This window comes from Protopterus annectens, chromosome 1.part0, assembly GCF_019279795.1.
Source record: "Protopterus annectens isolate FY-2018-M chromosome 1.part0, PAN1.0, whole genome shotgun sequence".
NCBI classification, from domain to species: Eukaryota; Metazoa; Chordata; order Ceratodontiformes; family Protopteridae; genus Protopterus; species Protopterus annectens.
The window spans coordinates 432,207,402-432,279,490 of NC_056725.1; positions in this window are offsets into that span (position 1 = coordinate 432,207,402).

Below are 72,089 nucleotides of genomic sequence, written 5' to 3' on the forward strand. Positions count from 1 at the left end.
TGCCCTCTTGTTGTTGTTGTACTGATTGTGGTTGTACTGATAATACCCCTCTCCCCTCCTCTGGTTCCTTAGTCTCTCGCACCTCCTCAGAGGAGGGTACTCTAAAGGGTCTGGGGTATATTCACCTTCATCAAGTTCATCTTGGTGGGAGCTAAATGTCTCCTGACTGACACCTCTTTCATCCCTCAGAGTTCTTGCCTGACCTAAAGGGGGTAAGGGATAGGCTTTCCCTTGTTTATAATCTCTTTCATCCCTTGCAAGTTTACGGTTCTTCCTTTCCTTAATATCATTAACAGTGCAATCAATTTTATTAAACATTTTAAAATAGTCCGTTTCTTTGGACTCAAACAGTAAATCTTTTTGAATGTTACTACCCACAATTTTAATTTGGTTGACTAACTTGTCCATTTTCTTGTTATTGTCCTTTGTTAAACAGTTTAACAACTCACAGCCCTGTTTGTTAAATAGTTCCAAAAGTTCTTTATGTAAGAGAGAATCTCTTACCAGTCCTGAGGGGAACTTCCACATTCGGAGACCCTTAGGTAATGCTCTGTCTGTATATACGCCCCCAGATAATTGTTTTCTATTTGTAGTTTCCGATATTTTAGGGTTAGGTCTTCCAGGATATTTTGTTGTTCTACCATATTTCCATTATTACGGCAACCTCCTTCCAAGTTAGCGTTTGTGTTAAAACACCATTCCTTCTCGTCTTCAAGCCATTGTGTTAGTGTAATGCAGCTGTTATAGGAAGTGCCACCCCTCTCAGTTCCTCCATAACTCATGGTATGCAAATTTCTTCCCTCTGATTGGTAGTTGTTGTATGGGCATTCTCTTTGAGCTGGAGTAACCCCACTAAAGCTACTACTGTCGTCCAAACTGCTGATACCAGTCCCATTGGAGCAAATTTAATCTCCTGAGGCTCTTATGTTGGACTGCTGGCATAATTTCTCCACTATGCTGGTGAAGTTTGCTACTGTGGTGTTCAATAAACCAAAGTATTTAGTTAAGTCTGATAAACTTGGTGAATCCACCGACTCCATATCGTTCACTCCACCAAACTGTAACACACACTAACCACAAAAACTGTTGAAAAAAGCCAGTCAGCAATCCACAACAATTTACTGATTGAGCCTTTCGTCTCAAATTAAAAACTTCATCAGAGTGGATTTTGCATGCAATGTAATCATATTTTGGAGGGTATTTTTATTTTTTCATTATTGTATAATGAGGAAGTGATGTCTTTAAATGCATTCAAGGGAATGTGTAAAGGGTGGGGTTGCTTGTACAAGTGGTATTCTGATGAAATTTCTAGTTTTACATCCAGTTTTTGCTCAGCAGAGCTATCCCAAGTACCTAAGCTGGGCAAATGGACAAAAGACAACCAGCAGTTCATTGAAAACAGGGCAGAACTGCCGGGCTTTACAGTGGGTACACACTGGCCAATAGAGACACATAGATATTTCCCACCATTAGCATGGTTTCCTGGCATATGTCAGAATAGGACAGGTACTTAGCCCTACAAATCAGCAATTATTGATGCCCATTTGGCAACATTAGTCAACACAACTGAATCACCTGGAACTATGTCCAGTGGCTAGCCCTGCCATGGCGGTCAGTCTGTGATCTGTGTTCTCCTATCTTGAGGATACTGTGTACCACAATAAATGCCCAAAGCGGTTGAGCTATATAACTCTTGCCCCTATAGGCATTATCTAGATTCTGTGCTGCTGCCCACAACTCCATTCTTGGGTGAATTTGAGATGGAAGCACCAAGCGTGTTTTTGGGAGGTTCACACAATTTTCTGAATGCTCCTCATCGTGCATGATTTTTGAAGCTGACTATTACACAGAAAACCACCCTTCATGACTGACATACTATTGATACCAATTATTTAAAGAAAGAGGAGACACATCTTACATCTCTCTTTTTGTGGAGCAAAACAAAATGGCCTTGTGTTGTAGAATTTTGCAATACCTTCATTAAAGACTAAAGATTTTACACTGTTTTTTTTTTTATAATGTGCTTATATTTTCCATAATTTTTTCAGTTTGTTTTCAAATGTGTTTCTGTATAGTATCCCATATTCTTACTTGAAGTAGGAAGAGTCGTGCACTATTTGCTATTCAGATTTTATGCTAATTAGATGTATAGATTTTTGGCTGGGTGTGCCTACTTTTCGAGGACCTTTGTACCTATTTTTAGTGTCTCCAGGTTGGGAGGTATGACTGGGACTACTCGATTTATGTTGTTTGTTAAACTGGAGTAAAGTTTGTTAGAAAAAGTGACAGCTGAGACTATGTGAATGTGTAAATCGTGCCACTGAAATTTGCATCCTTAACATATAATTTTAATAGGCCTGTATTTTTAAAGTTCTTGAAAATTCAGTGGCTGAAAACATGAATCCACCTTCCTAGTTTCAAACATAAATAAATACATTCAAATATGTTTGATGTTATGTGTTTAGATGCCCTAAAATACTTTATCTTTAATAAGATTTAACCAGAGATGAGGCTACTAAAGGAACAGTGCAATTGGGTGCCTTATTCGTGAGAATGAGGTTAAGAGTATTTTTTTAGCTACTTATCTGTTTGTACAAGGACATTCCAACTAATTATGTGACTCTTTGGGTGTACTCAGCCTTTATGGTACAGGTGCTCCAGATGATCGATTTAATGACTCACTAAAAAGGTGTTTTTCTTACACACAATTCAGTAAGCACATATAAAAATCTTTCATAAACCTCACGTGACAGGAAAAGTGAGTTATAGCAAGCTATGAATGGGCAACTTGTCTTGTTTAGGGTAATTTGAGAATAAGTTCTGTTTGTGATTCATGGAGAATCTGGAGGAAAATTGGAACTGTGACATACCAATTCTCACCTACTGTTTTCAACAAGTCCAAATGTGTGACAGGCGGTGAAATCTGGTCAAAAGGTTGCAGTGTCCTTACAATGAAATCGACACACTGTTAGAAAACAGATATAGATGTGTTTATGTTGTAGGAGAGCCTTCAGAGCTGACAATTTATACTTAAGATTTCCAGAATTGTGGAGAATAAGTTTGCTATAGTCTGGAATAGAATTTAATGCAAGCCATTTTTTTGTTAGGCTGAAATATTCAAAAAGAAGATTTTGTCAGAACATGCACTATTGGGCAGCCTTTGTTTTAACCAGTATGCAAAACTTAAGGAATGAAAGGTGCAGCCCATCCTTCGTAAAGCTAAATGGGCAGTTGATCATCTTGTTCCAAACTGATGCAAACTGGTTCCCATAGAATGACACCAGCTACTTTTTTTCAATTGTGATAGTCAATTCTCTTATCTTTATATTAAAGCATTATTCTAGGTGAGTGTAAGATTTTTTTTAGCTGCAGAATCTTACCTGAGTTTGAGCCTCAGTATGTCTCCTGCATTTCAATGTTATGAAGTGGTCAGGTCATTCATATCTACATGTCCCACTATGAGGTCATAGTCATATTTGCTCAGTTTAAGGGACTGAAGGGCCCTCAGGATATCAGTGGTCCTGGCAATGGAAAGGCAGCTGTCACCCAGTCATAGTCCAGTCTGTTGAGTGTAGAGCTACTGTGTCTTCTTAAATTTAACTTACTGACAGTAGAAGGGTTGCAGTCTTCAGCCTGGTGACTCTGAGGTATGTGAGTATGTTGGATTTGTGCCAATGGATAGTTGCTGCTGTGGCTCTTGGGTTCTGATTTCAGGAGGCTAGAGATGAATTTTTACACCATCTGTGTTTGGTGGGCAGAGTAATTTGAAGGAGGTATGCATGTGTTTCTATATTGCTGGCTGACCATCTGAGTGAAGGAGGTTGCATCCAGGTTATGCAAATAATTATTCCTCTCCGAAATTATGCTGAATTGCTCTAGCAGCTGTTGATTTTTGATGAAAATTAATCAATTTCTGTACTCACACAGAATTCCAAGTACAATGAAGTTGGCATAAGAAGGGATAGAAATATACTGGGCTTCCATCTTTCCTAGCTAGGTCAAATTATAAAGGGCATAAATGACATATTCAACTAATTTAGTCACCAGACAAAGAATTTTGGAGAGAAAAAACTGTACTGTGGAGCAAATCTACTAACTTAGGCCAAGAAGCATTAACATTAATGCAAGAATTACTACAGCATAGAAGAAAGAAATGACTCAATACATTCTACTCCAAGAATATGGCATGGGTATAGCTTGGCATCACACATATATTCAGTATAATAACAATTAAATGAGTGCTGAAGAGGTAGTAGAACTTATAATAAAATATGAGATTAGTGCACAGCTGTAATTTGGTACAGTATAAAATCAAAGTAGTAAGAAAGCAGTGCAAACATTCTACATAATAACAACAGAATGAGCTCCTAATTGCAGGTAAAAACTGCAAATAGTATTCTCTGTAACTGCAAGCACTGATGCCACTAATAGACTAAAGAAAGGGTATCTCAGACACCACACACCACTGACATAATGAAAAAAAGGTAGGTTCAAATGCCAAAAATCCCTGACTTCAAGCAAAAAATAAGCTAAGATATTACACAGCGATTACTTCTAGGATGCCACAAAATGCACATATTAAATGGCTATTAGGTTTAATAGTCACACAGTGATTGGTTCTAGAATGTATCAGACTCAGTTGCCACATGCCTGATGCAGCTAAATTTAGTTACTGTCAATAACTAGTCTAAATACAAAGGGAAATATAGATAGCAATAGCTGCTAATGATGGCTTTGAACAGTTCTAGGAGCAGCAGTAACATACTACAACAGTTTGAGCAAATGACATGAAGACAAGGAAAAAAATATTATAAATAAAACAGTAGAAGTACTGAAGGCAGTGTAGCTGATTAGGATGTAACAAAGAATTCATATAACAAACAACAACAACAGTGCAAATCAAAGCAGCTTAGAGACAAGTTGCGCTATCTGTGGCAACATTCTGCAATTATGCAAACTGAAGCACCAAGAGGACTGTAGTAAATGTTAGATAACACTTACATAGACTTTAAAATAAATAAATTCTATACAGTGCAATGCACTCCATCACTGTCTATACTGCAGCAAGATAAAATTTGGTTTGAGTCATAGGTTCATAAGTAAGGACTAGGCTAGCCCTTGCAGGCCATTTTAAGCCTTGCAATTTCCATTTTTGTGTTACAAATAACTGGGATCATGTCATAGATTATCTGAGCGAACCCATGCATTGGATAAAGCATTTAGGAGCTGCCACTGTCCATTAGTAGTGCAGGGGAAAGTCCTGGGGAAAAGTTTTGTTTTCCTTCCATAGATCTAATTTGCATTTGAAAATGGACAGGGATAAAGTATGTTTTATGTGGATGGGGAGTTTGTTCCATAGCAGCAGTATCTTCTGTGCAATATAACTGTCCCTCCAAATCATTCTGCTGATGTTGCAGAAGAAGTTGTCTAGATCAAGTATTTCTGATGCCATTAATTTGCCGATGTACATCCATCAGTAATGGATCGGAGGATACCTTGTATGCTAGACACAGGTCACCTCTTAGTAGTCTGTAGGATACAGTGTATAGTGATAGGGCTTTGAGTAGAGCCATGTAGAATATGTACTTTAGGCCTCGTATCCTTTTAGTAAGGTATCACTCTGGTCATTCCAGATGTTACATGTGTCTGGACAACCCAGTCCAGACTGAATGGACCAATACAGTAGCAGTGTGTAGCAAGGAAATGCAGTTTAAAGAAGCCCAACCAAAAGAGAGCACCAGCTTCTGCTATATAGCACAATTTAAAAGCTACACACAAATGTCACAACCAATGTGAAAAAAACAGCTATAAATTAAGCCTGCAACAAGCAAAATGCATAGACCATCAACAAATGACCTACACTCACTTGAAAATTGCTATAAGGTGTCAGAAACAAACAAAGTTGGTACAATTAACACGATTAATAAATTAACAATAAATTAAATTTAAAGGCACCATAGATATAAATCAATAACATTTAAAACAATGACACTTCTGTGATAGCTATGGGAGTGCCAGCAAGGTCAGCTCCTGTTAGAACTGGTCATTCCAGTAGCAGTGCAGCATTAAAGTGCAGCACAGAGCAGCCCAGTAAACTAAAGTAACAGATTCTACTATACAACAGAGTTTAAAACTGCACTTAGTTTGCACAGCCAATCAGAAAAAAATAACATAAAATTAAATAAGGATCAACAGAGCAGCTAAATCAAAAGCAAATATCCTACTCTCATTAAAAAAAGCTAAAAGTGCCACAAATTAAAAAAAAAACTCTGACATAATGTGTAGGAGGAATAGATTCCCAACAAACGTACATTAAAAGCAGACAGAGATCCAGGATAAATAATCACTTCCCCTGAGGCTTTGTGATTGGTAGCAAGGCCAAATCTGATATAGACCGGTCAGTCAAATAGCAAGGGACTCTAGCACAGTGCAGCACAGCCAAACAGAACTGCATATCCTACTATGTAACACAATTTAAACCCTAAATTTGCAAGTCACATCCAATCAGAAAAGTAGTATTAAAGTAAGTCTAAAGCAAACAAGAGAGTCCCCAGAATACCAGTACACTCTCTACTCTTACTAGTAAAATCCAAAAGGTTTTCACAATCAAGCAGCAAAATAAACATTATTAACAAACTAACAATTCATGCAACTTAAAGGCACGTGGGTAGAACTGCATTACACTAAGAATGCTTATCTAAGTCAGCCCATCCTCCAAATCCTCTTTCCTCATCCTCTGCAGAAAATGTTTTGTCCTAAACCACGTATCACATCATGAATATTAATAAATGCAAGTCCATTCTCAAATTACACAGTCAGGGTAGTAACTCAATAACGTTCTAATTTACAGGGTATGAAAATATAACAAAAAGCAGTAGTATATTCTAAAGGAGGATTTTAAGTACCTTAACTAAGGTGATATGGCTTCTTATTTAAGATTTAAAAGGGTAGATTATGTATTTTAAAATGCTAGTTAATTAGTTTATTTATTTATGTGCTTATTTATTTGAGTATTTATGTAGTTGATAGTCCTCCTTATTTAACCTTTAAAAGGGTAGCTAATTTATTTATGTGTGCACGTATGTATGTATGTATCTATGCAAACCAGCCACTGGGGATACACAAGCCTTTGTTTATTTGTGCTGGTCCCAAAGCCCGATAAATGGGGAGGGCTAAATCTGGAAGGGCATCCAGTGTAAAATTTTTGCCCAATCACATATGCAAACAACAATACAGATTTCCATAGTAGATTGTCGAGACCTGGGTTAACAACGACTGCCACCAGTACTGTTAGACAACAGGGTGTTTGTGGAAACTGGGCTACTGCTGACCAAAGGAGAAGAGGGGGCAGGCATGGCCAAAGGCAGGAGGAGAGGTGTAACGTTAGGGTGTGGAAGTGAGGGTAGAACTTTGAATGTTGGCAGTATGACTGGTAAAGGGAGAGAGCTATCCGAAATGATGGAGAGAAGGAAGGATTGCTATATTGTGCATGCAAGGGACCAGATGGAAGGAAAGTACGGCCAGGTGTATCCGAGGTGGGTTCAATTTGTTCTATCATGGTGTGGCCGGGAGGAAAACTGGGGTTGGGGTTATCCTGAAGGAAGAGTATGGCAAGAGTGTTTTGGAGGTGAAAAGAGTGTCACACAGAGTGACGTTTATGAAGCTGAAAATTGATGGTGTGATGATTAATGTTAGTGCATATGCTCTGCAAGTTGGGTGTGTGATGGATGAGAAAGAAACATTTTGGAGTGAATTTGATGAAGTGGTGGATAGTGTACCCAAGAGTAAGAGAGTGCTGATTGGAGTAGATTTCAGTGGGCATGTTGGTGAAGGGACCAGAGAGAATGAGGAGGTGATGGGTAGGTATGGTATTAAGGAGAGGAATGCAGAAGGTGGGAAGGTAGTTGATTATGTGAAAAGGATGGATATGGCTGTGGTAAATACATATTTTAAGAAGATGGAGGAGCATAGTAGGAGTAAAGTGGTAACAGGGGAAAGCATAGTTACACAGCATAGGATAGGGGTTTGTAGGTTGACATTGGCAATCACGAAGAAGAGTAGTACAGTGAGGTCAGTGCCAAGGGTCAAATGGTGGAAGCTGAAAAAGGATGGCTGTAAGGTGGTGTTCAGGGAAGAGTTAAGACAGGCACTGGGTGGCAGTGAAGAGTTACCAGATAGCTGGACAGCCATAGCAGAGGTGGTAAGGGAGACAGGGAGACAGCTAGGAAGTGCTTGGTGTGGCATCTGAACAGAGGAAAGAGGACAAGGAGACCTGGTGGTGGAATGAGGAAGCACAGGAGAGTATATAGAGGAAGAGGGTGGCAAAGTAGAAATGGGATTCTCAGAGAGAGATGAAGAAAGTAGACAGGAGTACAAGGAGATGAGACATATGGTGAAAAGAGAGGTGGTGAAGGCTAAGGATAAAGCGTATCATGAGTTTTATGAAAGACTGGCCACTAAGGAGGGAAAAAAGGACCTGTTCCGATTGGTAAGACAGAGAGACTGAGCTGCTAAAGATGTGAAGTAGGTTGGGTTGATGAAAGGGAAAAGTACTCGCAAGTGAGGAGTGTGTGTTGAGCGGATGTATATTTGTATGCACGTGTCTATTTGTATGTATATGTGTATATTTGTATGCACGCATATATTTCTATGCATGTGTCTGTATGCAAATGTGTCTATTTGTATGCACACGTGTATATTTGTATGCACACATGTCTATTTGTATGCACATGTGTATATTTGTATGCACATGTGTATATTTGTATGCACGTGTATATTTGTATGCACACATGTCTATTTGTATGCACATGTGTATATTTGTATGCACGTGTATATTTGTATTCACATGTGTATATTTGTATGCACACGTGTATATTTGTATGCACTTGTCTATTTGTATGCACGTGTCTATTTGTATTCACATGTGTATATTTGTATGCACACGTGTATATTTGTATGCACTTGTCTATTTGTATGCACGTGTCTATTTGTATGCATGTGTCTATTTCTATGCACACGTGTATATTTGTATGCACATGTGTATATGTGTATTTTCCTTGTTAACCTGAAAGGCTGAGTGAGCCTATTCATAGCCACCTCCCCCTTCAGTAGTTGTGGGTGTGGAAAAACTCCTGAGTGAGAACGATTATCACAGTATTGCTTTCATCACAGTTTACTAAAATGACTGAGAAATGTACATTGAGGGACAGTTCATGCCAGGAAATATTGCAAATTCTTGAAATCTTCAGCTCTCCTATGACTATAGTTCTTCTCTTTGACCACTTATTTTTTCCAGAGCTTTTCATTAACATTCTTCATTCTGCCTCCTGATAAGTATATAGCAAACATTAAGCATTAAGCAGTGATTCATGCCCCCCCCCGCACCATTTTCATTGCCAACACTGAAGTCAGTCCATCCTACAATTTCTCCTTCCTTATCTTCTGCAGAAAACATTTTGCCCTTAGCTAAATATAATGCATATTTATCTATTGATTTATCTGTTTATTTGTTTATGAACTTATTTATTTATTCATGCGAGTGTGTTATAGCACTGATGAGCATTTGCAGGCTCAGTTAGGTAATATTAATGAAAACAAGTCCAGTCACAAATTGTACTTTCAGGTTTCTGGCTGATTAAGGTTCTATTTTATGGGAGAGGAAAATACAAGAGAAGAAACAGACAAATTCTAAAGGATGATCCTTAGTACTCCCGTGTAGTTGATATTTCTTCTTATTTATTTTGATAGTTACACATATATGTATCTATTTACTTATTTGATAATCCTCCTTATGTAACTTTTTAAAGGGTAACATTACTTTATTTATTTTTTATGTAGTTGATATTCCTCGTTATTTAACCTTAAAATGAATCCTTTACTTATTTATTTGATATTCCTCCCTATTTATTTACCTTTCAAATGGAAGCTAATATATTTATTTATATTGTTCATTCATTCATTTATTTCCCCTTTTGACCTGAAAGAGCAAGGGAACCTGTTTAAATCTTGCACCCCAATTCAGCAGTAGCAGGTGAGAATAGCTCCAAAATGAGGACAATTATTCCTGTACTGTTTTCTTCACATTTTACTAAAGTGAGTGAAATACTGACATTAATGGACAGTTCAAGCCAGGAAGTATTGCAGATTATTTAAAATGAGACTGTTCCAGAGTGTGGTTCACACTTAAAATCTGGCAGTGCTAAAATAACTCTTCATTTATTAGATGTAATGTCAGCAATGTAACAGAGCATAACTAACTACCAGACATGTCTTCAGAATCAGCCATGATTATTATTATATCATTTCCTAGTAAATGTAAACGGTCTAGATGCTGTAGAGTTATTAAAAAGAACAGCTAGATGGAATTACTTTGTTATATGATATGGTTAAGAACTACAGAATCATGAAGTTGTTTTACCTATTTTGTAAACATATGCTTTGCAATGTATAAAGGCCCGAGTGAGTCTATATCAGTTCGTTGCAATGCAATTGCAGCAAAGACCAGATTGTCGACCCTAATTCAGTGAAAATCGTTTCACCGATTCGCTGAATTTACCAAGGGCAAATAAATACTTGCCCTACTGCACAAAACTTTGCCCTTTTCTCCACTGTAGTGCGATTTCAGAGTTGGTATATATAGTTGGGGTGGGGGGGGATCTTCCCCCCACATCGGGGGGGGTGGGGGGCTACCCCCCTTTGGGCGTGTTTGATTTGCATAGCTGTCGGTCCATTGTGCTGTAGGGCAAGTATTTTCTTGAACTCAGTAAATTCAGCGAATCACTGAAACAATTTTCGCTGAATGAGGGTTGACGATCCAGTGTTCTCTGCAATTGCATTGCGACAAACTAATATAGACCCAACCAGAGTATATGTTATTTATTTATTTACTTACTTATTTGTCCTTTGTTAACCAGGTTAGTCCAACTGGGCTGGTGGCCAATTTTCACTGGAGACCAGAAGAGAAAAGCTGCAGACAGATAAAGAATAATAACAGCAAAGATTACATTACAAGTGATTTGAATGAAATACATAACTACATACATTCATGCATTCATGGGATATATACATAACTACATACAATCATGCTATAGTGGATATTGACAAAAAGGGCATAATTTAGTAAAAAGAATAGCTGATAAAAATTACAAAGTTAGAAACATCCAGTACACATATGGAATTAAAACAGAGCTCAGGAAATAAAAATGAGTTCAGGCAACATCTTTACTGACTAAAACCATGATGGTAGGGTGGAAGAAAAAAGTATTAAGTGGGTGGGATGAAGTAGAGGTGAAGAGAAGTAATGCTTGGGAGAGACAGGAGAGTGAAAGAAAACAATTATGAGAAGAGAAAAAGGGAGAGAGACGTATAGTAGCTAACGAAGAGAGAAGGTGGGATTTTAGTATAGAGTTTCTAAGCAGCATAGATAAGGTGCCACAGTACCAGTTGTTATGAAGTTATTTTTAAAGCAAGGAGAGGAGAATTGCTATAGTCTAATGATTAGGAGAGTATATGTCAGATAGGGTGAAGACAAGTGCAGGAGGGAGAGTTAGCAAGGTAGTTTTTCAATTCTCTTTTGAAATGGATCGAAGACTGGATATAATGTATATCGGTTGGGAGTTTGTTCCAGGTTGGAAATATAGAGTATTTATAAAGTAGTCTGCCTTTTGTTTTGTTAGGCCTGTAGGTATCATGTAGCAGTTGGCAAGTACTACAGAGAGATTATGAAGGTTTAGATAGGGACAGAAGGGTGTACAGGGCAGTACAGTCTTCAGGTTTGTAAAGAAAAGTGTGTGTCATCTGTAGCTGACAAAGTTGGAGCAGTTGTGTGAATTCAAGCCACTGTAGTTGTTTGAGTGCCAGGCAGTGACAAGATTTGTAAGGGGAGTTACAGGCAAACCTGGCTATCTGGTTGTAAGTTTGTTCGAGTTTGGTTAAAAATTTGTTTAGAGGTGGGTAAATATAGGGGAAGAATAAAGTAGGCACGGGATGAGGTAGGCTTGAGTGAGTGAAGTTCTTCAAGTGACGGATACAAATTTTTTGTTTCTATATAGTAAACCAAGTTTCTGATTGGTCTTTTTGATGGACTGTTGGTTATGAAGGTTGAATGTCAGTTGATTGTCAATTCTGACTCCTAGAAGTTTGGTATGGGAGTTAGCATGAATGAAGGTGTTTTCTAGGGAAGAGAGACTGAAGGAAGTTTTAAGGCTGCACATTGATTTTGGAAGGAAAAGAAGAAGCTTAGTTTTCTTTGGGTTAAGGATGAGTTGGTTATTGATATAATGTTAGTGTTTATACACACACACACTCACACACACACACACACATATGTCTCTATCTATATCTATGTCTATCTATCTATATATCTAGCTAATTTATGTAATCTTTAACCTTGTTATAACTGTGGTTAGTTTGGAGCTTTTCTCCCCGGGCCTCTACTGAAAATATATCCAGTTAGACTAGCCCAGTCAACAAATGTAAAATAAATAAATGTGTGTGTGTGTGTGTGTGTGTGTGTGTGTGTGTGTGTGTGTGTGTGTGTGTGTGTGTGTGTGTGTGTGTATAAAATAGATATATATATGATCCTGGTAACTTTGTTGAATAGTACTTTAGTTGACATCTGTTTAATTGACACAATTTGGTCAATTAAACAGATGGTCGACAAGCATGTGAGACTGACAATCTTCGGGTAGGGGAATATACCCTTTTACCCCAGAACTGTGTGATCTCAGAGGTAAAATATATAATTAGCAGGGGTTGTGGGAGAGCACAGCCCCCCCCCCCCACCATGGGAAATACAGGGCAACTTGTCCACCTGCAAAACACAATGCTTTCTTTGCTATTTTTAAAGTTTTGCATGCCAAGATTAGTTATTGGCACGAGTAGTAGCATGTCGACATGCATAATGTTGATCAATTTGTTTTAACATTATGCACATTGACATAAAAGTTATTTGATCAATTTAAGTATATATTTATATATATATATATATATATATATATATATATATTTTTTTTTTTTTTTACTTCTTTGCTGTTTGAGTTTTATTTTTAATAGTTTATGATAATTTTATATTATAGAATATTTTAATGCAAAAAATTGTTTCTTAACCTATTTTACCTTGGTGATTACAATGCGGGGATATAACTTTTTAAGAGTATTGGATTTCTGTATGACATTTTCTGAGTAGGTATTTTAGGGAACTTTCTGCCAAATTGTTGGGTGATATTGTGCAATTCTGTTTGTTAAAGTAGTTTCACTGTTGTTTGAGTAAATTCATTTTTGGTTTCACATTGCATAAATTCAGTGCAATAGCTCATGTTGTACTGATACATGATGATAGATGGTATGTTAACAACTTAAAGCTCAAAATGTTATGTTTGGCAGCTCACTGGCATTTATTTTGGAAAGCTTAGTGTCAAAGTGTTTTATTTTGCTGTACAATTCCATTCGTAAATGTTGTTTCACGGTTGTTTATGTTTATGCAAATGATATTTCCATGTGAGTTGCACAGATTTAGTTTCATAGTTCATGGATAGGATTCATTAAGAAATTGTGTGCAGATTTGTTGCATGTGTGCATATAAGCTGCATTGTACACCATAATAAGAATGTTTGATTAGACATGTAACAGTGAGACGTAGTGCATGTCTAAACAACATTCACTGCTCTGATATATATATATATATATATATATATATATATATATATATATATATATATATATATATATACATCAGTGCTCTCACACTATTATCCTATTAAGTATCACATACTTTAGATCAGCAGAACAGAGCAACATGTTAGTCTCACAAACAGGATCCTTATATTCATATGTTTAGTAATCATCCATCTTAGGTCACATTTAACTACCGAGGGCAAAGACAGCACTCTATATAAATAGGTGCCATGTGATAAAATGCCTTGTAGCATGTTTTACAACCAAACACACTGCAGGAAAATCACCTAAATGTATGTTTTCTAATGTTGTGGAATGTCACACATGAGACCACCCATGACAGCAATAATGTAAAATGGAAAAAAGGGGTATAAGACAGTAAGAAAGGGGAAAAATGTCAAGCAAAGAGAAAAACACATAAGGAGAATACCTAGGACAGATTGCAGGGGTGACCAGGATAATATGTTTTCTGGAGAGGTAGAGCCTCAATATATATAAAAATGGATATATAGCTACAGAAGAGGCAATGGGCATGGGATGGAAACAAAGGAAAAGGAAGTTATGGAAAGACAGAATATCAGAATTTTTGGAAGGGCAGGTAACAATGGTGGTCATTACATCTAAGAGAGAGGGTAAGAAAGGATGGAAAAATTTCACACAGAAAGTGGACAAATGGTAATAGGAAGGGTTGGTCTTGCAGAAGGATTGAATGTCACAGTAAGAAGGGGGTGACACCTGGCATGGAATAGGGTGGGATGGGATGTGATTGACGAGCAGCTGACAGTTTTGCCCAGAGAGCAACCTACTAAGAACCATTTCAGTCTGATAGTCTGGGCTGGCTAATGTTATGGGCCAGGTCACCCCTAATAGCCTGAGAATCGAGTTCATCCCAATGAGTGAATCTGCAGCTTATTACAGGATGCTCTCCATATGGTCAAATCTGTTCTTTGCCTGACACTCCACTACTGGCTGTATGAACTGGGCCAACTGCAGGGTCATTAAAGTTGCCACCACCTTGAAATGGGTAACACTGGGAGCAGAGGTCACTGCATGCAAGGCAACTGGATTCCTGATCTGGGAGAGACCTTCATCCCTAAGTAGTGAGGCAATCTTTATTCCATTTCTGATCTAATCTTTGCCTTCTTCATTGGATGCATGTGGTTGAAATGCCTGGTACTTGGTTTCCTGCTGATCACAGACTACAAATAAAAGGCACAATGGTAAATGTGACATAAGTGAGACAATTAGGTTGCAAATCATTTGACATCATCCACACTCTGCTGTCCTATGTCTTTGCTGCCTTCTGCAGCATCTCATCTGTTCATCTCATGCTTCTCATGTGCTTATCAGTGAAAGGTGAACATCAGTACATTGTTACATCATATTGGAGAAAGAGGAAGCAGAATAAGGTGTGACTATTGATGTTCATAACTATGTACAACACTGGTGCCACTGGGTATTCCTGTAGAATGATGGGAAAATACCTACTAAAGCAGTAACAATGATATATGCTTTCCCAGGTCATGTGATGTATGTACCTATCCTGCTCCAAACAGTATATATTACAGATCCCCAATACTGACCTGTAAATATGCTCACTGCTCTGTGTAAATACATAGATCTCAGTGGGTTCCTCTTTTATTTGGGTTCAATGATATAGATATTGGGAAATATATTTAAATAAAAAAAAAAAAAACATTTTAGACCGATCCTTGACATGCAATAATAACACTTTGCTACCTGCATTCCTTCTAGGCTTCCTCTGTAGAGAGTATAATTACTTGACTAACATGTATGTCGCCAGCATGAAAACGGGTCTATGTAATGTAGTCAAACATTGACAATTTCGAACGACATATGGTCGAGTCCATATGTTCAAAAATGTAAATGTTCGAGCATGTGAATGGAAATCTCCATAAGCGGAGGTTTCCATTCACTTCAATGTGGTGCGATCTCAGAGTTGGTATATTTAAGTAGTGGGGGGGGATGCAGGAAGGCTTGCTCCCCTGGATAAAACAAGTTTTACATTTTTCCGTTATGTTTTTATTTTTTATGGGTAGTCGACATTCCGTAACTTCGGACATATGTGTTCAAACATATGTCAGTCGAAGTTACGGCACTTCGACTACGTGACATAGACCCCCCATAAAAACATGTTCCTATGTAAATACTTTGCCTGTGGTCATCATAACCTGCTGAGTGTCTGGTAGCCAGTACATCTAGTCCTTCAGCAGCTAGTAAAGGAGGATCTTTGTCTCCTTTACACAATACACTGGAACCTTCTTCCTGGACTGACCCATAGATGTCAGACTTGGCTCGGCAATAATAGCTCACCCCATGACTGAATCAAGATGGGAGACAAAGGAACATATTAACACATGTATTTGTGAATCAGAAGTAGCAGGTGTTTAGGCCAATACAATGCCATTTCAAGGTATGTGGTCACACAAGTTTATCCTACATATGCATTGTGATGTGTTGCTCCTTAACACTTGCCTCATGCACGAGCTGCATATAAATACACCAGTGTGTGAAGTAGTCATTAAGCAATTCAGGAACACATGCTCCGAGCATGTATCTGGCTATGTCATATATAAAGCTGCATCATTTCTGCACTTCTTGCCCTTTTATTTGCTGTTAAATGGAAAAACATGTAGTGTGGTATCCTGAACTTAGATTTGTTTTTTTCTTTATTGTCCTACTGTATCTGATTATGGCTTGGAAGGTGTGTATATATATTTTTTTTTCATTTTGACAATTACATTCATACTTCAGAGGGCTGAAAGTACAATAATCAGGTTTCCACATCCATTGGTATGGTCTAACCATATCGTACTGTACCTCAAAATAGTAGGTTCTGAACAAATACTGTATATCAGCTTTTCATTCTGCACTATATATATATATATATATATATATAAAGATAAATAGATATAAATAGACATAGATATATATGCAGAGAGAGAGAGAGAGAAAGCTGAAATGTGTGAACAGGCTGTTTATATACATACTGCGTAAGAGATCTACCTGTATCTGAGGAAAGGCTGCCAGGATTAGCAATGTGCTTTTAACTATTAGCAGTAGAGGAAGCTGCAGCAAAATGTATGTCTCATAGGCCTTATTGTGTATTTGGAAGAAGGCCCCTTATTCCAATGAATCAAAGCCACTCCATTTTCTGCTAGCATTCTGGATGTAATCTCTACAGTGGTTATGGCAAACAAGCATTCAAAGATAGATACTATATAGGCAGAATTATCTCTGCCAGTACTCTGCCAGCTCTGATATTCATAGTATATTTAAAGGTTATCCACTGTGATGTCATCATGCAGCAGTTCAGCCATGTAGAGGAAACATTTGCAGTTGCTTCCCTTTTACTGGTACATCAGATTGCTTGATAGACCAGTTCGCAAGTATAGACATAGCTGCAGACCTGGATGTGTTTTGCAAATATTCTGAGGAAGCACCATCTGCTGCTTCAGTAGCTCATTCTAGCTGCCTTATTAATTATATGATCTTACTGTGGGTACAGGATCATAGGTGAAAGAACATTTACTACTTTTGAACATAAGTGTTCTGTTGTGTTGGTTAGGGACAAAGCTACTTTTGTAAAACGTAAATTTAGGGTGCATAATGTCGAAAGACACAAACAAACTGTGCTGTATTTGATTTCTTCTGGGAGTGGGTTTAGTGGAGGTTTAATTCCTGGTTTCAATATATTGTTTATGGTTCCCCAAAGTTGTTTAGGGTTGTGTTCACTGGTGGTTTGTGAAGGATGATAGAGGTTTGCTTTGTCCTGTTTATCATTCTTTGTACTAGATACTGCAGGTTGTTGTATTATACCATGTTTTCAATTTTTTGTTTATTTGTTTGCTTGCAATAATTTCCATGTGTCATCTCAATATTTAATGGTTTCTTTTGTGCTCTATGTTAACCAGGGGACTAGTGTGAATTGTTTATCTTTCTATATAGAGGGGCCAATGAATTTAGTATAGCATGAAATGTGTAATTAAAATAATTGATGGCCTCCCCTAACAGAAGTTATTTTAGTGTGTCTAACAGCATATTGCTGGAACAACCTATTAAAACTATCATTATTAAAACGCTGTATATTACTTACCTAATTTCAAGTTACGTTTGCGTTTATTTAAGTGCACTTCCTTATGTCGGATCTATATCACATAGTCGAAGTGTCACAATTTTGACTATGTGAATATCGAACCCAAAAGTTCAAAAACTGAATACACCAAACACTCAGAACAGCATTTTTTTCCCAGTTCTATTTTTAGACTTCGAACTTCCCAGTTCGAAGTTTCGGCGTTTGGACTTGTGAGCGTTTAGCCATATGATATAGACCCGCTTATATCATATAGTGGATGATGGTTATTAAGTATGTCGTGTAGTGTATATCTTTGTGTGATAAAATGTGGTGATGGTATCATCAGCCAATCAAATGTGTTTCCTTTGTGTGTGTGTGTGTGTGTGTGTGTGTATACATATATATGTGTGTGTGTGTGTGTGTGTGTGTGTGTGTGTGTGTGTGTGTGTGTGTGTGTGTGTGTGTGTGTGTGTGTGTGTATGTGTGTATATAGTTACACTTTGGAATCTCGAAATACTGAAATGTCGAATTTCAGTATCTCGAGACCAAAGTGTCAAAACTGCAACTGCCCGGAACTGCAGTATCTCTAAGCTGTAAGGGTTTGGGGTAGGGTTTGTGTGTATGTGAGTGTGTTGAGTGTGTAGTGGTATGTTTTCTGTGTTTTGGTGGTTAGTGCGACCTTGGAGTTAGTATATATATATATATATATATATATATATATATATATATATATATATATATAGTAGGGTTGTGGGGGGCACAGCCCCCCACATGGGGGGTGCAGTGGGGGCTTGCCCCCCCTGCTTCTAGTTAGGGTAGGTGTTTGTGTTTGTTTTTTGTGTTTTTGTGTTTTGTTTTAGTTTCCTGTAGTGTCAGGAGGAAGGTACGTTTGTGTTTGTGTGGTGCAGTGTTTCACGGTTTTGACTTTCGTGGCTGTGGTGTTTCGGGTTTGTAAGGTTTTGGCTTTATAGTCTCAAGATACCGAAATTTAGTATTTCGAGATTATAAAGTGAATCTATATAGATATATATATATATATATGTGTGTGTGTGTGTGTGTGTGTGTGTGTGTGTGTGTGTGTGTGTGTGTGTGCGCGTGTGTGTGTGTGTAACCTGGGGAGGTGAAAATTTGTCTGAAGTTATGTAAATTTATGATGGGAATTGATGCTTTACTGATAATTCTGCAGTCCAGTTTATATTAAAAATATCTAGTAAGATGATGTCCTGTTTCATGTTGGCAGTAAGCCATAATAGGATCTCTTCTATGTTGTTAATATTATGCTTTCTGAGTTAGGAGTTATATAGTCAATAGAAACATGTAATGTTTTAAATAGATTAATTGTAGTCAGTAATAATTCTAATTTATTTAAAGTTTCTTAAAGTTGTTTTTGTTCTAGTGTTTCTCGCTAAGCTCTCAGTGTTTGTGAATAATATTACAATATCCCTTGGCCTATTGGTTTGTCTGTCAACTCTAATTATACTATATCTAGGAGGTAAAATGTGCTCAACTTCTATGTGGGGTTTTAATCATGTTTCTGTTAAAGCAAGAATTTGTGGTATATTTGTGGCTATCCCTGAAAGTATGAGTTTCAGTTTGTTTACGGGACATGTTTTTAACTGTAAAGATTTAAGAAAATGTTTACTAGGGATCACTCTGTAGTTTATGGGATGAGGGCTTTTAGGATAAATTCTATATCACTGCAGTGCAGAAGATGAACTAAAGACAAAAAAGGATGCTTGTTGTATAGTGTGAGAAGTTTTTGTAGAAAACAGTATTGTTTTTAAAGTGTAGGTGAGATGAGTAATGGAGGCAGAGTTGTACAACTGGCCAGCAATATGTATATTGTTATGTTGTTTTATATTGTGTATGTTATTGATTTTGTGTGCATAGTATGGTAGTTTTTGCTTTTAATTAGGGTTGCTATAGTGATGAAAGTAATTAAAACAGCAGTGTTAAGGATAAAGTTGCATGTGGCCATGCTGTGGCTTGTTAAATTAATTTTTCAGAGCAACTAGAGATTTTGTGTATTGACTAAATCTGAAGGATAATATTGTTGATATGACAGTAGTATTGGTGTGTCAGTTTTTGATTACAGCAGAACAAAAGCTGTGTGGCATATTGGTCTTTTAAGTATATGCACAGGGCTTTAGTTAACAGGTGGCATGGTTTGCCATTTTATAAAAGTACAAGTCCAGGGCCTGGCTTGGAATGGGAGTGGAAGAGGAAAAAAGTGGGCTTTCAATCATGTATACATTTTCCTACACTTACAGGCTGAAGAACTATCTGAAAAAAATATCACTGCAAAAGATGATTTTCTCAAGTAAAACAAGCAATATTACCTAAGAAACCCTACCTTAATACATAAACAGTGACAGGAAAAGCAAAAAAGCAGTGTCCTAGGGAAAAAAATATTGTTTGTGTTTCTGCTACCAGGTAGTTCAGAATCAGCTTAACAAATTGTAATAGTGCACATTAGAATGCAATCTTTTGTGGTAATTACTCACACTGCATTTGTGTATTAAACAGTGAGCAAGGCATTCATACGAGCCGTATGAGTACAACATTTCATGCTGTGCTCCAAAAGCGCTTACTAGTTATTCAGAGACATTACTTCTTTGTCAGGCATTGACATACACATTTTATTTGTCTAGTACATATGTACCATCTGTATAATCAGAGGTGACACAAACTACAATAATCGTTCAGAGGAAAAAAGGTCCCCACGTGTATGTCCTATGTCTGACCAAGTTTGTGTTTGCAGCCTTTTGTTATTGTGTCCCCTGCTACTTGTACAAATAATGATGACTGTGACCAACAACACTCTCCATCCATTGTTGCACTGAAATAATGTTTGAGGCTCCATAATGAAATATCATGCCTTGCAACAGTGAGCCAGAAAATGCAGGAAAAAAGATTGAAAATACAGGAAAACCGTGAATGTCAAAGGAATGGTAGCCCTACCTGTTCACATATATGTGTGAATGTAGGTTGGTATAATGGTTAAGCTGTTTATCTTACAGACACATGGTGCAGGGTTTGATTCTTCTGTGGGGTAACTGGCTAGGCTTAAAATGGCCCACAAGTGCAGTTAGCCTAGTATCATTCTATGAGCCAATGTAGGTCTAGCACGGCCTTTATTGCCATATGTGTGCAGTCTATGACTTGTAGAACAACAAAGAGACATACATTGTTACAGAAGTCATGCAATAGCAATGACTCCCTGGGATTCATGAAGCTTGCTCCAGGCGCAGGCATAGCGTAGGTGGAATAACGCCAAATATGGCTGTTGAGCGATTCAGGTACGATCCAATACCACGTGCACTACCGGCGTACGCCAGAACTGCACAGCCCTCGGCCTAGGTATGCTAATCACCCCATGCGCAGTGTCACACCATGCAAATGAAGGCAGATAAGTGATTCATGAAGTGGTGCAGGTGTAGCGTAAGCCCACGGAAATGTAAACCAAAAAACACGGTTTACATTTTCCCAAACAGAACATCGGAGCTATGGAAGTGGACCAGACTCATGTATTACAAAGTTAACATATGCCAATGGTTAAATACACAGCCAATGGCATAAGAAAAGATGCACACCACCTAAAAAAACAACATTTAATGTCATGTCCACAGTAAAGCACAGTACAACCGCAGGGCATGTGTGCGCAAACTGGAACATAAAGAAATTACATAAAAATGTTATAAAATCGCAATGTAATACAAATCAGGTGTACACCATAATACACAGTGGTAGGCATGGAACACCACAACCAAGGTGCAAGGGTTGCTAAGGGCCTGCGACAGAGTTCGGTGTGGTAACTATGAATTAGTAGTCAATGCCATGCAAATGAGACAGATAATACTGAATCGCAAATGTCCCGCCGGACAAAGGTTGTACCATATGGCGCAGCGCTATAACACTGAGGAGTGGCTCAGAGGAGATACATGACATCAGCAGAGGGGTGTGCCACCATAGCAGTAAGCACATTGGAGCAATGCAAATCTGGCCTGGCCATTGCTAAGCAAAGCTGCAGGACAGGGGTGGGGAGGAAGGTATAGAATCGTTTAGCTGAGAGCACACATGGTACCCAAAAGCGCATGTGTACGGGGATGAAAACATGCCCGAAACCCAGTAAGCAGATGCACGCGGCACGAACAATAGCACAAACAGGAAGGTCAGGGGAAGAAAATAAGGAAATGCCAAAGTAGGGTAATTGGAGTACTAATGAGCAATCAACACCAATCAACTCACGGCGGCCACTCGACGGCAGCTGACAAGTCTACTCGCAGAAACCTGCAAAACAGGATAGGGGAGGCATTGGAATGCAAAGAAAGGAAGGGAGGCATTGGATTGCAAAGATAGGAGATCTGTCACAGCAGAGCAAAGCAAACCGACAGTAGACCGGCAATAGCACACATTACGCAAGATACGCCAGGTCTAGGAAAGTACAAATGAAAGCAGGCTGCTGGATGCATGCCAGAAAATGGTAGGTGGAACGTGCAGAAATGTAAAGGGAAGGTCAAGAGGTAATTCACGGCAGCCAAATGTAATTCAACACCAAAGGCACCACAATAGTAGTTCCGGTAGTAAAACACATAAGATACCCTGTAGCTGCGAACGTACATACACACCCTATGACATCATCGGTGTTCACAGCACAATAGTATAAAGTGCGAAAGCACCCTACACACATCTGTGTATTCCCAAACACTGCACCATAGGTGTAAACACACGGGGAACTTTTAAAATGTACATGTTGGGAGCTGCCATAGCTGTGATTCATCACCATGTGTTAGAGACTGACGGTGTTGTGGAGGATGATGCCGACAACCACCGCAGACCCCGGAGGAGGAGAAGAGTGTTCAGACCAAGGGTAACCTACCAGGGGCTACATGATCTGGAGATAGTAGAGCGTTACAGGGTGGACAGGGACATCTTACAGCAAATAGTGGAGCTGTGCCGGCCATGCCTGAGAACCAGAAACAACAGAGGAGAACCCATCCCAGTGGACACGAAGGTATGTGTAAGCATGCAAATACTAGCCACAGGTACCTTTCAAAGGCCAGCTGGAGATATAATGGGGATCTCACAGGCATCAGCATCCAGGGTACTACACCAGTTCCTGGATGCCATGTTACCACATGCCAATGAGCATATATACTTCCCCCAAACTCAGGAGGAGTTGGCCAGCAATATGCGTCACTTCCACCATGTGGCACACTACCCGGAGGTACTGGGTGTGATAGACTGCAAGCACATACAAATCAAGTCACCACCCAGTGAGCATGATAGGCGCTACATAAACCGCAAGGGTTTCCACTCCATCAACTGCCAGGTCATGTGCAATGCCCAGGGCATTATCATGGATGTGTGTGCTGGCAGCCCTGGAAGCTACCATGACTCCCATATCTGGTATGCCTCACAGCTGTATCAGGTATTTGTCAGGGGGGACATCCCACATGGCCACCTTGTGGGGGATGCTGGCTATGCACTGGAGCTGTGGATGATGACTCCCATCAGAAATGCACACACACCCATGCAAGAACGCCATAATGAGGCACACGCACAAACCAGAATCATCATAGAGCATGTGTTCGGGATGCTGAAATCACGATTCCGGTGCTTGGACACATCTGGTGGAGCCTTGCAGTACTCTCCAGGCACGTATGCCCACATCATCATAGTATGTGCCATGCTACATAATATGATCCTGCGGAAACAGCTGCAGCAGGGACAAAATGGTGAAGGCCCTCATAGCCCACCGCACTTGCCAAGGCCATCAGAGGCACAGAGGGATACAGACCATGAACACACTGTGCCAGCCCCAGTAGGCAGACGGAGGTGTGCCCAATATGCCTACACCTTGGCAAAGAGGGATCGTATAGCACATACTCTGACATGTAGTGTAGGCCCCTATGGACTGACACACCTCTCCACCTGCACACACAGTAAAATGGATGGCACACAAACACGACCACCTGTAAATTGTAATGCATAGGTGGTCCACTGTGTGAATCCTACATAGGCGGCCCTCAAATATTGTACACACAACAGCTATTGGAACATGGAATGTCAACACCTGAGCAGTACATGCGCCTATCAACATATGGTGGTGCTGTGTGTATAGGTTCCCAGGTACATCAGTAGGTACACAGCCAATTGTCAGAGGCCATACACCAAACGGGGCAAACAGTGTCCGCTGTCGCCACAACATCAAGTAACCAACTGTCGTTTAGAGGAGCAGAGGCAATCGTGGGAGCACATATGTGTAAGCACTGTTCTGCACACACTCAGCACGGAGTCCCTGCTGCGTTAATGAGGGGCTCCACATAATATAATCATGGATGTTGTTTCAAGGCATGGGGTGTACCCATGACAGGTATTCGTCACCCCAGCATGCTCCACCTATAGTCGTTTGAAGGTGTAGCACAGTATCGTGTGTGGCTCACTGTGATATACATACCCAATGCCGGAGCACATCCAGTAAACATCACATGGACATACCATTAACTGGACTCATCAATATGTAAACTAACTAAGTTACCCATGTGAGTGCAGTATGGAGTAACAGCCGTAGTATACTCCACGTACAAAATGGCTTAACACGTGTACAAATCCCAGATGACCATGTGTTAAATGCAGTCACCATCGTGCATGTTCCCGGTCCCACATCCTGCAAGGGATGTAACATAATCCTGAAGGCACGAGTAATGCATGTTGGATGCAGGTCATCAGATCATGTTTAGCACACGTTAGCGGGAGTATGCATTGCCCACTGCTGGTAAGTGACGTTTAAATATGACTATATGGATATGCGCGAAACAGGGATAAGCTTCTCCGAATATCGCGCAGATCACGGTCAATGATGTCCACAACAGGTGAAACCAGCATTATTCACCGCTGTACTAATAGCGCCTGCTCTGAAGGGTAAAACGACCACTGCCAGGTGTAGAACATGCAATCATTTATAGAATCACCTAACACTATTGCTAGCCAAGATGTACCTATGGTAGGGTTGCCACCTCATCAAATGACCAATGTGGGACATACGTCAGATGTCTGCAGGCCGACACATACACCCAGTCAGTACGAAAATCAGAACTACACTGTTTTGCCTAGATAAAAGCTCATTCTTGTAATGTTTACTTACTCATTCTGTTTCCATAACATATAGGTGGTTCAGATACAGAATAACTGTTTTATGCATCTATTACATAAACTATAGGAAATAAGTATGTTCTAAAATCTCAGGACATTTGCCATGTTTACAAATATTTTGCAGGACACAACTGCCCAAAGAGGGACTGTCCCTCGCAGAGTGGGACAGCTGGTAACCCTAACCTACGGCAGGTGTGTAATGTGACAGGTACAGACACAAACGTGTGAAGTCCAGGAAACAGTATACACCAACAAGTACACAATGAAAGGTGTAGCTTGCCTGTCACTTTCCCCGTCAGATATATATATATATATATATATGTACACATATATACATATATATAATACAGATAGAAAGGGCGATAGAGTGATATATGTTGATATATACGGATTCAGCGATATCTGCAAATATATATAGATAGGTCAATGACATTCATAACACCTTGGAGGTACAAATAAATAGGATACCGCCAACTATGGAATGTGTAACATACCGATATGCGTAACCACGAGGCTGAAAGACCGAAAGAACACAGTACCAGAACAGTACAACCCTGAGTAATAGTATGATGATATGAATGGACATTTAGTTACTGCTGCCGGTGTTGCGGTCCACGTAGGTACTGTGTTCAACTGTGTTTGTGAGTGCCGTAGTCTGTGTATGTGTGTGTTGAGGGTGCCGTGTGTGTCTCCGTGTGACTGTAATGTGTGTGTGCGTGTGTCCGCATCATGTGTCTGTTAGTGCCAACTCGGAGGTAGATCATTACAGTCGGTGTGGGTATAGCTAGCCGTAGACATACGGTTACCACCTGTCCCACATTAGGAGGGACAGCCCCTCCCTGGGCAGGTGTGTCCTGACATAAAACATTACAAAGGGCAAATGTCTGAGATCGTAGGACATTAATATGTGCCATATATAATGTAATAGTTGCATTAAATAATTATGCCTGTATGTAAGAAACGGAAATGATACATGCAATATGATAAGTAGCCAAAGTCCCACAACAATAGGTATGTATTGAGGATAAAAGTATGTGCTATCCTTTGTACTGACCGTGGCTATGTGTTGGCCTGTAAACACCGCTGTGTGTCCCGCAAATGTCCAACAATGGCCATATGAAAAGGTGGCAACCCATGGCAAAGAGGTTCTGTTACCAACACAACCACAATGACTGCAAATATCTGGGACAGAAATACACGGGATAGCTGTCATTTAGACATATCCCTTTACATATTGCTGCAATTCCGGAGGTATGGAAGTATCAACCTCACCTGCATACTATATAGAAACCAATTAACAATGGCCCAATGTACAATCCCATAACATAAGTCTACTAACTGATAGCTCTTTAATTAGGGACGAAGCCCACACACATATATATGGAATATGTAGAAATGCAAGCCCCACAAACCTGTATATGCTACATACACCCACCGACATCCCCCACACTAGAAACTATAGCAATACAGGCTGTAATAACAGCACAAACATCCAGTCAGTCAATTACATCTGTAGAACCGCCAACATACCTTGTGAGAGACACAATTAAAGGCGCCATGCAAAATTGCAGCCGTTGTATAATGGAACAAACGGCGATGTTAAAGGTTTTGTTTGCAATAGTCCATTATCAGATGTTGGGATGACAGGTACACCCACATGTTGAACCACATACTCTAGCTGTCACACACAATCCACGGGGGACATGAATCCAAAGTATACTTGTCTCTATTTATAGCAGTTGCAATTACACATAACAAAACACAATACAGGCTGTCTCCCCGAAGGTAGGGCAAATGGGCAACGCCCAAGTGGAGAATTCAATTATACCCCACTGTTGCCACGTAATTGGCAAATGGAGTAGCTGCACAGCTGATATGCAAGTAATTAGTCACTCAGGAACACCAATTGGCAGCAGGAAACCACATGTTACAGGTATCGACGTATATAAGGATGACTTGCCAGACATTCAAACCGTATGCTCATACAAAATACCTGTGTAAGCAGTGTGAGAGAGATAGAGACGAAAGTCCATAACGATAACAAGGTATGTAGAACACTCGGTATGTAAGTTTATGTATAGCATGTTTTGTATTAATTGTTTACTGTATGTATAGCCTGGTTTGCATTAATTAAAAGTGTCTGCAATGCATAAAGTGGGAAAAGGTATTTATGTAGTGATGTCTTACTGAGCATACTTAAGCTTGTAGAAACTGTGCATCCAGCAGTGGGCCACAAGGTACACATCACAGACACCACAAGGGATGCTACATGAGGGCTTTAAACAGAACAATTCCATACAACCCGCCATCAGTGGTAGGGTATATCCAACAAGTACGTGCCATAGCAGGGGATAGTATATGTTGAAATACTGTCACAGTAGGCATGTGTATGGGCATATAACGACAATGACATGTCTAAGGTGGTCCCACTGTGCAAGTATGCTTTGCATTATGGGATACTATGTAAAATATGTGTAATGTAATAGTATTGTAGGTAGATATGTCAGATATTCTACACAGCATAACAGGCATATCATGCATACCAAAGGTATCGTCTATTGGCATGTACATTAACAGGATACGTATGGCTTGTAGGCACGGGACATTGTAATGGCATGATAGCTAATCTAAATGGAAGGGCTGCCAAGTAACCATACACAAATGACATGTAATAGCTTCACAGGTTCATAGTGGGGTACTATGCAGTCTGGCAAGTCTATGTGTAAGCACAACTACAGTGTTCACACCAGTGGCAGGGTAGTGTCCTGTGAACATCAGAGCCATGTGTTACCTGCACCTCTGCATAGTACAGCCACTGCAGTGATCCCTGGCGTACATGTGTCTCCCAACCACCAAGGGAGGTATCACATGAACAGTGCTACTGAGTGTCCCTACGTGATGTACATAGGACTCATGTTCCAAAGCATGGTGAGTGTCCGGTTTGGGAATGTAACTCTCAGGCACATCCCACTCATTGTTGCATGTGTGCACATATCCATGAGCATGCTGCTCACAGTGGCTTTTGCTTATGTCGCGAATGTGGAGTATATCCATTAATATTGTTGTGGACATGGGCCCTGTCTGTTTAGCAGAGATCACCCCTGAGTATGTAGTATGCAAATGTGTACAGACATGGTGCTCGTAGTTCAGCCGCATACTTTAACAGTCGGAGCTCAATAAATGTCATGGCGTGTTAATGTTGTGGTATGTAAAGCTGTAGCTGTTGTGTAAGGTACACCCTAAATGGGGTGGTGAACCCTTGAATGTGTGTAGAAGTCCTGAGTTCAGAGGTACAATGGGTGCCTATGCACCAACTACACACCCAGTACAGATAAGTGTGGCCATGTAGAAGGATATCCACGCCACAGTGGCAATACGGTAACCGCAGGAGTGGGTGCGACATACGTGTGTACTACAAACATGTACAATGTGACATGTATGTAGGGGACTACCACCTATGTGATAGTCAGTGGGTGAATGGTGTAATGCAAAGGTGATGTTCATGCACCTTGTGTCATGCAGCTTGCGGCCATGATATTCATATCAGGTATCTGTCACAGTGACACCTGTATGGATGGAGTCAGTATCAGCTGGTGAATCAATCATGGTGCTTTGTATGCAGGGGTTTGTAAAGCTAGGCAGGGAAAGTCCCTCTGTGCTAGCCTGTACCTCAGGGAAGCATATACTGAACATGAGAGGCCCTATGACTGAGGACTGTGGTATGCCAAATGTAACTGAAATGCAGTAGGTACTATGGTATGCTACCCTCATTGTGTGTGTCCTGTCCATGAGCCATGTTGCATAACATCCTGGGACATAGGGTGCGATATGCAGGTGGATGTGTATGTTGTCAATACCAGAATGGAGAACGGTGCTGAAAGGCAATGAGAGGACAATGTAAGATGTGTGGACTCCCGTACCATCATCAACTACCCTGGTAACTGTATGAAAGGAGTCCACCAGGTGTAGGGGCCATGCTCTGGCTCTAACAAGTCCGACCCGGGTGGCATCAAAGGACTGGAGCCCAACAATGTCTCTGTGAATGATGTCCTTGATGATGTGCCCCATAGCCATGCAGAACAGTCCAGTCAGGTGTGTAGGACTATAGTCCCACTTGTGCATTGTGGTGCCACCTGTGTGGAGTGTGATAAATGTTGCTGTGTGCCATTCAGGGGCCACAATGTCTGATACAAGGCTATTACTGAATACGGTGACCTAGTGGGGAGACATGTCGTTCAGAGGTTTGTGGACATCACAGCCTAGGACTTTGGAAGGTGACATGGGGCCAGTGTCCCAGGACATATAGAATGCAGGTTAGTACTGTGTAGGTGTGACCACAGGGACACCGCAATGTTCCTGCATGGATTGTGGCCCTGTAGTGAGTGAGAGGGTGTAATGTTAACATTGAGTCCATCCGCCAGCATGTTGCCAACATCACCTGGGTCTGTAATGTTCCTAAATGACTGTTGTATGTGAGAGCAGATGTGGGTATTGCCATTGACTACTGACATACCACCATAATCCCTTGTGGTACACCCCGGAATGTGTCGCAGTAATGTTTACGTAGCTAGTCAAGGAGTATGTGATGAGGAATCCCGTGGCCCTACCAAGGCTGACCAGTGAGCTACCCCACCCATGGGATTGTACACCACTGTGCAACAGCCTCCACCTGTTGTTGTACATTATGTCCATGGAACTTGACCACCAGAGTGGCGTCTGTTATCTGGTGTGTACCATCACGGCTCTGTGTGGAATAGCATGATCCATGCAGTCGTGTACGTGCTAATGAAGTGCACTGGGGTATGTTTCAGCATTTGTATGTGCATTGTCCATCTGCACGGGTGTAATGACGTTAACAACCACTGTCATAAGACGTCTGTAGTAGGTGTTGTAGTACTCATGTACTGTGTATGCTGTGAAGGGTGTGGTGCTGGGATGTGGCTAACAAGGTTGATTAGCATATGTTCGGAATCCACCAATGAGGGGATAACCCCAAGTGTGGAACACCAGTCACATATTGGTAGTGTTCATGTCAAGGTTAATGTTGGTCTTGGAGGTGGTGTGTATGGGTTGATCAAGCCGAGTGGAGGTTATGACTCATGGATGTGTCGGTACATGAGTGGCTATCCCAGTTAAGTGTGGGGTAGTGTCAGTCACACATCAGTAGTAGCTGTCTGAGCCCTACTGTCCAGTACACCAACAAATGACGTCTGGTAACTGTGGGGTATGTTGTTGAATCTGTAGCTTGTTACAATGTGTATAGCGGTTCCGGACACAGTTAGTTACACGTGGAGCACCTCTGATGCATTGTGCTAAGTAACTAGCCAGGATGTGTGTACAACATAGAGGGATATGGAAACACCTCAGCTGTGGGTGTGCCGGTCCAGGTATGTGCCTGAAAGGTATGGTCTGTCTATAACCTGTCATTGCAGGTGTGCTCTGCAGAGCCTAGAGGCAGGTCCCAGTCAATGCAGAGATATTGGAGTGGTGCATTATAAGGTGTGCCTTGCCTGTGTGCGTCACAGAGGAAGATGTAAGCATTGTGTCACATGACCCAATGTCTTGCTTGCCAGTTCCCATTCTGCCAATGACTGTTATTGCAAACTGTGCAAGACAGGCAGTATAGAAGCAGCAAGAGCCTTACATGTGATCTGTACTCCCAGGGCTGACAGGTGCAGGTCATCTGTGCCAAAGCATTTTGTTTGACCAGGTCAGTCAAAGTGGACAGATACCAGATGCCTGTGGAATGACAGCAGAAGCATAGGCAACTGTTGAAGTGACACAGTCAGTCATTGTACAGTGGTATCGGGTCCGGATGAATGCATAATGCTCCCCAGGGCTTGGCCCACACCTTCAGGGCTACAAGACTGGTGAGCTATTGCATGTCCCAGCACACGTAGTCTGTGAAGTGGCATCTCAGGGCAGTCACACTAACATGGAGAATGACAGTCACATCGTACCTGGTGAGGTGTGGCATGGGTGCATAGGTTATGTTGCAGAACCAGTTACCCGACAGCAAGATGTAAGCAACTATCGCCTTGTGTAGCCTGCTGTGTGGAACTGCAGTGTGACCGCCTACAGAGTCACCTATGATTGGTGTGTTGTGTATGTTATAACACCCTATTGGCTGTATGTGATGGGCACACATGAGTCTGTGGGCTATAAGTTGGTGATGTTGTGTTCCGTGATGGGGGCTGCCTCTGGTGCCTACACAGAGTATGGAGAGGTACTGCACAAGTTGTCATCATATGTGTGGCCTGTGGTGATCATGTGAGACTATGTGATGAGTGGGGTGTGTTGCGAATGTTACACATCCCCACATGACTGTTAGGTGCAGTCAGGGTTGGTGACAGCATTATCCCCAGCAGGGCTGCATAAGTGCATTCCCCACAGGCTGCAGTGTCGTATGTTGGGAGGTGAGCATTGAATGTGTACATAAGACAATTGCTCTATTGCCACATGTACGACATATCCATCATATAGACAGGCAATAGCACTGGTACGTGACAGTTGGACATGCCTGTATATACAACCATGTCTTACAGGATATGTGAGTTATGTGTGTACAACAGCTGCTGTACCATAAGCAAGCTGGAAATATTAGGACAGCCAGTGTACCTGTGGGAAATGGTGTGGAATGGGTGCTATATTAATCAGTAGCTCATGACATGCTCACAAGTTCTGAACAAGTGCCTAGCATGACCATACAATACAGATAGGGTGTTAGATAATATCAACCCACAAGTGGTGACGACAGTCATAATGGGTGGCACCGCACTATAACCCTGCTGAGTATGGTGTGCATGTCCATGAACCATTATCACTGTAGATGTTAGCAGTACAGATGTACAAGACAGTACGGATGTTTGATTAAATATACCTTTGTATGTCACAGGAGTGTTCTACCAGTGGCCTGTTGACACACTCACAACTACAAAAGGTGCCAGAGTGACATGTGCATATCACACCAGTGCCAGCTACAGTAGAACAGGGTTAATGTGTTGTACTCCACCCTCATTGTAGCCCATACCACACAGACAAATGTTAGGCATCTGTGTATGTAAGGATGTGAATGGCCATGACCTATGAGGAATAGCTGCGTCAGTGTTGTGAACAACATACAGAATGGGCTGTGTGGGTGAGGTGTGTGACAAATGTGCATATTCTGATGGATGATATCAGCATTATCACTGCTAGGTGAACATCCTTGTACCGATTAGCTACCACCTAGGCTGTGGTCAACATTATGGACACTGTGTAAGGGATGGTGCTGTGCAGTACACCTCCCTGACTTGGTGACGTCTCCAGGCCCCTTAGGTAGTCATACGAGGTACCCATGTCATGACAGGGTGACATCCATGAGCACGGAGATCATTGGGCAGGCATATACAGCACTGGGGTGACCAATATTGGATCACATATCACCTGTAAGGGGTAATGGCCATGCTTGGATGGGCAATACCAGCCTTCACAATCCTCACCTGCACTATGCAGCATGCTGTCTACCTTGCATAAAGACATCTGCTACACCATGATGATGGACATGCTACATGTCCATATCCTGATCTGTAAGACATACGTCATGGACATCCACCGTCCTAATACTAGGATCGCCACATGCTGGACAGATCCCTGTTCCATACATGTGACATACTCCCACCAAACCATGCAATCCTGTCCATCAAAGCTGCACATGTCATCCCAGTCATACATGGTGTGATGGCCGCATGGTAGATGTAGTATCAACTGTCTGGATCAGTAATGTGGCACTGATGCACCTCATGGTGGCATAATGGCTGTCTGTTACAGCTAGGAAACCTTGCCCGTGCATGCTATGGTTGATAACCATCCCTGCGAATGATGTCCGACTAGCCATTGTCCCATGTCTATCGCATGTGCAACACAGGCGATCTGTGGCAGGATGTTGAACAGCTGTACAGTGCTGTGTAGATGTACATGGCAAAACACATGCATGTACAGGTTTCCATGCATATGTGTGCATTGTCACTGCTCAAGTCCATTAAGGCTGTGTCTTTGTTGATATGTGACATATACACAGCATCAAGGTCAACAGCATTACCGTGGGCACATCCAGGCATGTGCAGATAGGTAAGAACACCAGTGCAGGCAAATAGACATGCCCACATCAAGACAGCATTCACATGGAGTATGAACACTGTAATGAGGTGACACACATTTATGGTGATGATATCCAATGCATAACGTGTGTTACATGTGTGTGACACAAACACGTCTGTCGTGTCAGTGAGCCACCAGGAGGATGATGTCCTCATCCCGTACCTCCATGAGAACTACGAGGTGTTGTTCAGCCATGTGCCACAGCATGCCCAGCAGCGGGACGACCTGTGGCAGGATCTTCGCAGGAGGGTGAATGATGTGGGTGGCCATAACCGCACCTACCAGCAGGTGCGCAGACACTGCACGGACTTGATATGACATGCAAAACAGCGTGCCACTGCAATCGCCAGGGAACAAGGTGGAACAGGTGGTGGGCCACTAACCCAGCCCCCACTCACACACACCGCGGAGCTACTGGCCAGTCTGGGGACACCCTCAGAACAGCATCCACAAACACTAGCTGCCATCGTGGAGGTTGGGTGTCTCCCAACCAATGAGCCTGGAGTTGCCTGGTAAGTCAGTACTGCACATATGGCTATTATATCCCATTTAGTTACATGTGTCACTGTACATTATGTAAAGTAACAACATATGCAAGGTATGTGGGCACACATGCTGCATAGTACAGTATGCTACCCTGTGTATGCACACATGTGCATACTATATGCTATTACACAGGCAAATGTGTTAACATGCACAGTGCACCCTGTGGCTGTCATACAGTCATGGATAATATTCATACTGCTGTGTCACCCCTATACAGGTACCCCTGGCGTGCAGCACAGACATGAGTCCGTTGCAGGTGAGACTGTCATCAGTATCAGGCATGTTAAAGCATAGATCTATTTGCCATGTGGCCAGTTAACACTTGCACACTTGATGTCCGTTCCAGTCATGATATACAGGTCGCATCACCCATCATTCACACAGGCCACCCATGTACAATATATACAAATGAAATGATACACCGACTTGAAACCACAGTATTTGTCATTGCTACATGTGTGGTCAGCTGTGCATACAACGGTGGAGGTGTTCTACAATGGAGGCATATGTAGTATGCATTGGAACAACATGTGTGGTACGCAAACAATACCACACAGTGAGCTGTGATATGGGCAGCCCACAGGTGTCACCATTGTGTTATATGCCCCTGCATTGGGTGCACACATTGTGATGTGCCATCTGACATGTCCCAGACAAGTAGTGTTCTGGCTGCAATATTGTCACACTATCCCATGACCCATACCCCACATACCAAACATACAACCCATTGTCTGCATAGCCCTGTGGATGGTGACATATCTGACATCTATGGGTGTATGTCACATGGGACAACACAGACATGTGAGATAGATGGCCATCACACACATTTGGCCAACACATGTGCACACATGGCCATGGGGGATGGTCAGAGACATGTAGCCACACAGTAGATGTGATGTGTATACACCCTGTTGCACATTGTCCACGCATGGTCCAATTATAGCCTTAGTTGACTGATTATACAGTTGATGTGACACTGGACATCCTAAAAGCCTGTGCACAGCTAGTGGAGGTGTCACTGAAGTCTACCATATAAGATCTGTTGAACATCACGACTGTGTCATAGCATGACAGTAGTCACCTGTACAGCTTCCACAGACATTGACACCACATCAGGCCACAGATACTGTACATTTCCCTTGCTGCTGTAGGACGTCACCATTAGCTGTGCACCTCGTGTGTGTGGTACATCATGTCATGTGGGAAATGGTGAATTGACATGTCGCCATGTGTGGACATGGTTGCCAGGCAGCTAAGACCCTGTAGTTGTTGTGCAGAGGTGTCATCTGTAGGTCCTCCAGTGACCTGTCACTTGACACAGCATGGTTTGGTGTGTATACACCTCAGCATCGTGGGTCACAATCCACAGTTATGTCATGGGTATGCATGCAGTTATGGCTATGCAATGTGTACATATTATGCATTGTACAGCAATATAGATGCCTCATGATGCCATGCAATGTACTTCACACTGTATAGCAATGTAGACGTCTCACACTACCCTTCCATGCTCATGCACATTTGCTAAACATGCATTCTATCCGTAGGGCATACAGACAACACCGCAATGTGATGCCCATTATGATTCTGTACATGTGTCAGGACACCATTGTGTCAGGCATGTATTTATGTTAATGCACACGTCAACAGATTACATGTCAAGGTCACGTCAGCCATGTGTACTGTTATCCTGTTCTGGTCCACATGGTGTATCACGGGGATGCATGCATACTACCATGATTGTGTGAACTGCATGGCTACTGATATGACACCTGCTTGCTGTAGTGTGCACCCCAGTGAGGTATGCTTACTAACACTATTAATGTCTGAGCTGCATGCCCTCTGCTGTACCACAGGCATGCTGCATGCCATCTGTCAAATCACATGCATGGTGTGTGTGTGTGTGTGTGTGTGTGTGTGTGTGTGTGTGTGTGTGTGTGTGTGTGTGTGTGTGTGTCTGTGTGTGTGTGTGTGTGTGTGTGTGTGTGTGTGTGTGTGTGTGTGTGTGTGTGTGTGTGTGTGTGTGTGTGTGTGTGTGTGTGTGTGTGTGTGTGTGTGTGTGTGTCTATTGTAATTTAGAGTCTTTCTTTGCATTCACAGGTGATGTAGGTGCGTTACCTTCCTGCGGTCCATCTGATGTTAGTGTCCCCACAGATACTAGCAGTGATGAACATATGCATGAGGTACAGGCAGGGTTGTCAGGGGCTGAATCTGTGCCAATGGTTGCCATCCCAGCTATGTCCCCCTCTTCCCCACACACATTTCTGCTGCCAACACATACCGCATCACCAGTGGCCATAGAGGAAGGACAGTCAGCGTCTGTTAGCATGGAACAGGAACGTGTGGTGGCTACAGAAGGTGTGTCTACACACCATGGTGTCAGTGTAATGACTGCAGATGTGCCACACAGGCATGTGGCTGGTGCTGCTCATAGGAGGACCTCTGGCAAACATGCACCTGCAGGACAGAGCGCAGCAGCTGGTATCACCAGACGCATGTTCCAGACTATAATTGTGGCACAGGCACGTGCTGAATGACAGAATAGAGTAGGGCAGAGGCTGCAGAGGGCTGCTATCCATACCCTAAATGACAACATTCAGGCATTGGCAAATGCTCAACAGCAGATTGCTGATGTTCTGGACAGGCAATTGGGTGACATGGTCGGAATCCTTGACCGTGGCATGGCAATCTGCGAGTGTGAGCTGTCTGTGCTGGAACATCTGGTAGGAGTGAGGCGTAGGCCATGTGAACATAGGCCAGCTACACCACCTAGTGCAGGTCAACGTGAGCGTGCCACCTCACATGCCCGCTCCCATAGTGCCGGTAGCAGTAGCAGTGCAGCTGGTGCTGCGCTGTCCACACCAGGACACAGCAGGCCATGTGGACGTGGCCCTGGATGTTCCTAGCAGGGACACGGTTCCAGTGGACATGTGTCGTCGGACAGTAGCCAATCTGTACCTCCGCCTGGTAGTGCCCGTGCAACCCCTGACAGGCACAGGTCACCTGGCCATGGCCGGACACAGTGAGCTGTACAACCTGGTCTGTACAATCTGGAGCTGTCAATAATACCCCGTGTAGGCCTCACAAAAGGCAGAACTGTGTGCACACATACACGCACACAGCAAAGACATCTGTAGGGCACCACAACACCCACATGCATACTGAACAGAAATGTCCAATCATATCACTGGCCCTTACCCACACACATGATGTCATCCATTGGTGCAGCCTATGCCACTGGCAAACATTATCACCCTGTGCATATGATGAAGCCTGTGCCGCATCCCTGTCATCCACACCATTGGTGCAGGGACATGCTCAAATGGTCTGATGCACAGGGTGAATGGAATAGTGAGAAGTGTATATTACATTAGTTGTGTAAGAATAGTGAGAGAAGTGTATATTACATTAGTTGTGTGAGAACAGTGAGAGACGTGTATATTACATTAGTTGTGTGCTGTTGACACGCACCAGACATTCCATGTAGTACAGGTTTAGCATGCATTGTTATATGTTCACTGTATGTGTCTCGGTAGCAACAGTAACAGCATGTTGGTAATGATGCCCTGGTTCCCTCCTTATGGTCTACTTGCATGTGCCTACAGGTAGCACTTTGTGCAGTCTCCCATGTGTAACTGTGGAGTACTCACAGGCATATATGGCAATATCAGCATGCTATACGTAGCCTCAGCCTGACTGTTGGAAAGTCTAACATACCACAGATGTCCACACATATACTGATCCAGAAGCATGTGGGCAGTTTAATAGGCTACAGTGGCTATCGACGTAACATCCATACCAGGTCACATCACAGGTATGTTGACATGGTGCAGGGGTTGTACACAGCGGTCTGGCCAATGATGATGTTAGAGGCCACTTGATAGCATGAGGCCTCACTGTGCAGCAGTAACACCCTGTCACATTACGGGAACATGCTCACACTCACGGGGTCAACAACACTATAACGCACACCCCATAGTGTTGAGGTGAGGACCCTTGCCTATGTGGTCATCACCCTCACAGTACTGTGCACCCACATGACGCGACACAGAGAAAGAACATGTACAGGTAGCCAGTGCGGCTGAGACTGATGGCATCAACAGGGTAGTGGACTGCATCACCAAGAGGGGTTAGGGATCCTGTGTGTCCTGTATGGTAGCATACACCCTCACTCCATGCACCAGACAGCCCTACATACCTACATACACACACACACTGTGGAGACCACAAATGTCGTACACATATGGATAGCTGATGTGTGTGATACACACACCACACCTGCCTACGTCATGCTTTCCACACTGCAGTATGTACAGATCTCTACAACAGTGTACAGGGGTGTGTAACAATTGGGATGTATTCCCCACCATATGTGGCATATATGGTCACACAAGCAAACATACATGGCAGTACTGTGAATGATACACCTGCTATATGATGATACGTTTGACAGACATGCAGCAGTATTGGCCACATTATGTGTACCAACGCTACCTTCAGCAATTGTGCTGCTATATGCACGCAGGAGGATGTAAGTGTTACAGGTGTCAAGTGACATACTGTCGGTAACACCTGACCGCTGTGTAGGTTTTATGTCTCTACCGTCAAGTCACGGTAGCATAGCATACTGTTTGCACGTGTAATGGTCGAATGGTGTGTGACACACCTGTGAGCTGTCCCCGGCAAACATCCATCTACACAGGTGGATCACCACTTTATGTACACACATCCATCCATACCTGCTGTACATCCTACCGTACTGTCAGTATGTCACTATATACAAGTGTCAATGATGGGGCTGCATTGCAACTGCATGTTGTAGTTAGGCACAGATGAGTTACTTACATCAGCTACTGCACATGCATGGTAGCTGCATGCACACCACAGATTGTACATGTGTGTTGGTCCTACATGCCTGTCATGTAGCCATGTTTGTATGCATTGCAATTGGTGGACATGTGTGTTGACATACATCACACATGGACTGTTGTATGATATAATGGGTGTCATGGGTAACTAGTACAGAGGAAATGTGTCCTTGGTCAACATTGCTACCTCATGTACTGTTAGCATTCAACAGCCATGGACCCACCTTCCATTTGCGTGCATATGATTGCTGTAGCCACTTGTCTGCACGGAGGACAGCAAAAGCTATGCTATGTACATATGTGTTGTGTGTGTGGTCCATGCACATATCCACTGCAATTACATGTATGACATAGCCAAGCATGTGTGTTCGTTGGTGTACAGCGACAGTCATCTGTCACAGCTGTGTAAGACCCAGGGCCCCTGGTATGTGTAGAGCTGACCTGGTTATGTACAGTGGTATCATTGCAATGCATAACACATGATGGAACCCTGTCAGTACATGTGTAGTCTGCACAGTTGCTGTAGACCTATGTACAGTCCACTGGTCATGAGTCACACGGTGTTGTGTTAATGTATGGCTGTGTATTGCTGGTCCAATGACATGGTGATGTCCGAGGGCTACATTGTAGATTGTGGTGTGTACCTTTGTGATCTGCACCTGAGACACCTGTGATAGCTCCTGAGTATGTACTGGTCAATACATGTGAGTGGCCTTCATGTACGTGGGGACAGTAATACCATACTGTGCCCTTCTGTGTTTAGAATCCGTGTGCATGCAAGACGGCCCTTTGCAACTGCTAAGTGTGTGAGCATGCCCAGTATGCCGTTGTGTAGATGCACACACAGTACATTCCAAACTGCTCCCTTCCGTGTTTAGAATCCGTGTGCATGCAAGACGGCCCTTTGCAACTGCTAAGTGTGTGAGCTTGCCCAGTATGCCGTTGTGTAGATGGACACACAGTACATTCCAAACTGCACCCTTCCATGTTTAGAATCCGTGTGCATGCAAGACGGCCCTTTGCAACTGCTAAGTGTGTGAGCATGCCCAGTACGCCGTTGTGTAGATGGACACACAGTACATTCCAAACAGACGTGTGATACTAAGCGTGTGGGCATGGCCACTGACATCCTGTATAGCGATGGTGGTCATCCAGGCAACAGATGTCCATTTTCAATGTCACGATGGATGCCTACATTTAACACACTGGTTGCTGTCTTGAAGGGTGTACTGTCTGTGGCGCGTCCTGTATCTATGTAGTGTTGTTGTAGTGCTCCGTAGATATTTAGTTGCCCCGATCACACCACTGCCGTGTGTTTGTCTACGTCTACCTTGGGACAGTAATATACTTTCAGACTGCTCACTCTCTATACATTCCCTATCGGCATCCTTGCCTTTGCGGATGATGTCACCCACCTAGAACTATGCCTCTGGGAGTGCTGTGTTCAGTAATCTCAGTAGCGCGTTCTGTAAATGCGTAATGCTGTAGTGTGATAAGGTAGTTAGGTGTATGTTCAACTCCCAGCCCTTCCAAGTGTGTGTGTGTGTGTGTGTGTGTGTGTGTGTGTGTGTGTGTGTGTGTGTGTGTGTGTGTGTGTGTTTCCAGCTGCCTTGGGACACAGTAATGCTTTTAGATGCCTCACACCACATACATTCCCTATCGGCGTCTTTGCCTTTGCGGATGATGTCACCCACCCAGAAGTATGCCTCTGGGAGTGCTGTGTTCAGTAATCTTGGTAGCGCGTTCTGTAAATGCGTAATGCTGTAGTGTGATAAGGTAGTTAGGTGTATGTTTGACTCCCAACCCTGTCAAGTGTGTGCCTGTGTGTGTGTTTGTGTGTGTGTGTTTCCAGCTGCCTGGGGACACAGTAATGCTTTTAGATGCCTCACACCACATACATTCCATATCGGCATCTTTGCCTTTGTGGATGATGTCACCCACCTAGAAGTATGCCTCTGGGAGTGCTGTGTTCAGTAATCTCGGTAGCTCGTTCTGTAAATGCGTAATGCTGTAGTGTGATAAGGTAGTTAGGTGTATGTTCGACTCCCAGCCTTGTCAAGTGTGTGCCTCTGTGTGTGTTTCCAGCTGCCTGGGGACACAGTAATGCTTTTAGATGCCTCACACCACATACATTCTTTATCGGTGTCTTTGCCTTTGTGGATGATGTCACCCACCTAGAAGTATGCCTCTGGGAGTGCTGTGGTCAGTAATCTCGGTAGCGCATTCTGTAAATGTGTAATGCTGTAGTGTGATAAGGTAGTTAGGTCTGTGTTCTAATCCCAATCCTGCCACGTGTGTGTGTGTGTGTGTGTGTGTGTGTGTGTGTGTGTGTGTGTGTGTGGGTGTTTCCTGCTGCATGACAACAGTACATTGCTTTTACACTATTCACTCTCCATAGAATCCGTACGGCATCTTTGCCTTTGATGCTGATGTCAGCAAGCTAGACGTATGCCTGTGTGACTGCTGTGATCTAGTAATCACGGTAGCATGTTCTCTACATGCGTAATGCTGTAGTGTGATAAGGTAGTTAAGTCTGTGTTCTAATCCCAACCCTGCCAAGTGTGTGTGTGTGTGTGTGTGTGTGTGTGTGTGTGTGTGTGTGTGTGTGTGTGTATATATATATATATATATATATATATATATATATATATATATATATATGTAATATGTATGTGGATATTAGCACTATTGAATGTGCTGCATTATCTGTACGTGATCACCTTGGATGTATCTAAATCTGCTATGGCTCTGTGATAGTGAACATACTGTGTGCTGTAATGATCCTGGGTTATAGTTGTGTAGTGACCAGTTATTTTGTTGCTGGGTATTACAAGGGACATTGAAAACAATGATAGTACAGCACCTTTAAACGATCGTGTGCACATCTCAGCAACAGTCAGCAGTGGTTATTATTTTGGAGGATGAGTATGGCTCATATAACTATGTATTAAATGACAATACTATGCAAATCAGGTTAACATTACTGACTCCCATTTATCCACAGGTTGTGCTACAGATCCCAAGAATTATGTGTATACATTGCCAGGTGCAGGACTGGAATATTGTTGAATGCATGGAGGGGTGTCCATGGCCAGAAATGGCGATCTGTACAGCCTGGCAGGTACAGTCTGTGACTGTCCCACAACCTCCTGTATATGGCTGACACATGCTGAAACTGTGTACATGCAGACACACACATAAAACAAACAGCTAGGGATAACACATACACACATTGCATCAACATTGGTCCATGCAAAAACTGTTGTCCCTCACACACACACAAATACATACATGTTGATTGGATGGCTCAATGACAGGCTCTGGAAAAGAAACAACATACCCTGTGCATATGATGACACCTGTGCCACCTCTTGTAATGTGTAACATTGATGCAGAAACAGACTAGCATGGTGCTGATGCACAGGGTGGCTTCATAGCACTGTAATAATGTTAAAATGTTGTTAACACAAAGTGTGATTTCCTTCTAGGTGTATGTAAGCAGGCATGATGCATTACAGCTATGATCATCAATGTAGTATAGTGTACAGCACTGTTAATTCTGAAGATTTATTATCCATCCATGTGCCATTTGACTGACGTGTGTAGTATTGGCAGCATGTGTTTCAGAGTGTGCAGTACGTGTGTGATGTGTGTAGTACAGATTTTCATGTCTTTATTTGTGAACATGGTAAAGGTGCACTGTCTGCATGTACATGTATAGTGGACACATTGGAATGGTGACATACCCTGTATTACACACTGTTAACACTTCATAGTTTCTACTGGTAGCCAGTATGCATTATAATACACATATTGTTGTACATGTCTACACATGTGTGATTGATATGGTTTTACACAGTGCTGTGGGTGATACTGTTACTATCTGTGATTGTTTTGCATTATGGTAGTAGTCATAGTTTCTATTGGTAGCCAGTATGCATTATAATACACATATTGTTGTACTTGTCTACACATGTGTGATTGATATGGTTTTACACGGTGCTGTTGGTGATACTGTTACTATCTGTGATTGTTTTGCATTATGGTAGTAGACATGACCTCAACAGTCTGAATAACCAATTGTGATATGATATCTTCACAACTGACCCACACATGTAGGACACACAGTAGCATGTGGATCCTTCATGTACTATACTATACCAGTAAGCACTGGTATTAACCGCCACACATTGCTGGGACCATTACTGTTTGACATATAGCTATGTTAGTTACAAGCAAAGACAATAGGGATATTCCTGTCCACATCTGGAAATTCATACTGTGGCCTACAATGCATTCTGCACATGACACAGTTATTCTACACAAGGGTATCATACAGACAGATACGTGTTATCCAACCCATGCTGTAAACCTATAAGGCTAAAAAGAGTTAGTTATCCACATTTACTACACATACTATACCAACAGTAACACATAGGTATTAGACCCCAATATGTATAATGGGTAACAATGTGTACATATAGACAAGTGCTATGTCATTTGTCCTTTGATATTTGCATTTACAATGGTATTTTGAAGTACATCACTGTATCACATAAGCAATGAGAGGTCTGCATGCATATCCACCGAGGTGGTTGTACAATTATGATGACTGTCCATTATTGACAGACTTTGCTGTGTTTCAACTGTTCTGCAGTAAAACGCATACATGAACAGTCACTCACACTATGTATATAAACTGTCATGTATGTGTGTGTGTGACACAGATGACCAAGGCCACAGACAATTCTGGTACATGTAGTTGACAAGTGCTTTAATGCTCCACCAGATGTGTCCAGGCACCAGAACTGTGACTTGAGCAACACAAACACATGCTAGATTACATTTTCTGTTTGTGCGTGTGCCTCATTATGGCATTCCTGTTCATGTGTGTGTGCATTTCTGATGTGTGTCATCAGCCACAGTTGAACTGCACATCCAGCATCCCCCACTAGGTGACCATGAGGGTTGTCCCCATTGCCAAATGTTTTGTACAGATGCATCAGATGCCACTTATACGAAGCACTGAAGCTTCCAGGGCATCCAGCACACACATTCAGTATTATGGGCTGGCCATCACACACAAACCGCCACTTCATGGAGGGGAAGCCCTTGTGGTTGATGTAGGCCCTACCACACTCACTGGCTGGTGCTTTGATGCATATGTGCGTGCAGTGTATTGCACCCAGTACTCAGGGTATTCCACTATTGTGTGGAAAAGACACATATTGCTGCCCAATACCTCATGGGAATTGGGGATATATACATGATCACTGACATGTGCTGACATGGCATTCATGAAATGGTGCAGTATCCTGGATGCTGATGTTTGTGAAATCCACATCATATCACCAGTTGATCTGTGGAAGGTACCTGTTGCTTGTATCCTTAGGGCAACACATACCTTGGTTTCCACTGGGATGGGTTTCCCTCTGTTGGTTCTGTGTGTGAGACATGGCCTGCACAGCTCCACAATCTTCTGCAGGAGGTCTCTGTCCACTTTATAGCGCTCTACTATCTCCGGCTCAAGTAGCCCCTGGTAGGTTACCCTGTGCCTGCACACTCTTCTCCGTCTACTCACTGTGCGTTGCTGAGCAGCATTCACATTGGCACAACCCTCCTCATGTTGCATATGTTGACGTATAATAGCAATGGCAGCCCCTAACATTATGTTGTCTCAGTTAAGCTTTTTCAGTTTTCACTTCTCTTAGTATACTACAGTGTTGCAGTGTGTCTGAGAAAAACATGGTGAATGCTGTTTGTAGAGTTGTAAGGGCTGTGCTGTGCTGGCCTACTGTACTGGCTGTGTAATATGCTCATTCTGATTGTTTTCACCTGCTAGCTGTGGTAGTTCTCCTTGGTTAACTTACTGCTATTTGTTTACCTTCCTTTTCACTGTCTGTTTCCACAGTGAGCAGCGCCGCACATAGCAGCACAGTAAAGTGCACATCCGCTTCCACGCGCGCACACAGGCTTATAAATGTGTGCAAACACTTACACTGGCTTACACAACATTACACGGGCTTCAACAATCTTACACTAGCTTACTCTTTCTTCAACACGCGCACACGGGCAGACAAGCGTGCACACATGCTTACTTGGGCTTACAGGTGCACACAGGCACAAACACACTGTAAGCAGGTTTGCAAGAAACTTCAGTGATATCCATGGCATACACCATCAGTTTCCTGACTTTACCTAGGATAAATCATAACACGCCTCTTCCACTGATGAGTAACTGACAGCAAACATGTGACACACTGCTGCAATAAGATTACAGTGTTTTATACATACACACTCATGTTGTCACCTATCTTCTACGCTGATAGTCCCCTTAACCTACTCTTACACTGTAGAGGCTTGGCCCATATGGCATGACAAATTGTGATTCACTATCCTCAGCCTCAATTGCATAGGATTGCCTACTAATGCTTGGTTACATCTCTGAAAGTGCGCTTCCACACATAGCAACCACTAGTCAGTAGCCATGTTGTCTTCAGCTTGCCATTCACCTGCATGGCGAACTAACTTTTAACTAACATTACAATTTGTATGTATATTTTACATATTTTTCTTGTTTTGTAAGCGCAGCGCGTATTCGCACCGCTGCGCTACGCTTAAACACTGGAGATCGGGGGAGGACAACTAGAGTTTTATTAATTTCCAGTGGAAAAACATGTCACTGGCCTTATATTTGGCCATTGGCATGCTTCTTCAACTAAATTCATCCTTTATTTGCAGCTGACATTGCTCCGTTTAGCTACTTGCAGAATGTTACTCGGTTAACATCCGCGTACATTTCTGCACATAACTCTACTCTTGCACGGACAGCTTATTGTTTCATGTATCGCAAATTTTACATCATTTGCATAGCTTTCACCTACAAATGGGGTAATTTGCATATCCTAGCATTGTCCGTGCAACGTTCGTTTTAGGGGCTGTCTTACACGCCCCTACAGGATATTGCTGAATAGCTCGGCAGACATCTTGCCTTGCTCTACTCTTACTCTACTCGTACACGCCGGCCAAGGCTTCGTGAATCCTGGCCTAAGCTTTGCTGTGTGCTAATATGTCTATTTGTGGAGTATGCATGGCTGTAGGTATGTTTTGACCTGCTACGTCTGACATTTCTACAGAGCAGCTCCCACTTTCATCATTTGTAGAGGTGACAGCCCTATAGGGACTATATATACAACTGTGACATTTGACAAGTCAACACATACCTGCGGTCAAAACTAAACTGACTACTTCAGGGCTTTTCATATCTTCAGATTTTTCTTGTAGTAGTATAGTCGATAATACTGTTTCCTATAACATGTATCTGTTTCTGATACAAGATATATCATTATATTACACCACTACACACAATATATGAAGAAATCACAGGCCAAATGCCATTACATTCCTTTTGTAGGACACACCTGCCCAGAGTGTTGTGTTTCTCATAAAAGCCAACAGATGCTAATCAAAACATATTCTGCTATCATCTACCTTATGTGTTCACCGGTATTTGTGCTTTCCGTCAGTGGCAGAACTCACATGTGAGTGTGGGAGACTGAACACTGTATCGGGGACACTGCATAACACCCTGAGGGACACATTTATTTTGTTTCTATTAACCTTCCACATTGACTATCACAGGGCATAAGTATTCATCACATTTATCGAGGTACATGTTTTTGACTTATACATGTTTTGTCATTTGTCATCACGTCTTTCTTCACACCTGTCCACCTAATCTCACTAGTTCTGTACATTTATTTAGGACAGGGTTACCTTCATACCTCTCAACTGTACACATTTTGGGTAAATGTCCTGAACTTAGACATATAATTTTGCTCCATTTTTCATAATATTGTGCCTTTCTGGTAATTTAGTGGCAAGTCATTAGGGACTGTGGAGTTAGACAATAATGACAGACATTAGTAGTTTATAATTAATAACCCTCAAAACATTCATACAAATGAATGATCCATTATTCTATCAACGTTCTAACTTTGTAAGAGGAATATTTAAAATATTCCCTATTTGTACTTATTTTAAAATACCTTTGTCCAGATGTCTTATTCTGAAATGTTGAGAGGTATGGTTACCATCTTAGTTGTACGCATGTACGTCCACGATAATCACTTACAAGACACTGATATAAGTCCCTACGTCTTCCCCCAATGGTTTACACAATATCCAGTAGATGGGTTCTTCATTTTTGGGAGATATAGGCGCGTGCTATACCCACATAGGTATATTAATCACTCCCATGGGGCGGACCTAATAAATCTGTGCCAACCAACACCTAGGCACCTAGGCCCATTATTGCATACCCATGATTCCCATACCTGACACCCCTCCACAGTAGTCATAAGACATATTTAATGTGAGCGATAATAAAGTATGAAGACACTTCTAAGCACTATCCACTCTCCACGTATCGGGACATATGTCATACATTCTGTCAACCCATGTGTTATTACACTTGCACAAGCTACTGTTGCATGTACAGTTATATTGTAGTTGCGGATGACACTTCTTTGCAGCAATCATTACAGGACAGTGCCTGTATAGATTCACAATTTTTGGGGTCCTGCAAAGGACACCTATATCCCTGTTTAAAGAGTAGAACTTGCAGATCTGGCACACTGGTACTTTCCGGGCAATGGTTTGGAAAGCAGCAGTGTATTTACCTTTATTGCATGTCTGTATGTCTATCCATAATAGCTATGATGTAACCTATTTATGTACATGTATTATATCTACAAGGACATATGTTTATATGTTTGTTATGTATATATCAATTAATGTTGTATGTGTTTGTATATATATATATATATATATATATATATATATATATATATATATATATATATATGTCTGTACATTCTTTATTTCATATATTTATTTAGTTTAAGTCTGTGGATATATATCTATACAGAAATGTATATATCCATATATAGAAATAACTTGTAGAAAACAGCATTCATTTGCTATGCTGTGAGCAGATTACACATGCGCAGGCGCACTTGCATATCCTTATTGTGGGTTACATATGTTTACTAAGTCTTTGTGCTTACGTGGGCTTTATTACTTGTGACGGTACCAGCAAAATATCTGTAATCCGGTTAACGGACATATGTGAAACACACGTTCACCTTTACATATTTAAATGTCTGTACAGCACAGACGCATTCATTACACTTTAACATTATATGTGCTGTAGTCGTAATTGAACCGGGACTGCATTCACGTTGACCAGATGCTGTAACCACTATACTATTGGTGTTCTGACTCATTTATATGCATACCCATAGTACATAGCTACATTAACATATGCCTCACCACTTCACTTACAACACAGGCACCCATTCTCCTGCTGGGAAAAACGCGGTACTACATATTACACATTCCCTATTCCCTACTGCTCTGGACCCACGCTGCATATTTAATCACTCCAGGGATATTCAGAACTCCAAGGCTTATAGTCCTGGCACATACAAGTCTTTTATTGTCAGGGTGTTCATGTGGTGATCTGGGTCCGCCTGGTGAACGGAACTGCCCTGACCATGTTCAAATGTCAGACAAAGCACATGGACAGAGTTTATCCATTTTATACATTTTACCTGTGTTTACAGACACAGGTGTTTGGGCACCTGTCAGCAGCTTATTATGTTGGCAATACATAATATGGGTGGGGGTGGTTACAATACATAATCCACAGTGAGTGGTGTTCCCATTCACATTTGACTATTTCCTGTATTCATTCATACGAGGATTATTATTTTTGACATGAATTAACTAAAGGTATGCAGTAGTACAGTAAACAAATGTGAAGGTTTCTTACTGTAAATATGTACAGACCTCTGTAATACTCAGGGACTACCCCACATCCTTCACACCATTTCATGCTAATGTACATACTATTATTCTGTGAACTTTCGAAGTTTGTGAGAGCAGTATTTACAACTGTCCCTATTTGCCCACCCATCAATTTAGGCTTTGTCCAGATTTTGTTGCTGTAATAGGTTGAGAGGTGTGGTGTTGGTATGTGATTGAGTAGAATATATTCTGTCGATAATTCATGTGGGGAGACCTGCATGGTGGACAGGTGATCCGTCCTGCGTAGTATGTTTTGCATGTCCGTCTAGAAACTGAACAGTACCATGACTACACATGCAACTTTTGTCCATATGTGTACAGTACTAGACATCGTGGTGTGTAAACAACACTGATGTTTAAACAGGTTACTTATCCCGCGCGGGATGTACACACATTTTGCCAAAACATGAACACGCAGGCATTTGGATTTACGAAACTGTGATGGGATGTTTACAAACGTGGAATACATAGTTTGCAATCCTGACACTGCCTAGGGCAATACTTCCTACTACATATGGGTAATACTCGCTATGTGTAGGTGTATGGCAGCGCAAGGCTGGTAGCTGGATTTGGTGGACATTCGGACATGGGTGCGGGTTATGTGCTATACAGGGGAGGTTGCATATTGCATTATGCATGCATGGGTTCTGCATTCGGATGTCCCGGTTCCGCATATACCATCCTATGTGTATGTGCCGGTTATGTTCCTGTTCATGTGTATAGCACATTTTAATAGTCATATGTTTGTGTGATTTTGGTATACAATATGGACTGTCAGGTTTCTTTACGATTGTTATATGGCCACAACTGCCCAGCTGTGTACTATCACTACCAATGTGGGACCGCTGGTGACCCTGCCCATGGGGCTGGAAGTGTGTATTGGCGTCGTGCTGACATGATGCGCTTCACTTCCACTGGGTATAACTACTTACAGTGCAGTACATTACGGACACACGATTTTAAATATAATTTGTTCCAAGGATGGAAACTCATATTGTGTTGCGTGCATTTCTGTTTGATTCTCAATTTTATGTGGCCAGGAACTGTCTTGCATGCTTTGCATACGTTTCATTATCCACGGACACTGATAGGTGCGATTACTAATGTAGGCAGACTATAATATTCAGCAGTTTAGGTTGCTCATCGACAGCCGACATTGACACGCCTCCGGCCGAAACTTAGAAACGCCCCATGCACTCGCGCACGTGGATGTGGTGGCAGCGCACCTTCATTAATATGCATATGGCGCTACTACACCATATATACGCCGCACGGCCAGCGCAGGCCTTATGCCGGCCTTGTGCCGAGCTTCATGAATCCCGGGGACTGTCTTTTCTGCTGTACTATAGAACCAGATATGCTCATTCTCATGAAGCAGCATAACATCAGGAAACTTAAGTACTTGCAAGGAGAAAGCCTGCACTACACCTAAAATGTTCTTGACTGGTTACTGAAAGTTCCCAGTAGTTAAAATGGGAAGTGGTGCTCATATTTTGATCTGCACAGAAATTAGAACAGAAATACCACAAATTAGCCACGGCAACAAAAAATGATTCCTGCTGAGTACAGACTGCTGACATTCTTAACATTTTAATGCTATGCAGCATGAAATTGTCTATATGTTGTGTGTTTCAGTGGAGCCATGCAACAATATGCACAACCTGCTGTACATGCAACTTATGAATAATGAGTCTGTTTTGCCAGTCTGTGTTTGCTTGTCATTATTGTTCCATTTGATTGGGAAATTTCATTTGCATATTTTGTGCAGTGATTTGCATATACAATGCAGGCCGCTGTGGATCTCACATCTATGAATTAAGCACACCCTTTACATTTCTGCAAACAGTGAAAAGAATGCAGCTGCATGTTATGCAGTTTCTGTATGAATCCCATCCCAGGTGCTATTTCATAGATGATACATCTCCAGTTTGTATCCATGCCAACTTCATGGTTACAGCAGCATGAGTAAAGGAGGAAATCCTGGGATATGAGCAACTGATCCCCTGTGGGACGGCTGGCTGGACATACACCAGTGAGCACATAAATAAGTATTGATCCCTAGACTGGCTCCCTATTAATGAGCTGGGGAATGTACTCTAAAAAAAGACTGAGAAAAGTATGGTCAGGGAGTTTTTGACCTTTGTGGAAAGGGGCTCAGTGACCAGAGTAGTTGTACTAAGAGAAAAAGAAACACTCAGCCATAATAACAGTGTTGTTGTAGTCAATTTACAAGAGCCTTCATCAGATCCTGCATTACTGCCAGTATTCCCCCCCTTTAAAACAAAGAGCAACCAATTAAAATTCATCTAGGAAGTCTCCTCCCTTTCATCAAATGCTACATTACTGCCAGTGCTCCTTCTCTTTGAAGCAAAAAAGTAATGTAATGAGTAAGGTTAGGGCCAGACACAAAGCTAAAGGTAGAGATAGGGTTATCACAAATGAGTATGATGGTACGAGGGGGTGCAAACCCTAAAACTAACCCTAACCCTACCCTTGCCTGTAACCCTAAGCAAAACAGTAGGATCATGTAGCCCCCCCCCCCAAAAAAAAAATAGCAGATTCTCATTTTCAGCATCATTTACTTTCTGAATGGTTCTACAGGTAGAAATTTCTGTTAAAAGTATAGCTTGGCTCAGAATATACAGACACACACACACACACACACACACACACACACACACACACACACACACACACACACACACATGGGGAATGCACTACTAAAAAAAGACTGAGAAAAGTATGGTCAGGGAGTTTTCGACCTTTGTGGAAAGGGGCTCAGTGTCCAGAGTAGTTGTGCTAAGAGAAAAAGAAACACTCAGCCATAATAACAGTGTTGTTGTAGTCAATTTACAAGAGTGTATAAGGTGTCAGGAGTGGTGTGTAACATCTGCAGATGTTTTTTTTAGAGATATGAGTTTCGATGATGTAAACATTTGCTATAGTGATGTTTCGATGTTGTCATCTCAATGTTTTAAATTTCTAGAAAACAAGCAGAACTAGGCCACAAGTTATAAAACAATAAAATGGCATATAAACAGCACAGGCATAGAAACAGGGATAATTGCTTTCAACTCATAGAGCCTTCATCAGATCCTGCATTACTGCCAGTATTCCCCCCCTTTAAAACAAAGAGCAACCAATTAAAATTCATCTAGGAAGTCTCCTCCCTTTCATCAAATGCTACATTACTGCCAGTGCTCCTCCTCTTTGAAGCAAAAAAGTAATGTAATGAGTAAGGTTAGGGCTAGGCACAAAGCTAAAGGTAGAGATAGGGTTATCACAAATGAATATGGTGGTACGAGGGGGTGCAAACCCTAAAACTAACCCTAACCCTACCCTTGCCTGTAACCCTAAGCAAAACAGTAGGATCATGTAGCCCCCCCCCAAAAAAAAAAAAAATAGCAGATTCTCATTTTCAGCATCATTGACTTTCTGAATGGTTCTACAGGTAGAAATTTCTGTTAAAAGTATAGCTTGGCGCAGAATATACAGACACACACATACACACACACACACACACACACACACACACACACACACACACGCACACACATACAATTTTTGCCTGTTTTGACATGTTAATATACAATCATCCAAAAAATACTTCTCCAAACATATTTATTGCCCATATGGGAACACAAGCAGTAAAAAGTTTTACTCCGCTGGTGATGATTCAGGGACACAAGCTAATTAATTGTTTAATTGCCTGAGGTTAATCTCACCAGCAAATGGAGTTCTACCACTATCAGGGAGTTATGCAGTGATGCCCTCCTGGGTGACCTCCCCCCTTTTATTAAGTTGTTGTGACTGTAGAGTTGGTAGATATATATATATATATATATATATATATATATATATATATATATATATATATATATATAAGTTCAAGGGGAAAGGGGGGTTTGCCCTCACATTAGAAGTTGTAGAAGGGAGTTGCTACTCTGCAAAAAATGTTTAAAAAAGTGCTTTTTGGCCAATGCAGTTTTGAGACTTGGTGCGTTCGGTTTTGTCTACTCATAGTGGAAGCAGGTAAATGATGCCAAATTTCAAAAAATAAGATGACTTTGATTAAGACTAATGTTTTAATGCTGGGTGGGGTTAACACATCTTTCTTCATCCATAACATAATTATAATCAACTCTGAGGTTCTTGCGCCTTAAAGGAATTTTGTTTGAATCAAGCTATTCTTCTATTGCATTTCACTTTCTTTCTTATTTTTTCCTTCTCTGTCATAATATGCAGTAATTGTGGTCATGGAAATACATTTTCTGAGCTATAATAAGCCAGTGTGATACATTAAACCTGCTACATCAGAAGCAACATGGGATATATGCAAATTATCCTTTAAGGATATCAGGTGTTTTAGCTAAAAGGCAATTCTGAATGTTCATGACTTTTTCTTTTACTGCTAAGTTTATGGACAATTTCATGACAATAAAGCCAAATCCTCCATCTATGGACATGCATGTTTCTGCTTTTTTTATGGTATCATCAACTCAGCAAAAGAGGAATGTTTGATTGTTGGAAATACAAGGTTGTCATACCCAACTGATATCCATAAACATTAGGGTGTCTACAAAATATCCCAACTAACAAACTAAAACAATGAGTAAAAATGTCACACAGGAAAGCCAATTGGTTAAAAAACACAAAAAGAAAAATCTAGCAAAGCTATACTTTCCACTGTGTGATACCTTAAACCTCTTGTATCACAGGCAACATGGGATATATGCAAATTAACCCTTAAGGATATCAGGTGTTTCAGCTAAATAGTAATTTTGAATGCCCATGACTTTTTCTTTTACTTTCACATTTAAGTCTATTTATTGATAATTTCAGGCCAATGAAGGCAAACCCTCTAGCTGTGGTCATGCATGTGTCTAACTTTTTATAGCATCATCAGCACAGCATAAGAGGAATGTTTGACTTTTGGAAACTCAGGGTTGTCGTACCCAACTGATATCCATAAACATTAGGGTGTCTACAAAATATCCCAACTAACAAACTAAAACAATGAGTAAAAAGGTCACACAGGAAATCCATTTGGTTAAAAAACACAAAAAGAATAATCTAGCAAAACTATGCATTCTGCTGTGTGATACCTTAAACTTCTTGTATCAAAGGCAACATGGGATATATCTATATATGTTTATGGATATCAGTTGGGTACCAAAAGGGCCTCCTTTAGTAGCATTAAAAAGGAGCTAAAAACAAACTCCACCAACCCTAGAGTCAAACAACATCCTCTTGCTATATATACTGAGCAGTTTCTTGTCATATTATTAACCTCAGTCAGACAAGTGGGCATGTCACCCACCATACATAAGGCATCACAAAGACTTGCATTCAGCTACCATCAGTTCAAAAGGGACATGAAGTAATCTACAAAACAAATGAAGAAAGGCATATTCAATAAAATGGCAGTAGCAAATAATCCCTCCCACCATTAGCCAGAATTACATAAGTAAGCATATCACCCTCACCCTTGCACCCATACTATAGCAAAGTCAACAAGTGGTCCTCAAGCTCACAATATCATAGGACATTTTGCATAACCCAGGCTAAAGCTCATTTTCTGAAATGCCAGTAAAATATAACATTAGTAACACTAGCAATAGATACCAAAACTAAACTAGACTATACATGGTCTCGTCTTATCCTACCTCCAGCCCTATTTTCTTTTTCAGCTGAGAACTGAGTAGAGTTCTGAACAATACATGGATCTTAGAATTGTCAGTACTCATTGAGTTCCATCAGTCCTGCCTCCTTTGATCCCATAGGACATCCATGACCTTTCTCACCTACAATACTTTGTCTTTTATAAGCATGTGACCTGAAGCTGTTGCATTGTCAAACATTGGCTTGCAGCACAATTGACACAGAATCTGGAAACAAGCACAGATTAGAATGGGTACACTTTGCTGGCTTTTTGTTTCTTTTTCCTTTAAGTCAACAAACAGTGACACCGAAAACTTTCAGAGAAGCAGCCTGCAGCATAATAAGGAATAATAGACAAGAGGCTACTGACCCAAAACATTTATTTTCTTGAAGGAAAAAGAAAAATGTTAGCATGGTGTTCTCTCCAGACAAATGCAAGCATAGGTACCGTGTATGAATAAAATGATTTTATGTGAATGAATGTTTAGAATTTTTTTCTAGTTTGAGTTTGTTTCAGATTGCTATAGTCATAATCAATAGATATTACTTTAAATGGCTGCTGTAACAATCACTGGTAGTTAGGATATCCACTGTATAATTAGTAACAGTAGGATATGTAATATTATTGTTGGGCCTAGAGAATATATTGGTTTAGGGTCAGGTCACAATGCATTTTTCACTGCTACTCTAGAAGAAATTGTTCAAATGGGAGTGGACTGTCATACAAGCAAGTGCTTTCCTTTGCTGCCGCAGCCTGTCATTCTGTGATTAAGTGTTTTCTGATGTTGTTGCACCAACAAACACATGAATACTAATATTATACTACATCTAATCATTGAAAAAATGAAAAAAAAATAAGGAAAGTCACAAAACTAGCAGATTCTACATATTACATTGTTTTAGCTGGTTACCCCCCCCCCCCCCAAATCCATGGGCTATGAGCAGCCACTAGAAATGCTCTTGTTATAATCTGCCTCTGCTCAGAGGCACCTGCTATTATTACTTATGAAAACTCCAGGGCACTTTAGGGACTCGTTTACTTTTAGTAACTTAATTATTAACAAACAGATGGTAGTTTTTTGTGGTTCTTTGTCCATTATACATAAAACTACGCTGTTTTTGTTTTTATTCTTGGTCTTAAGTACTGTAAGTTATCAAGATTACCATCAAATCATATATCCCAGTCGGTAAGAAAAGATCTTCTACACTGATGAGTGGGGTAGAGAATGTCTGAAGATAATATAAACAGAGCTGCACGTAATTCTTACGTACCTAAAAATCTGAAATGTAGTGTCATCAAGGGAGAATATTCCAATCAATGATGTAGTGTCATGGAGGCAGTAATGATGCCAAACACCTCATTTGCTGAAAGTATCTGGCAATGGGTTAGCAAATACATGTATGCAAAAGTAAGGTCACAACTGCAATGAATACTGGAGCCTCCAGTTGTGGTAAGCAATGTGTTGATCTGTATACGTCTGTAAACTAAAAGTAAAACTATGACTTATTCCTTACAGCTAGTTAACTGAGAACACAACACAAATCAGGTCTTTGCTTCCATCTTTGCCATTCACTTTTAAAAGCAAATTCTCTAATTGTTAAAGAAGTGTACAGAAACCAGCACTAGGTAAGTTAAACAATGAATACTAATGTACTTCCTATGCTTACTTCCTTTCTCTTGTTCATAGTATGCAATATTAGAGAATGTGTTAGAATTATTTGGATTGTTTATAGCCTTAGCATTTATTTGTTAGTTTAGAAGTGTTCTTACTTTTTGGTTCAACATGTCTGCTTGCTTTTATATTTTACTAATAGAATAAAGTCAAGAGGAAGAGCACTTACAGGTGATATTAGTAGGAAACACAAGACTTAGTGGGGCAGATTCCAAAAGACCTGCTCTCAGTGTAAGTCTGCCTAATTCTGAAAGTAAATACAGTAAATACACTAAATTAAAAGCAAGTAAAGTAGGAAGAAGCAAATATAAAATGTGAAATGTGAAGTATTAAAGTATGTAGCAATTTAAGGCAGGAGATTACACCTAACATGTAAACATGTGCCATCCTGTTCAGTCTTACTTTCCCTACTGCATGGCAATGACTTACTTCAGTGCAAGTCCAATTTATAAACAGGTTTACACCGGGGACCAGGTTCCTAAACACCTGCTCTCAGCCTGATCTCAGTGTAAATGTTCACTTACTCTAAGGGCAAGTCTTTTGAAATGGGGCAAAGTGTCTTTTACATATTCAAGACTTAGTCTGGACTTATTTTTCCAACTGTTTGTCCCATTTCTTAAGATACTAATTTAAAATGTCTTATGTATGCTCAGCTAATTGTTCTGGAGTGTGTGTATGCCTATGTGTGCGTGTGCGTGTGCGTGTGTGTGTGTGTGTGTGTGTGTGTGTGTGTGTGTGTGTGTGTGGTGCCTTTCTTTATTTCAGAAGTCACTGGCATTTCATTTCAATCTTATTATCTCAGATGTGGAGCTTTTGTAAAGCAGCTTTCCTAGTCAAAGGTGTTAATTCAAAGTGTCAACCAATCAATCAACAACAAAATTGTAATGCATTCCACATACAGGACTTGTTTTTCCATACTGCTCTTCTGAATAGACTGTAATGATGGAGTAAAAGATATGGAGGAATGTCTAGACATTGTGAAAATGCATGTATTAGCAGCTTGTAATTCCAAACAAAAGAATTTGCAAGGAAACAAAAGACTATAAAATTAGTAATTGACAAACAAGAAAAGAAATTAACCTACTTTTCCAAATAAATGCGTAAAACTTTTGTATCACAGTACTGAAAAGACTACTTAGAATTCATCATCTCAGATAGTACTAGTGTTTTTCAGCTGTCAATGGTACATTAAAATAAACTGGCACATTAAACCACACAAATGACATAACACATTTTAATTGCATGTTTTAGTTGCTTTTAATTTTATATATTTACTGTTTTCAGTTTCTTTTGATGTTTTTCTCTGTTTTTTTTCGAAATGTGCTTTGTTTTGGTGAAACCTCTTTGGGATAGTCTCTTGCTGGCTACTTGCCACTGAATTTGGTTGTTTTGTCATTTGTTGTGATGCCTAATTTAACTAGAATATGTGAAGGTTAAAACAGAAAATATGAATGTTGCTTGTTCTAGTGGCATTAAATGTTTTTGAAGTATAATATATAATAAAATTAAATTTTCTGTAGGAAGAAAAAATACAAAATGTGAAATGTGAAGTGTTAAATTATGTAGCAATTTATGGCAGGAGATTATGCCTATGACATGTAAACGTGTCATCCTATTCAGTTTTAGTTTGCCTGCTGCATGTCAATTATCAACACCTAGGGCAGGATTTACGAAGGCTTGCACGGAGTCTAAGAGTAGTGTAAGACTCCATGCAGCCTTCGTGATCCAGGAACAGCCCTAAATCCCATGTAAGAGACCAGCTAAAATGTCTCTTACACGGAGTGGGCGTGGATATGCTAATCACCTCACTTGCAGCTGAAAGGCATGCAAATGAGGTAGATTAGCGATCCAGGAAGCCCAAAGCAGCCCGTGTAAGAGCCGTTTTAGCTGCAGAAATGACAACTGAGTACATTTCTGCAAAAAACACAATGGAGCCATGTCAGCTCCAAATAAAGGGTGCATATGTGTCAGTCAGCATGCCAATGGCAAAATATGTGGCCATTGGCAAGGTACCCCGATGCAAATATAAGAAATAAATATATTTTTTTAGCCCCACGCAAACTGGCTGCACTGTATAAAACATAAAAATGAAGGTTATAAACCCACAAATGTGGGTTTTATGCAATACATGGATTTACAATGCAGGGACCAGCAGACCAAAAACAACATGGCCACCGTTTAGTGGTTGCTAAGGGGGGAAGCTGAGTCTAAGACATGTAACTAAGCATTAGTAGGCAATCTGATGTAAATGAGTGTTAAGATACTGAATTCCACTGTCACATAGCAAATGAGCACATTCTGAGTAGTGTAAGAGATACATAAGGGGGAGGAATAGAGTAGGAGATAGGTGACATCACAGGGGGGAATGGTAGAAAGAAATGCAGTTCAATGGAGGTCAGTGTTACATGACAGATGCCAGACACATATCATGGAAAGAGGAGTGCCACAACATAAGCATGGGAAAGTCAAGAAATGGAAGGAGTACACTGTTGCTTACACCAAAGTTTCTTGCTGGGCGTGCATGCGCACGTGTGCGCACCATGAAGCGCGAGTAGGGCAGTGTGCGTGCGTGTAAGGCAAACTGAGCATGTGGGAGCCTGTTGGCAGACTTGTAAGACATTTGCGCTAGTGTGCACGCGGTTTAACCCGAATAAGCAGATTCTGAACTGTGTAAGCACGTGTGCGCGTGTGTAAGCCACTGTGAGCGTGTTTCTGCTGGTATGCGCGTTGCTCCCCCTGAGGAAACAGAAAGGAAAAAGGAAGCAACAGAATTAGTAGGAAGCTTGCAGGGAATACTGCTGGAGCTAGCAGGTGAAAACAATTAGAAGCAGGCAATTACACAGGCAGAATAGTAGTTCAGCCAAGCACTTAAAACTCTGCAAACAGCAGTGCAGGATGTTTCTCTCAAGAGACACTGCAAGACAGGAGCAAGCTATTAGAAGTGAAAACTGAAAAAGCTGAACTCAGAGCAGAAATGCTAGGGGCTGCCATAGCTGTCATAAGGAGACATAGGCTACTTGCTGAGGGTGGTGACAATGCAAATGGTGCCAGAAAATCCACAGTGAGGAGACAGAGAAGAGAGTACAGGCACAGGGTCACCTACCACGGGTTACATGAGCTGGAGATAGTAGAGCGCTATAGAGTGGACAGAGACCTCCTGCAGCAAATTGTCGAGCTGTGCAGGCCACGCCTCACACACAGAACCAACAGAGGGGAACCCATCCCAGTGGAAACCAAGGTATGTGTTGGCCTAAGAATACTAGCAACAGGTACCTTCCAGAGACCAACTGGTGATATGATGGGGATATCACAGGCATCAGCCTCCAGGGTACTGCACCAGTTCCTGGATGCCATGTCAGCACATGTCGGTGATCATGTATATTTCCCCAATGCCCGTGAGGTATTGGCCAGCAATATGTGTCTCTTGCAGCAAATAGTGGAATACCCTGAGGTAGTGGGTGCAATAGACTGCACGCACATATGCATCAAAGCACCAGCTGGTGAGCAGGGTAGGGCCTACATTAACCGCAAGGGCTTCCCCTCCATCAACTGCCAGGTCGTGTGTGATGCCCAGGACATAATAATGAATGTGTGTGCTGGCTGCCCTGGGAGCTACCATGATTCCCATATCTGGCATTTGACACAACTGTACAAGACATTTGCCAATGGGGACATCCCACATGGACATCTAGTGGGGGATGCCAGTTATGCACTGGAGCCGTGGCTGATGACACCCATCAGAAACGCACACACACCTGAACAGGAATGCCATAATGAAGCACACGCACAAACACGTAATGTAATAGAGCGTGTGTTTGGGCTGCTCAAGTCATGGTTCCGGTGTCTGGACACATCTGGTGGAGCCTTGCAGTACTCACCAACTACATGTACCCAAATTGTCATGGTATGTGCTATGCTACATAATATGATCTTGCAAAAACAGCTGCAGCAGGACCAGCATAGGGCCAGGCCAAACAGCCCCCCACCATTGCCAAGGCCATCATAGGCAGAGCGTGACTCGGAGGAGGAACAACCAGAGCCTGCCCCAGTAGGCAGAAGGAGGCGTGCCCAGTATGCCCTGGCCTTAGCAAAGAGGCAACACATAGCACATACACTGGCTCAGTAGGAACCCTGGGAATGATACCCCTATCTGACTCACTCATATAATAACAGGGATGCCTAAAATGACATAACTTGCTCTCAAACATGTACAGGGAGTGTAGTATGTGCATCCGACAGAGGCAGCCCTGCAGCACCACCTGAGGCATGAATGCCATGTGCTAAGCAATGTAGCACCATGTAGTATATGCACATTTGATGACCCTGACTAACATCCTACCCTCACCAAGCATGATGCCACAATATGACGATGAGATGATCAATTGGAATAATTGGCTGAAGTATTGCAGTTAGTCAAAGGGGATCCAATGTGTGGCAGCCTGGGATGACATGCTGAGCATGACATGATGCTCCACCTGCTAGGGGTGGAGTGCACCTATCAGTCCAGGCCTTATGGATACTGGCAAAGGCTGCTGTTACCCACAGCGTGCCCTGAATAGGTAAGGCTCAAAACACAAATCCACCTCCATAGGTATCACAAGGGATAAGAACCTAGATGTAATGCTACCCAATGCCAGAAGTCTAAACAGCAAGATGCATGCAGTCTAAACTCCCCCAGTATGGAGAATGCTGATATCTGTCCTGTAATAGAAAACTGAGTCAAGGATCACAACAGCACTGTAGCACTACCAGGTTACACCTCATACTGTGCTGTACAGCCTCAAAACATGGAACAAGCTACAAAAGGAGGGTGACTAGCAATAATTGTCAAGGATAACCACACCCCCATGTTGGTACCACAACAAGAAGCAGCATGGACTAGCCATGGCCAAGTAACAGTGGCTAAAACTGCCTCCCAGTTTATAGCCTGCTACAGACTACCGTCCTAACACCAGGAACTGCACCTGGCCTATGTTGGAATACATGAATATATCAAGCCCTCCAAACCACATTATATTGTGTGACTGAAAATACCCAGACATAGACTGGGAGCATTATACTAGCTCCAACACTGTAGGACAAAAGTTCCTAGAATCCATAAACCAGAATGCCCAGGAACAACGTAACACTCCCACAAGAGGGGTAAGCATACTGGATGTGATAATCAGCAACATGGGTACTGGATGGCAAGATGAGAAGTGTATCCCTCACTGGTAAGACCAGAACATAGAGTAATCACACTGGATATACACATCCTGACCACAGTCCCTGGCTAGAAAACCACAGTGAAAAACATGTGTAAAGCAAAAGTTGCACTCCTCCAAACTGATGTGGAATCCATTAAAGGCATTGTGCAGGTGCAAAATATGGGCCAGACCTCAGAACCTGTTATACAGGCATTCCATGAACACTGCCAGGAATGCTTGGATTATGCAATCCCAAATAAAACCAAGACACAATGCCATACATGCAGGCATCTGGCATGGTGGACTCCAGCCATTACCAAACCATGCAAGAGAATGAGGAAGCTACTACATGATAGAGCAAACATAAAAAGGGAAGTAATCACTGATCAGTAGTATGGCAATAAAATATGTCCACACATACAATCTACTAAGGCCAGCCACAACAAGTTGAATCTGTGAATCTTGAGGCAATGTTACACCTGCTCCAAGTACACAGACAACCCTGAACTCCCCCCAAGAAATACAAATATATGTGAGAGATGCAACCATTTATCCAAACCGGAGGCTGAGCTCCCTCAACTCAGTACTGTCAAAACTAGTCAGGAGGAGAAGGTAACCACACACACCACAAACCCAGTCCCACATAGACCTATCACAACTGCAAACCAAAGACATAAACACAGAAAAACATTCCCGGAGGCCCTAATTACAAACACATCACACCAACAGAGGCCTCCAAAGCAGACACCCAAGCAACCACAACCTCCAAACATAGCACATGCAACATGTAGTACACAAAGCTGGTGTGCCAAACAGTCACAGTCCAGAAGGAGAAACAACATGCCTGATACAGTTGTAATAGGTGACTCCATAGACAGACACACTGCTGTCCCGCTCACCAGACTGAACAAGGGAAAGGGTACAGTAAGCTGCCTGTAGGCTGCTACAATACGCCACATAACACAAGTATGCAGGTCACCCCAAAGCAAGTAGAAATATGATGCAGTCATTGTCCATGCTGGCGTGAATGACCTGAGATGTACCTCCCTGGACTACATGAAAAGAGACATAGATGAGCTCTCCGATTATGTAGTCCAGGCCGGTATAACACTGACCGTTTGCAGCATCCTACCCTCACCAAGAATGAAGCCACAGTACAAACACAGAATGATCAGCTTTAACAAGTTGCACAAGTACTGGTGTCATTCCAAGGGGATCCAATGTCTGTCTGCTTCGGATGTCATGCTTGACAAGCCACGCTGCTGTTCCAGGGATGGCTTGCACCTGTTACCCTTGGGCATCTGGATATTGGATAAGGCTTTTGCCACCTCCATAGAGCCTTTCATAGGCAAGGCTGAAAAGACTAACCCACCACCCTAGAAATCATAAGTGGCAAGAAACATAAGGGTAATGCTGACCAATGCCAGACGTGTAAACCTCAATATGCATGCTCCCGAGGCCCTCCCCAGTATGGAGAACATTGATGTCCGTGCAGTGAAAGAAACCTGCAGCAAGCCTCCTGACAGCACACCAGCACCACCAGGTTATACCTCATATCATGTGTTATGGCCCCAAAACCTGGACCAAAACATGAAAGGAGGGGGAGTATCCATATTCAGCACAGACACCCATATGTCCAGGTAACTGACAATGCACAAAGCATCGGACACCACCCATGTGCAACTAACCATAGGCAAAACTGCTGTACAGTCTGTAGCATGCTACAGACCACACTCACACACAGGATCCCCACCCAGCTGTCCTGAAGACACTGGACAGTATGAATGTCCCACCAAATACCAAACAAGGTACTCACAAATTACCACATAGGTGGTAAACCATTATGTATGGAAGGAGTAATCAGGGACCTAGGGGCACATGTGGACAGTAACCTGTTATGTGACGCTCACATTGCCAACGTGGCTAGGAAGACTGTCTATATTGGACACCGTATCATGAAAGGATTCACATCTACATCAACAGAGGTCATTGTGCCCCTATACTGTTCTCTTATCAGACCCATAATCTAGTACAATGCCTCATTTGAGATGTGCCTTACCTGACACCTGCAGCAGTTTGAAAGACCTCAAAGGTACCTCACCAAGAGGATAAAGGGTCTCAAATATATGTCATACGCTGTCTGGCTGTAGACACCCCAGCTGAATGCAGTCACATACTGCCTACACAGAGGCGTTGTATGCCTGTTATACAAGGCCATGTCCAACACAGGAGTAATGGACATGCTCCACCCCAGAAAACCCAAAGCCATCGGAGCTGTGAGAGTGAGAGATGTCAACCTCAACACATAATGAAATAGGATGTGCTGGAGAGACAGATACATAACCATGAGTCTCCCAACACCCAGGAACAGAATCCCACTCCATGTTAGGCAGAGCCCCTCACTGACACTCTTCAACAGGAATCTTGCCAAGTGGATGGACGATCGTAGATGTACACTGGGGGTCTTCACTGTGTCATGTCCAGACAGAGGCACAGTAAAGTAAATCATAAATGGTCATAATATTCACATAGCAAGGGGTGGCAAAAGCCACACACACTCTGGCTAGGCTTATAAATGCCCTAGGGTGGATAGCCTAGTATGAACCTATGAACCTATGAAGATACAAATTGTACAGGACACTAAGGATAATCACAAGGCTCTCTTAACTGATGGTAGGAACCTTGTTGGGAATTCACAGATATGCTCTGAATCACTCAAATATTACAAACAACATACCAAACACACACACATATTGCCAACATCCAACCTGACAGGTGCAGTGCAACCCCAGAATGCAAAATATCTATCCCAGCAGACTGCTGGCCCCCTGACATTGCAAATGCTGAGGTAACAGCCAGCATCTACAAAGCAAAACACACAGCAGCAATGGTATGAGATGGTGTCCTGGGCAGAGTCCAACATGGACTCCAAGAAGAATGGAATGCCAAATCACACTACTGCTCAATGTCAGCCTTACCACAGGATATGTACCCAAAGAGCAGTGTAAAACAACAGTGGTCCTTCTCAACAAAGGTGTTGCCTGAATGGATACTGCAAACTACCACCCCAGAATCCTGACAAGCTTGGTCTGCACAGCTATGGAAAGGATCAGCATGTACCGCAGACATAAAGATATTGGGGACCCTACTGACACCAGACCCTACCCAGTGTGGCTTTCTTAAGTGCAAATCCTGCCCCTTAAACATGTTTGACTCATTTGAAACAGTCATTAAGGTCATTAAGGTCATTGATGAGGGCAATGTGGTCCACACAGCATAGCTGGACCTTGCAAAGGCTTCCATACAATACCCCATGTGTTCATTATAGATAAGCTCACCAGCTTAAATATAAACCCCTATGTCAGTAGAGGGGCTGCAAACCAGACCAAGGACAGAACTGACATGGTCAGACATGCTGCAGCCATCAAAAGGGACACATAGAAACAGACAACTGGTGCCATAGCCATGTTAGCAAGCTAATTGCAGAAAAGTGTATAGTCAACCCCTGTGGATATACAGTAAGTGCCCACCAATTACCACATAGATGTTAACCCATTAAGTACTTAACATGTAATGAGAGACCTGGGGACACAAGTTGATAGATATCCTGCAGTGGAGAAGCATGTGGCTGTAGTGGTTACAGAAACATATCATATACCCACCTAATCATGAAGGTTGTCAGATCTAGATAAGGGGAGGTCATTGTGGCTCTGCAGTCATCCTTCATCAGCGTTACAATTGACTACAATAGCCCCTGTGGGATGTACCTCAGCAGACACCTCCATCAACTGTAAAGTCCCTAAAAGTACCTCACCAGGAGTATCAAAGAGTTTGAACAGATGCCATGTGTTGCCTGATTAAACAAACTGCAGCTCCACACACTGCCATACTGCCCACCCAGAGGCAAGCTGTGCCTGATGTATAAAGCCATGTCCAAGCTGGAATCAATGAACATGCTTCACCTTGTACAATCTGAATGGCAGTGAGCTATGCACATGAGAGACCTGAACCCCAGCACTGACATACATAGGACAAGCTGTACTGAATGATCCATAACACAGAAGCCACCCCCACTCTTGAGTAAACTCCAAGTACAGGTTAGCCAGAGAGTCACTCATCGACTCTCCTCAAGAGGAATCTTAATGAGTGGATGGGAGATGGTAAGTTTACCCTGGGTATCACTGTTATGTCACGGGTAGACGGAGGCACAGTATACTAACCATGACATATGTCATGGCAAACTCCACTTACAATGTTTGTCGAAGGACAAACACACTCTCCGACTAGCATTAAAAATGGCCTAGGGCACATCGCTAGTGTTTGCCAATGTACACCTATGTTGTGGAATACACTACCAATGTTGGACAAGCCTGGTTTAAGTAGTTCATATCTGAACATAATGCAACATGGTCAGATGTGCACAACTGGCCCCTAACCAGGCTGTTGTGCTCACTATGAAAATGTAAAGCAGTGATAGGACTAAAGCCCAGGATACTTTCCACCACAGTGAAAGTACTGAACCAGTACACTATATGGTACTACACTGTTAGGTCAGTATGAAAGGATGTTGACAACTGTATGCAAAGTATCCCATGCAAACCCTGCAGGCACAGTATAATCCCTGTTGTGTTCAGACACAAAGCAGTTGGACAGTAACTACACAACATGACACACAACACACAACCATAAACGTGAGATATTGTTGAAGTTCACACTCATCCACAAATGTGGTGGGCTGCAGAGTTCAACATATGGAAAGCTCACACTGGGCATGCTCGCACACTTTGATAAATGAGACATATGTCAGACAACATGCCATGGAAAGCCTGAACTGGGCATGCTCACACACGTAGGCCAAAACTCAGTTTAGCAGTTGGCCACACATATCTGGTATTTGTACGTGTTATTCCAGGAACCAACCACATTACAGCAATCTGCCCAATGCACACAGTTAAATGACTACAGAGACATACGTGATATAGTGGATCCCTCTCATATTCAAACATCTTCCACAGATACACAAGTTGTTCATAGAAACAGGGAATGCTATGGCAATAAAGACCTGCAAACAGTCTTTCAGCAACAAATATTGTGCATCTGACAATTAGACATATGGGTGTAGAGGCCAACACTAGGCTGCTTGCCCTAGGGAATGACAGCTTAGCCAGAGTGTGCTTGGCGTCTGCCTCCCCAGTACAGTAGGCTACTGTGCCACTGTAAATTAGGTCACATAAGGCACCATGTGGGGCTAGTGTGCTGTGCCTCTGTCAAGCAGGGACACAGTGGAGATCCCAGGGGTTGAATTTGCTAAGCCACATCCATGTTGTTGGTGTGTGCTGGAAGAGGGTTGGTGAGGACCTCTAACAGTAAGTGGGTGTCAATAACAGACTGGGGGGAGCCTTATCTGCATTGTCTGGACAATTTCACTGTCAACACTTTGTCGTGATGATTATGAGGGATTGAAGTGTCATGCCAATACTGTTCAGAGATGTCCTCCCTCTGTGGGCTACTGCTCTGCAATGTATTAGCTCACTCTGTCTGTTGGACAGCCCATATATGGCTGGTGTACACCTGACAGGTGTCCTGTTGTGGAGCAGTCATGGGTATATTTGGGATAGCATGATCAATGCAAACCTTCCACATGCTCATAGAATGCAATTGTCAAGGATTATGCAGAGTGGCCTGTATACTCCCCAGCATGGGTCCTTTGACGTCTTCCACCCCAGTCTTCACAAGTGTAAAGTCTGTTTTTGATAACTACACTTTGTTTGCAGTGACAACCTTGCCTCGGGGTGGGGATGGGAAATGGATGTCCAGGGAAAGGTGGGTATGGTCAGATATCAACAATGGTGGTCTACCTCTGGTGTGGAACAGTGAGTACCCATGTTGCAGATGGTCAGGTGCAATATGTATTCCCCCTTGTGGCTGTGGTGAGTGGTTCTGCCATAGCACATGGACTCACAAATGGTAGTGGCTGTAGGGTAATGTTGTAGAGGCCTGAGTAGTTCCCACACACAATATACCTGTACCTGACATTAACAACTGGAACGGTGTATGTGAACACCTGCATATCTTGGCACTGTTCCCAGGGAAGCAAAGTGTGTGTCCTGGATGTGGGAGGGGTGGTCCGAACTGGTTGTGTTGTGTGTTACAGGTCCTGTGGTCATGAAGCATGGTATAGAACATAACCTGCCAGTGCGATGTACATATCTGACCCTTAAGTAGGTGGCTGCAAATGCATATATATGCTATCCCCCACCTGACAGGTAGTACTAGATATACATACCTCTGTAGAAATAATGATGTCAGCACCCTATAAATACTGCAGGTGCAGAACAGATGCCCAGTAATTTGGATAGTGTGCTGTGCTAATGTGTCTTCCTCAAGTGTCATAATATAGTTAGGTAGGGATTTGAATCCTGCAAATGCTCAGTGTGTGTGTGTGTGAGCGGGGTTGGTGTGTGTGCAAGTCTGTGTGAGGGAAATGTCCTTTTTGGCAACTGGGAAAACACACTACAGGATGCACATTCCCCTTTCTAAACACTGATGATGTCAGCACCCTATAAGTACAGCAGGAGAAGGGAAACCTCCTAGTAATGCAAATAGCGTGCTCCGCTAATGCGTCCGTCTCAAGTGTCATAATATAGTTAGGTAGGGGTTTGAATCCTGCAAATGCTCAGTCTGTGTGGAGTGGGGTTAGTGTGCATGCAATTCTGTATGAAAGAAATGCCCCCTTTTGGCAACTAGGAGAACACACTACAGGATGCATATTCCCCTTTCTAAACACTGATGATGTCAGCACCCAATAAGTACAGCAGGAGAAGGGAAACCTCCCAGTAATGCGAATAGCGTGCTCTGCTAATGTGTCTGTCATGAATATCATAACATAGTTAGGTAGGGGTTTGAATCCTGCAAATGGCAAGTCGGGGTGAGAGGGGTTAGTGTGTGTGCAATTCTGTGTGAGAGAAATGTCCCTTTTGCCAACCAGTACAACACACCAGCTGCTGCATATTCCAATCTCTACACAGAGATGATGTCAGCACCCTACAAGTACAGCGGAAGAGGGCAAATCTCCCAGTAATGCAAATAGCATGCTGTGCTACTGCATCTCTCACTACTGTCATAGCACAGTTAGTTATGGCTTTGAATTCCACACATGCCACGTGTGTTTTTGTCACACAGAATGCCCATGTGTGTGGGTTGTTGTTCACAATAATGCATGACTGAGTCATATGTGTCATGCCTCTGCCTGACATGTATGCTTCTGTTATGTGGTGGACCGTAGTGCCCCACGGGCATATCACTGTGACCTTCACCTTGTCCAGCCTGGTGAGCAGGACCTCACTGTACTGGACAATAAAGGTACCTAACACAACTGTAGCAGGTGTGTTGTTTAGCCGTACAGGCTGTGACTGTTTGGCACACAGGATTTGTGTGCTATGTGTTGCACGTGCTGTGTTCTGGCTTAACGTATGCCTGTGTGCCAGCTGCAGATGTGTCTGCTGCTCAGGCAGAATGCTATTCTGAGGCTCCATGAATGGCCCAGTGTGTTCACATGTTTGGATTGCTGTCAGTGTAGGTCTACATCAGACTGGTATTGTAGTCACTGTAGTATGTCATGCCACCTGACAGGTTATGCCAGTACTGGGTTCAGAGTGCTTAGTCCCCAGTTTGGCTATGTGGTTGCATCTCATACATGTTTTGTACATCCATGTGTAGGGGAGAGGGTTGACTGTGTACATGTGGCAGCTGTGACATTGCCACATGACCCACATATTCCACAACTGTACCATAGAGGTGACTGACAAGTGACCTTTGCACATGCTACCATAGTATTGTTATTGCCATGGTGATTATCAGCATATAGGGCCAATGGGGAACAAGGTACATAGGTTCATAGGTTCATACTAGGCTATCTGCTCTAGGGCATTTATAAGCCTAGCCAGAATGTGTTTAGCTTTCGCCAGCCATTTTAAATTTATTTTGCTATGCCCTTTTTCGAGGTTAGTATACTGTGCCTCTGTCTAACAGTGACACAGAAGTGATACCCAGGGTACACCTACGATCTCTCATCCACTCATCAAGATTCCTCTTGAAGAGAGTCAATGAGGGACTCTGCCTAACCTGGACTGGGATTTTATTCCAGAGTGAAGGGAGCCTCTGGGTTATGAATCTGTCCCTCCAGCATGTCCTATTTATTTCAGTGCTGAGGTTCAAGTCTCTCGAGCGCATAGCTCGATGGGATTTGGATTTTCTGAGGTGCAGCATGTCCATTAATTCCGGGTTGGACATGGCTTTATACATCAGGCATATATCGCCTCTGAACAGGCGGTATGCCATTGAGTAGAGCTGGAGTTTCTTTAACCGGGCAGCATATGGCATCTGTTTGAGCCCTTTGATCCTCTTGGTGAGGTAATTTTGGGGTCTTTTCAGTTGCTGTAGGTGTCTGGTAAGGTACATCCCAAAAGGGGCATTGTACTCAATTATGGGCCTGATGAGGGATGAGTAAAGAGGCACGATGACCTCCCCTGATCTAGATGTGAATCCCTTAATGATTAGGTGGGCTATATAAAATGTTTTTCTAACCACTTTGGCAATGTGGTTGACAAATGAGAGATTGCTATCAACTTGGGTCCCCAGGTCCCTAATTACTTCTTCTGTACTTAATGGATTACCACCTATGTGGTAATTTTTGGGCACTTTGTTTTTGCCAAAGGGGATGACTATACACTTTTTGGCATTTAGCTTGAGGCCATGGCTCTGGCACCAGTTGTCTGTTTCTATGAGGCCCTTTTGGAGGATGCTTGTGTCGGCTGGAGAGTCGATTATGGCGCCCAGTTTGCAGTCATCTGCAAACTTGGTCAGCCACAGTCCTTCAATGTTGGCCTGTACCTCCAAGAAATATATACCAAACAAGAGAGGTCCCAGGACTGAGCCTTGTGGGACAACACTTGTAACTGGTTTGGAGTCTGACATGGCTCCAGCAATTCTAACCATGTGGGTTCTGTCCTTGAGCCAGTTTGCAATCCATCTAGTGACATAGGGGTTTATATTTAAGCTGGTGAGCTTATCTATAATGCCCGAGTGTGGTATTGTATCAAAGGCTTTTGCGAGGTCCAGGTAGGCTGTGTGGACCACCTTCCCCTCGTCAATGGCCTTTGTGACTGTTTCAAAGAAATCAACCAGGTTTAAGAGGCAGGATCTGCCCTTAATAAAGCTGAACTGGGTAGGATCCAGTGTCTGTAGGTCCCCAATATCTTTATTTATGAGGTCCATGATGATCCTTTCCATAGCTTTGCAGACCAAGCTAGTCAGGCTTATGGGGCGATCGTTTCCAGGATCTGTTGAGGCACCACCTTTATGGAGAGGGACCACTGTTGCTGTACGCCACTCTTTGGGCACATATCCTGTAGTAAGGCTGAGATTGAACAGTAGTGTTATGTTTGGGTTTAGCTCTTCTTGGAGTTTGGGTTTAGCTCTTCTTGGAGTTTATATAGGACACAGCCCGGGACACCGTCTGGTCCCATTGATGCTGTGTTTTCTGCTTTGGAGAGGGCGGCTCTTACCTGAGCATCTGAGATGTCAGGGGGGCAGCACTCTGCTGGGATAGATATTTGCCCTTTTGGTGTGGAGTGGGGGGAGAAGTTTGCACTGAACCTGTCAGCTAGGATGTTGGCAATGTCTGTGGGTTCGGTGTATTTTTTGTCATTTTGGACTAATTCTGAGCATATCTGGGAATTACCACCCAGGTTCCTAACATAACTAAAGAAAGCATTGTGATTATCCTTAGTGTCCTGTGCAATTTTTCTCTCGAAGCTGGCCTTAGACAATTTTATAAGTGCCTGTAGTTTTTTGCTAATACTGATCAGTGATGCCTTCCCTTTTTGGGATTTTGCTCTATCATTTAGTAGCTTCCTCCTTCTATTGTATAGTTTGTTTATGGCTGGGGTCCACCAGACAGGACATCTGCCTTTGGAGGATTGGGTCTTGGTTTTATTTGGGATCACATGATCCATGCATTCATGAAGCTGTTCATAGAATGCATTTATAAAGGATTCTGCGGTCTGGGCCATATTTTCCACAGGCCCGGGGGCTTTGAAGGATTCCACCTCAGTTTTGAGGAGTATGAAATTTGCTTTAGAGAAGTTTTTCACTGTGGTTTTCTGGGCAGGGGGTGGGGTCAGGATGTGAATATCCAGTGAGATTAGTTTATGGTCTGATCTTACCAGTGAGGGATACTCTTCTGGTCTGGAGCATAGAGTCTCCATGTTGGTGATGATCAGGTCCAGTATGTATTCCCCTCTTGTGGGAGTGGTAACAAGTTGTTCCATAGCATTTGAGTTTATAAATTCTAGGAACCTTTGGGCTAGGGTGTTGGAGCTAGAGTAATGCTCCCAGTCTATGTTTGGGTAGTTGAAGTCACCCAATATAATGGTGTTTGGAGAGACCTTCATATTTTCCAGTGTTCTCAGGAAGGCCGAGTGGGGTTCCTGGGTTTGGGAGGGTGGTCTGTAGCAGGCTATAAACTGGTAGGCAGTTTTACCCACTGTTAGTTGCACATGGATAGTCTCTGATGCCACGTGCTTTGCCACCAACCTGGTGGTGTGGGTATCTTTGATGAATATCGATACTCACCCTCCTTTTGTGGTTTGGTCCACATTTTGGGGCCGAAAAGCATGGTATGAGGTATAACCTGGTAGTGCTGGGGTGCTCTCGGGAGCCCTGAACCAGGTTTCTGTTACTGCACAGATATCGATGTTCTCCATGCTAAGGAGAGTTTCGAGTGCATGCATCTTGAGGTTTAGACTTCTGGAGTTGAGTAGCATTACTCTTAGTTTCTTATCCCTTGTGATACCTATGGAGGCGGGTTTGTCTTTTGAGCCTTGCCTAAAAAAGGCACTATGGGGGTAGCAAGAGCCTTTGCCAATATCCGAAAGCCCAGGGGTGATAAATGCAAGCCGTCCCTAGTGAAGCAGGTGGTTCAACAGAAGGTGAGTATGTGAGGGTGTAGTGCCTGTGATTAGTTAGCACTGGCATATATGACTGCTCACATGGACAAATGCCAGGTAAGTCATATGCAATGTGTCACAGGCAATGTACATGTGAACAGGACAAACAGTGACGTTCTGTCAAGTGAGACATGGACATGCATATAGTAAGCTATGCAGATGTCACTAGGAGTCCACAGAAGCTCTGTAACTCTACATTGCAGGTGGGATCA